Here is a 71,038-nt window from a genome sequence, read left to right as displayed (position 1 = left end):
AAGAATAAATAAGTTACTCCCCTGCCTAAAGGCCTCTGAGGATTGCATGAATTGTACATGGAATAGACTCCAGCCCCTGGCTGTGGACTGCAGGATGTGGCTCCTCTGGTCTCCTCCTTGCTCACAGCATTCCAGCACTGGTGACTTTCTCTCCGAGCCTCAACTGTCCCAAATCAACCTGGCTCAGGGCCTGTGGTGGTTTCCTGCTTGGAACCCCTCCCTCTGTACTTACTTCTCTCCAGAACATCACAAGGCCACCAACTTTCCTCATTCTAGTTCCAGTTCAACCGTTACTTCGTTAAAGAAGCACCCCCTGACCACCTGCAGATAGTAGCCCCCACCTCTCAGGCCCTCTCTTTTATACTAGTCAGTTTTATTTTCTTCATGGTTTGGCCCTGTACTGGAAATTGGCTCATTTGAGTGCCTCTGTGTTTACAGTCTGTTTCCCCTCTCTGGGCCGAAGCTCCTCAGGGCAGGGACCTGCTATGTTCACGGTCCCATCCAGAGTCTAAAACAGTGCCTGGGAAAGGGGCAGACTTACCTGCAACAGGCAGCCACCTTGGAAGAAATGCCCAAAAGTTCCTGCAGGATAAGCATCCAGGAGAGGAGCTGCCCCAGTCCTGCAAATGCCTGCCAGTGCCACCTCTGTGACCCCAGGGTCTCACTCCACGAGGAGTTGCGATGTTCTCTCTCTCCCTTCTTCCCTTTCTTTTTTCAATAAATACACAGTGAGCACCGCTCATGTGTCAGGCATGGTCCCAGGGCCTGGGTAAAGGGCCTACAAACAAGACACCATTTCTGCCCTCATGGAAAACAGAGGCTAATCTAACAACCCAACAGTATACACGCGGTGTTAGAGAAGACGGGGTGGCAGCTGCTTTAGACGGGGAGGTCAGGCATGGTCCCTCGGAGGAGGCAACACTGAGCTACTGCCAGAAAAAAGACAGGTAGACTGATGTGTGAGAACATGGAAAAGAGTGCTCATGGGAGAGGGGCCGGCATGTGTGAGGGCCTGAGTAGGGAAGGAGCTTGGTGGCTCAAGACACTTAAAGGAGACCTCTCTTGGCTTCAGTATCCCCAAGATTTTTTTAAAAAATATGTATTTAATTTATTATTATTATTTTGGCTGTATACAGTCTTAGTTGCGGCACTTGAGCTCCTTTCTAGTTGTGGTGTGGAGGGCTCCAAAGCACATGGGCTTAGTTGCCCTGAGGCAGGTGGGATGTTATTTCCCTGACTAGGGATCGAACCCAAGTTCCCTGCATTGAAAAGAGGATTGTCACTGGACCATAAGGGGTTTCTCAGTATGCCCAAAATTCTTAACAAAGTTTGTCTGCATTTCCCAGGGCTGTCAGAACAAATAACTACAACCTGCATGGCTTCAAACAATGAAGATTAATTCTCTTACAGTTCTGGAAGCCAAAAGTCTGAAATCAAGGTTTTAGCAGGGTTAGTTTCTTCTGGAGGCTCTGAGGGAGAATCCATGCCCCTCTGTGGCTTCTGGGGGTTTCGGGCAATTCTTGGCAGTCCTGAGCTTACAGCTGACCTGCGATCTTTACCCTCGTCTTCACACGGCTTCTCCTGTGTCGGTGTGTGTTCTTCCCTATCTCTTATAGGATACTTTTCACTGGAATTTACAGTTCACCCTAATCCAGCAGGATCTCATCTCAAAATCCTCACCTGAATTACCTCTCACAGGCCTTTATTCTACATGAGGTCACATTCTGAGCTTCTCAGTGGAGATACCTTTGGCAGGGGCACAATTCAACCCCCTACAGGGAGTCCTGGTGGCTTAGACGGTAAGGAATCTGCCTACGATGCAGGAGATCCCAGTTCAGTCCCTGGGTCAGGGAAGATCCCCTGGAGGAGGGCATGGCTACCCATTCCAGTGTTCCTGGAGAATTCTAAGGACAGAGGAGTCTGATGAGCAACTTTCACTTTTTTCAACAGCAAATTTGTTTATTAATTTTAACATTTTTTGGTGGAATTTGGGGGGTTTTCTACATAGAACATCAAATCAGCAAATTTGGAAAATTCAGCAACGGCCACTGGAAAATGTCAGATTTCATTCCAATCCCACAGAAAAAGAGTCGGACATGACTGAGCAACTAACACTTTGACAGAAGTCATAGCCCAGACATTCTCACCTGGAAAGCACCTCAGAGACCCTCGGAAACAGCATACCTCAAAGTACAATTCCTAAAAAAAAACTAGTTCTAGAAGATATCTTTAAAAGGAGAGAGTGGCATTCTGCGTTGAAATAAATTTGGGAAATGCTGCGTATACATCTCACTTTATACAATTCACGATTCATCTTAGCATTTTAAGGGGCTGAGAACTGACAGCAAAGAAGCCACCTTCCATTCAAGCAGACTGTCCCTAGTTTGTATCACCATAAACACTTGTTTTCATAAACACTGTGGAAGTTTGAGAGAACTGCTGATTAATCTAACCTTGTCTTAAGTGATGATCAAAGAAAAGTGACCTATCCAAGGTCACACAACTGGCAGGGTCAGAAGCTGAATTTACAACTCAGTCTCTTCAAGAGATGAAGAACACATTATTGAGGACCAGGAATCAGAGGTGATGTGAGGGAGGGAATGGGTATGATTACAAAGGAGGAGCAGGAGGGGACCTTTGTGGCGATAGAAAAGTTCTGTATCTTGACTGCAGTGTTGGTTGCACAAATCTACCCAAGTGATGAAATGACACAGAATTATACACACACATTGTACCAATGTCAGCTTCCTGATTTTGATACTGTATGTAAGATAGTAAACACTGGGCATTACATAAGAAGCAATCATTGGAGGAAACTGGGCAAAAGGAACTTGGGACCTCTTTGTACTATCTTGGCTGTTTCCTATGAATCTATGATTTCAAAACAGAAAGACTTTACGAAACAAGTTTCCTGCCTCCAGGTTCAAGAGTTTTTTACATTGTTAAAGTTTACCTGATCAAACTCAGCTTCAGTTTATGCATCCAGGGCCCAATACAAAGCACAGTTCATTGCTTTTTACAGTTTGCAGTTTATTTAAACAGCAATAATTTGGGTGTTATTGTTGTCGTTCAGTCTCTATGTCATGTCTGATTCTAAGACCCCATGGACTATAGCACACCAGGCTCCTCTGTCCATAGGGTTTCCCAGACAAGAGTACTGGAGTGGGTTTTCATTTCCTCTTCCAGGGGATCTTCTGAACCAGGGGATCGAACCCACATCTCCTGTGTCTTCTGCATTGACAGGCAGATTCTTTATCACTAGCACCACTGGGAAGCCCCAGTTTAGGTGTAGAAAGGGGTTAATATGTAGATGCCCTATTGCAGTGATAAATGCAAAGTTGGATAAATCTCCCTCCTTCATACCGGACCACGACTTTAAGCCAAGTGTGTGGCTCTTGCTCACATAGAGACACAAAGTCTAGAGGAAGACATTAGTTGGATGTCTTACTCATCTAGATATACCTCCTTGGGACGGAAGTATATTATACACACACACACACACACACACACACACACACACACACACACGCGCGCTTCCCAGGTGGCACTAGTGGTAAAGAACTCAATTGCCAATGCAGGAGACATAAGAGATATGGGTTTGATCCCTGGGTCAGGAAGATCAGCTGGAGGAGGTCATAGCAACCCATTCCAGTATTCTTGCCTAGAGAATCCCATGGACAGGGGATCCTGACAGGCTACAGGCCATGGGGTCACAAAGAGCTGGACATGACTGAAGAGACTTAGCACACACACACACATATGTAATATACATGCTGACATAAACTTTATTTACAAGACATGAACTTTATTTGGGCTTCCCTGATAGCTCAGTTGGTAAAGAATCCGCCTACAATGCATAAGATCCTGGTTTGATTTCTGGGTCAGGAAGATCTGCTGGAGAAGGGATAGGCTACCCACTCCAGTTTTCTTGGCCTTCTCTTATAGCTCAGCTGCTATAAGTCTCAGTCTGCAATGCGGGAGACCTGGTGGGTTTGATCCCTGGGTCGGGAAGATGCCCTGGATAAGGAAAAGACTACCCACTCCAGTATTCTGGCCTAGAGCATTCCATGACCTATATAGTCCATGGGATCGCAAAGAGCTGGACATGACTGAGTGACTCTCACTTTCAAAATTTATTTACAAAAACTCAACTGGCTGGATTTGGCTCATAAAACTTAGTTTACTGACTTCTGAATTAAAACATGGGCCAGGGCAGTGAAAGCATCAAGTCCTAGAGTCCTAACCACTGGACCACCAGGGAATTTTCTAAGTAAATCTTAGTTTTCCACCTCTGATATTCTACCCAGCTTGCTTATGTAGTTGGTTGTTTTTGTTGCTGTCTTGGTTTGTTTTTCCAATTTATTTTCAAATTTTTTGTTGTGGTAAAATAAAACATAACATAAAATTTACCATCCTAACCATTTTTAAGTGAACAGTTCAGTGGTATCAAATTCATGATTTTGTGGAACAATCGCCACCACCCATCTCCAGAACTCCTTTCATCTTATAAAACTGTCATTAAATAATAACTCTTCATTCTCTCTCCCTTCCCCCCAGCCCCTGGCAACCAGTATTCTACTTTCTGTTGCTATGATTTTGACTCTTTTAAGTACCTCATATAAGTGGAATCTATAATATTTGTCTTTTGGATCTGGCTTATATCACTTAACATAACATCGTCAAGTTTCATCCATGTTGTAGCATGTCAGATTTTCTTTCCGTTTTAAGGTGGGTAATATTCTATCATCTGTACATACCACATTTTGTTTATCCATTCATCTATTTATAGACACATGAATTGCTTCCACATTTTAGCTATCATGAATAATGCTGCTATGAATATGGGTGTACACATGGTCTCTTCAAGACATTACTTTCAATTCTTTTGGGTATATACTCACAAGTGGAATTGCTGAATCATATGGCAATGCTATTTTTAGTTTTTTAAGGAACTTCTTTACTGTTTTCCATAGCAGCTGCACCATTTAACATTTCTACCAACAGTGTACTAGAGTTTCAGTGTCTCCGTATCCTCACCTGGAGAAGGCAATGACAAGCCACTCCAGTATTCTTGCCTGAAAATCCCATGGACAGAGAAGCCTGGAGGGCTACAGTCCAAAGGGTCGCAAAGAGATGACCACGACTGAGTGACCAAGCATGTATCCTCACCAACACTTACTTTCTGATTTTTTGATAGTACCTGTTGTAATGGGATTAAGTTAATACTTCTCTGGAGTTTTGATTTCCATTTTCTTAATGATGAGTGATGCTGAGCATCTTTTCACACGTTTACTGTTTATTTGTACGTCTTCTTTGGAGAAAGATGTATTTAAGTCCTTTGCTCATTTTAAAAGAAAGCTTTTTGGTTTTTTGTTGTTCACCTTTAGGAGTTCCATAATATATATTCTGAATATTAATCTCTTATCAGATACATGATTTTAAAATATTTTCTCCCATTCAGTAGGTTGCATTATTACTCTATTGCTGTTGTCTTTTGATGCACAAAATTTTTGTTTCATGAAGTCCAGTGTGCCTATTTTTTCTTTAGTTATCTGTATCTTTAGTGTTATATCCAAGAAATCATTACCATATCTAACATTGTAAAGGTTTCTTCCTATTTTTTTTTTTATATTTTTAGGTCTTACATTTAGGTCTTTGATCCATTTTGAGTTTATTTTTGTACATGATGTTAGGTAAGGGTCAAACTTCACTCTTTGGTATGTATATATCCAGTTTTCTCAGCACCATTTATTAAAAGATTGCCCTTTCCTTCATTGAAGGGCCTGAATTCCCTTGTCAAAAATCATTTGATCATATATGGGAGGGTATATTTCTGGACTCTCTAGTCTATTCCGTATATCTGTTTTTATGCCAGTGTCACACTGCTTTGATTTCTGTAGCTTTGTAGTAAGTTCTGAAACCAGGAAGTGCGAGTCCTCCACTTCTGTTTTCCAAGATCGTTTCAGTTATTTGAAGTCTCTTGAGACTCCATGTAAATCTTAGGATGGGTTTTTCTTTTCTGAAAAAACATCTTTGGGATTTTGAAAGGGTTCAATTGAATCTATAGCTTGCTCTGGCTAGAACTGACATCTTAATTTTATTAAATTTTCATGAGATGTGTTTCCATTTATTTTCTTTAATTTCTGTCAGCAATGTTTTGTAGTTTTCATTATACATCTCTTTCACCTCTTTGGTTAATTCCTAAGTATTTTAATCTTTTTGATATTATTGTAAATGGGATTATTTTTATGATTTCCTTTTCAGTTTTTTCATTGTTGGTATATAGAAATGCAGCTTATTTTTGTGTGCTGACTTTTATCCTGCTATTTTGCCACTTTGAATTTGAAACCAAGCAGGACCCTATGGTGCCCTCCAGGGTACAAAATCCTTTCTGTCTGCCCCTGGAGACCCCAACACACACCATTTCTTCAATCTTCTAGACCTTCCCTGAGTTCCTTTGGACTTCCATGTGGCATGTCCAAACTTACTAATTAGAGGAATGAGGAAATGCAGAAAGAATCAATGGTGCAACAATGTGGCAGGGTCCCAGTTTCCTGTCAAGAAATATACATAGCAATCTGATACATATCTCTGAGCTCTTCTATAGGACCTGAGGCCCCAACCCAGTGGGGATGATAAGTTTAGAGCATAAAAGCACATGGACCCCAGACAGACTGGAAACAGAAGGAAGATTTCTGGAACACCACTCTATTACCTCACCACCAGCCAATCGGAGGAAGGTCACACACCCTGCAGACGGCTCCCTGAATCTTGCCTATAAAAACTCTTCCCCCAAAACCACCAGGGAATTTGGGTCTTTTGAGCACGAGCTACCCCATTCTCCTTGCTTGGCTCTTACAGTACCTTTCTCTGCTCCAAACTCTGATGGGCCTTTCCCTGGTGGCTCAGACAGTAAGGAATTCACCTGCAGTGCAGGAGACCTGGGTTTGATCCCTGGGTCAAGACGATCCCCTGGAGAAGGGAATGGTTCGGTTCAGTTCAGTTCAGTCGCTCAGTCGTGTCCGACTCTTTGCGACCCCGTGAATCGCAGCACGCCAGGCCTCCCTGTCCATCACCAACTCCCGGAGTTTACTCAAACTCAGGTCCATTGAGCCGGTGATGCCATCCAGCCATCTCATCCTCTGTCGTCCCCTTCTCCTCCTGCCCCCACTCCCTCCCAGCATCAGGGTCTTTTTCAACGAGTCAACTCTTCGCATGAGGTGGCCAAAGTATCGCTTGCATGGAGAATTCCATGGAGAGAGGAGCCTGGTGACTGGACGATTTTCACTGTTTTCAACAACAGATTCATTTATTAATTTTAACATTTTTTGGTGGAATATTTGGGGTTCTCCACATATAAATCAAATCAGCAAATTTGGAAAACTCAGCAATTGCCACAAGACTGAAAAATGTCCGTTTTCATTCCAATCCCAAAGGAAGGCAATGCCAAAGAATGTTCCAATTGCTGTAGAGTTGCACTCATTAAACATGCTAGCAAGGTAATGCTCAGGATCCTTCAAGCTAGGCTTCAACAGTACGTGAACCAAGAACTTCCAGATGAACAAGCCAGATTTAGCAAAGAGAGAACCAGAGATCAAATTGCCAACATCTGTTGGATCATAGAAAAAGCAAGGGAATTCCAGAAAAACATCTACTTCTGCTTCATTGACTATGCTAAAGCCTTTGACTGTGTGAATCACAACAAACTGTGGAAAATTCTTAAAGAGATGGAAATACCAGACCACCTTACCTGCCTCCTGAGAAACCCGTATGCAGGTTAAGAAGCAGCAATTAGAACCAGACATCAAAACACGAACTAGTTCAAAATTGGGAAAGGAGTACGTCAAGGCCATATATTGTCATTCTGCTTAGTTAACTTCTATGCAAAGTACATCATGTGAAATGCCGGGGCGGATGAAGCTCAAGCTGGAATGGGGATTGCTGGGAGAAATATCAATAACCTCAGATATGCGGATGACGCCACCCTAATGGCAGAAAGCCAACAGGAACTAAAGAGCCTCTCGATGAAGGTGAAAGGACAGTGAAAAAGCTGGCTTAAAACTCAACATTCAAAAAACTAAAATCATGGCATCCAGTCCCATCACTTCACGGCAAATAGATGGGGAAAAAGTGGAAACAATAGCAGATTTTAATTTCTTGGGCTACAAAATCACTGCGGACAGTGACTGTAGCCATGAAATTAAAAAATGCTTGCTCCTTGGAAGAAAAACTATGACAAATCTAGACAGCATATTAAAAAGAAAGCAGAGACATCACCTTGCCAAATATGGTACATATAGTCAAAGCTATGGTTTTTCTAGTATTCATGTATGGCTGTGAGAATTGGACCATAAAGTCTGAGAGCCAAAGAGTTGGTGCTTTTGAACTGTGGTGCTGGAGAAGACTCTTTAGAGTCCCTGGACAGCAAGGAGATCAAACCAGTTAATCCTAAGGGAAATCAACCCTGAATATTCATTGAAAGGACTGGTGGTGAAGCTGAAGCTCCAATACTTTGGCCACCAACTCATTTAAGTGAAGAGCCAACTCATTAGAAATGACTCTGATACTGGAAAGATTGAAGGCAAGAGAAGAAGGGAGAGACAGAGGATGATATGGTTGGATGGCATCATCAACTCCATGGACATGAGTTTGAGCAAACTCTGGGAGATAGTGAAGGACAAGGAAGCCTGGTGTGCTGCATTCCATGGGGTTGCAAAGAGTTGGACATGATTTAGAAACAAACAAACAAAAATCGTATAACATCATGTCATTGTGGACAGAGATTATTTTAATTCTTCCTTTCCAGTTCAGGTGATTTTTATTTCTTTTTCTTGCCTAATTGCTCTGGTTAGAACTTCCAATACTATGCTGCATAGAAGGGACAAAAGTAGACAATCCTTGCCTTGTTCCTGATCTTAGAGGAGAAGCTTTTAGTCTTATACTATTGAATATGATGCTCCCTGTGGGTTTTTAATATATAACTTTTCATTATGTTGAGGTGGTTGCCTTCTCTTGTTTGATGAGTGTTTTTATGGTGAAACGGTGTTGATTTTTGTCAAATTCTTTTTCTGTATCAATAAAGATGATTGTTTTTTCCTTTCATTCAACAAGTGTAGTATATTACTTTGATCAGTTTGCATATGTGAAGTATCCTTGCTTTCAGGAATAAATCCCACTTGATCAAAATGTATAATTTATTTAATATACCACTCAGTTAGGTTTGCTAGTATTTTGTTGAGAATTTTTGCATCAGTGTCCATAAAAAGATATTGGTCTGTAGTTTTCTTGTAGGCTTTTTGGTCTGGCTTCGGTAACAAGTAATTCTGGCTTAATAGAATAGTCATTTAAGCACAGAAAGTTTTCCCTTTTCTTCAGTTTTTTGGAAAATTTTGAGAAGGATTGGTAATGGTTTTCTTAAAGTATTTGGTAGAATTCACCAGTGAAGCCACCGGGACTGTGGCTTTCTTTGTTGGAAGATTTTTGATTACTGATTCAACCCCCTTACAAGTTATACATCTATTCAGATGTTCTGTTTCTTCAAGATTTAGTTTTGATAGATTTTGGGTTACCAGGAGGGGAGGAAGGAGAGCAACAACAATGGCTGGCCCTGTCTTATACCTCTAAGGTCAGAAGCAGAAATCAGCAGTTAAAGTGCAAATTCCTGGTTTATGGTAGACAGGGCCCTTTTGGCCCACTCTGGTTCCTGCAAGCTATTTGCACACTGCTCCGGGAACGTGGACACAGCTGCCTGCCACCTGGCTGAGGATGGGAGATAGGCACCTGCTACTGTGCTAATAGGTGAAACTGACTGAAATTAACTGCAGTTTACTGTCTGAGCCTTCCCTTGGAAGTAGCAAGCCATTAATAGATCCCAGAGTTCCAAAACAGTTACATCAGACGGATTCTGCCAGTGCAATTATTGTCTAAGTGAGGAGATACCTTCCTGTTGTTTCTTACTCCGTCGTCTTCCTAGAATCCTATCAGCAGGATTATATATTAATACTATCCACTTGAGAATGTTCAATTGTGTTAGCTGAGATTTGACGAATAATTTATTCAAAACTTGCTTTAGTTTCCTGCCAACATTTTTTCAGAACAAAGGATGTTAAGAACTTTGATTAGAAGTTCAAGAAGACTGTTTTGTATTTTGACAAGGCAACAGCAGAACTTTGATCGACAATTAAACTTCAAGCTTGTTATACTACACATTTCCCCCATATACTCAGTCCCCTAGATTTTCTTGGACCTGTCTCTAAGAAAACTGCTCCTCCCATAATGACTGTGGGACTGGGGAGCAGCCATTTTTCACACAGTGGTCTGCCTCCTTGGCCACAGTTGACTGGTTTGGGGTGGGCACTGATCCAATTTAGGCCCATGAGAGCCCTTCCATGAGAATTTTGGATTTGGACCCAGGGAGTCTGTCTATAATCTCTAGATTGCTGAGTTAAGAAAGCTGTTAGATGGAGAACCTAGAGCCACTGGGACCCATGTTAGTCACTATGTGAAGAAACTGTTTACCAAACTCAAGCTCATACCAGTTATCACAGGACAGGTCAATAAATTGAGAGATGAGCTGTTGCGGCAAGGCATCCCGACTTTATTAGGAAAGCCAGCAGACCAAGAAGGTGGTAGACTAGTATCCCAAAGAACCTTCTAACCCAAGTTAGAATTCAGCCTTCTTTTATACTTACAGGGGAGCAGGTTGCAGACTTCTACGTGCCCGAATCCTTGTTCTTACAGCTGTTTACATAGGTCTGATCACAATTGTTCCTATAAACCACCACCAAGACAATTGTTATTTTCTGTCTGCGATTTTTTAATCTTTATATGAATGGGAAAGTGTTATGCCTTTAAAGGTCAAAGCCTTGAGAACAGGCTCTCATGCGTATTTCAGGCTACAGGTGGCGTTCTTTTACAAAGGTGCGCAGCCACCATGAGTAAGCACAGGCAACATAGCACAAAGGTTAGGGCCAAAGGAATAGATCCAATATGGAATCAGGCTTATTCTTCACTGTTACAAAACCTGGTTGAGTGAAAAAGAGGTCAATACTCAGAGGGAAATGGAGACAAGAGACAAAGTACTGAGGGCCATCAGATGCCTGACACCGTTTGTTCCTGAGGTCCAGCTGCCTTCCCATTGCCTGTCTACCTTCTTTGGAAACTAATACCTCTCACATTTTGTTCAAGCTAGTATGAGTTGGTTTATTGTCACGTGCAACCCAGAGAGCCCAGAGTAGCCTGCTAGACCAACTCCCTCACTTTACAGATGAAGAAACAGATTCTGAAAAAAACAAAAAAACAAAACTATGACTTCCCTAAGTCTATGAGGTTAGTGAGTGGCTAGGCTGGAATTAAACTTCAAGTCTTCTGATTGTAGCTCCCATGTGTGTCTACATAGCAGCTGCAATTGTGGTGCCATGTGGCATTTCCAATACCCAGGGGAGATTCCCAGTGGCCTCAGTTGGAGGGAAAGATATCCAAACCTCTTACTATCCACAAAACAAAGAGGAAAAGATAAACATAGACCATCAAAACATAACTGGAGACCTGGGACCTGGGGGTTGGCACAGGAAATTGAGAATAAGAAGAACAAAGTCAGATTTGTTAAGGTGAAAGCTAAAGGAACACTACACTATTTGTGCTGAACTCTCACACAAGGAAGACAGGGTAAAAGGGAGTCTTCACCTCTTGCAGAACACTCATGCAGGATTCAGATTCAGCCTAATAGAGCTAATAGATCTCCTCTTAGCCAAGGCTAAAGGGAGATCAGATACCCACCCAAATGTTGGCCACCCATGAGTTCACCAAGCCTTCCAGTCTTTTGAAGTCACACTTACCTTTAATATAAAATGGGATGGTTTGAAAGGGGAGGCTCAGATGCCCTTTCTGTTGAGTTGCACAACCCCTTGCCAGCTCCTTTAGGTCCTACAGTTGACAATTTCTTCTTGTTCTCTCACCCCACGCTAGTCACAGCCCTCATTCCTGCTTCCCACATCCCAAGCACCTCTGACAAACTTGTGTTTATGTGGATTTCCCTGGAGGTTTGGGATAACAGAGAAGGGTAATGGGCTTTGGCAAGTCTGGGAGTTTGGGGTTCTCCTGGGCCATGTGACTTATGTGGGTAACAGAATGGTCACTGCTAAACAGATGACTCAAGAGCCTGGATTGAAATGTGTAGCAAGATGGTGTCTGTAGCCAAGCAAGAACGTGGCTCTTGAATCACAGTGTTAATTAGAACACAGTGACCTGCTACACTGAAAGCAGTTTTTATAATCCATGAGTCAGTCACACAGGGAAGAAGTAGCAATTATCCAGGAGGAAGGGGCTGCAGGGAACAAGCTGTTTGTTGAGAACCCCTTAGAGTTACTTGTTGTTGTTCAGTCTCTCAGTCGTGTCTGACTCTTTGTGACCCCATGGACTGCAGAATGCCAGGCTTCACTGTCCTTCACCATCTCCTAGAATCTGCTCAAACTCATGTCCACTGAGTTGGTGATACTATCCAACAATCTCATCTTCTGTCGTCCCCTTCTCCTCTTGCCTTCAATCTTTCCCAGCATCAGGGTCTTTTCTAATGAGCTGGCTCTTCACATTGTCCTCTGGTACCCTCTGAGTCTCCCACAGTCACATGGTACATCAGTGGCTTCCCGGGACAAAAGGCAATTTCTAGGCAGGTCCCAGCCTCATCCTCTGCAGAACCTGCCCAGGGGGTCACATTTCACTCATGTACAAGATGTGTGCTAATCATCCTGACCTCAATCCTGTAGCCCTCCCACCTCAGGAACACCACACCTGCTATTTCCCTGGGCCCTGCCTGAGGCTGGGCTTCTCTTCATCTCCTTGTGTTCCCAAACTCCAACATGCAGCCCCTCTGAAAATAATTTTAACTCCATTTAAATAAGACATTCCATTCCTTGGAGGTCTTGTCTTCCATGAACAAACATGTTCATCAAGGTGCTTTTCTAACTCAAAGAGTACTAGTCATTTCTATAAAGCCAACTCTGCCTGATTCTGGACCACCAGATGCAGTTCAGAAACCCTGAACTTTTAGCAAAAGTTTCTAAATAGCAAAAAAAATGTCCCCCGCCTCCAAAATATCAACCTGATCCCTGTGTATGGTTACTTTACTTTCCAAACCCCAAACTGGGACATGTATTCTGATAATGGAACAGAATCTTTGAGATAAGAGCTAGAAAATACCCTAGAAAATCCAGAGTGTACTATCATCAAATCTATTTTCCGTGTATCTACCCCTCATATCTAAAATGGAAATGGATCCATTCCTTAACTCTCCTTTGTCTGGGAAGACTCAGGACTCCAAGGGTAGTCAGAGTCTCAGTCACAGAAGAAGGCTCTGGGGAGCCTTCGGAATCCCAAGAATAAGCTGTGAGAATCTGAAGGGTTGGATTTCAAGGGTTCCTAGCGGTCCTTCAGAACTCTTCAGTGACAGCGATCTGTCTGTTCCCATCAGGCTCCTCAGATGCCCTGGACACAACCTGCATGCTGGCTACTGATTATGATTACATTCCTCATTGGGCCTTCTCCTTTTCAGCTCTTATTTGGTGCCTGCTCCACCAGGATCCCTGGGGTAGATCCACAAGGCTCACGGAGTCACTCTAGCTCTGTCTCCTATTGGGGGCCCTTCCAATCCCAGCCGTGAAGGGTAGGACACCCCACTTGGCTCTGGCCTCCACCCACGAGCAGGTGGCAAAACGCCTGGCTGGTGATAGAGAGCTTCTCTTCCTCACTCCTTCCAGGTCAACCAAAATCAAGCTCTGATGCTCAGCTGCTGTTCTTCACTAAATTTTTTTTTACATTTTTGTCCTTTATGGAAAAGAGTCTTAAAGCTAAATTTCTGTAGCCAGGATAGGCTGTTCAGTTCTGAGGTGGCTAGAAGGCAGGTTTGAAACGTGAGGTCTGTGGACTCCCAGTAGTTTCCTGGACAGAATTCAGGAAGCCTGTGAACTGAAATGGGAAAAGGATTACATCTTTTTTTTTTTTTTTTTTTTTTAAGGTATGCAATTCTTTTATTTCCTTGGCCTGACAGCAGAAACTTCATTATACAAGAGCCTGCAGCTTGACAGAGCTGACCCTCGAACTTCCCCCACGGGAAGGACCCTTTTCATTCGCGGAGATGAACTGAAGTGTCTGAGATGAATTGAAATGTCCCATCTGGGTGCAAATTCCTGCTTCCCACCCAGATCATAACCCTAACGTGGAAATAATCAGAGTCAAATGGAATCCCCAAGAACTACGAAAAGTCACCCTTCTCAAATTTTTCTAACTAGCAGCTGCGGGAAATTAAGACCCAAGCAGGGGGGGCCACTGGCCCGCACCATGCATCTCTATGCATTGTCAGAGTGGAGGACAGCGGCCCCAGAGCAAGAGTTCTGGATGAGCGGGAGGTGCAGATAAGCCATCTTACCCCATACCTGCCCCTTCTGTACGTAACTCCGTTAACTCATGGAGTGAAGTCTGGGAAATGTCAAGATGAGTGGTTCTAGCCTATCGCTGAAATGGGTGAGGCTCATTCAAGTCCAAGGTAAGTGTGGGGAAAACGGGCACCAAAGAGCAAAGCAGGTTAGACAGAGATGCTCAGGACTCATTCAGTTCCAGTTCTATGCTTTGGAGACCGTCTTCGCAATCCTGACATCCCTCACGCCTGGCCTCTACTCTCCAGCAGAAGGGGAGCTCCATCTAAGTGTCTGGGTCTGAGGTCTACTGCCACCACAGGGGTGGTGGGCTGGGTACTGTGATGCTTGTGAGATAACCACTGGGGTGTGGGAGACAGGAGAGGTCAGGGGTCACAATACTTCAATTACAGTGGGTCTCTTTTGGTCCCCAGGAATGGTCCGCTACCAGCCAGTAATCCTGCAACATTCTCAACCCCGTTCCCCACCTGTCTTGTGCAAATGTCAAAAACAGAATCTCTGCCCAAAGCAAAGGAGCAGCAAGTTACTGTCGGTCCATGGTCTCTGGCCCCAACTTGCCCACCCCGATTCTTCCATGGAAATCAGATTTCGCAGCGGTATTTGTGGTGAGACTAGAGTATCCCCATTTTTGTGTTTTTGTTTTTTCTATCAAAGCCAACCCAACAGCTCTGTCCTGACGTGCTTTCTCCCAGGGCCGAGAAAGCAGCAAAAAATGTCAATTGAGCGTGTGAAAATATGGTGATGGTGTGTGTGGTGTCATGTTTCCAGGTGTTCCACCTCTGTCTCCTTCACGGGGGGAGCCCTCCCTCTGTCTCTCTCTCCCCAAGCCCCACACTTGCCCCTCCCCCTGCCCCGAGTCCGGTCGCTCCCATCGGCCGGTTTCCGCCACTCACTTCCCGTAGACACTCTCGTCACTGTAGGCCACATACAGAAAGTAGTCTTCCTCATGGTTGTCCTCATACAGCTGGCCCATGGTCGCACTAGTGGGAGGTATGGTGTTGTTGACAAAGAAGAATAAGGCGTCCTCAGGTCTCAGGTGGATTCTCTTCCGGATTAAGAAGTAGAACTGGCCAACAGTGAGGTCAGAGGGCACGAGATACTTCCTCTTGTCCAGGTCAGGCACCCTGGCCTTGGGAGCCTTCTCCACGATCACAGGGACCCGGTCCGGATATTTCTTCCGGATCTTTTCTCCTTCCTTTTTCCGATACTCAAAGGGATGGTCTTCCTTATACTGGAACTTCATGATGAACCGCAGGGTTTCTAAAATCCCCGGACGGGGCCTGCCTCTCTCGCGGACGAAGGCGTCTCTCCCGTCTTTTAATGACCCCTTTGGGCACTTCGCAATGAGTCTCAGATTCGCTTCCGAGAGGCCAGCCCACGTCGCAGCGCCGCTCGGCAGAGCTTTCAGAAAGGGGGGTCTCGCGGCCTGGGTTCCAAGACAGGGTAGGGCCAGGTAAAGAATCCCCCAAGGATTACATCTTGATTTTCACAAACCTCTAACTTAAATTTGGCATTTCCTTTATTATGAACGTAGGTAGCAAGCCATGGTAACCAGCAGTACCTGTGGATTTGTCCCATAGAATCAGATATTGTATATCACCTTACAGTCATTGCAAGTATCTTGAAATATCATTTATACTCAGAAGACTTTAAGATTGGAATCATTATTAGACTATCATTATTTAGTATTTTTATTGAAAAGTACATATATTATTTTATCACAGTTTAAGTTATTGCATTTAATACAATTTGTGTCCTTTGTTCCAATGTCTTTTATGTGTCATACATGAAAGGTGCATTTGTACATTATTCTGAGAAGGGGGCTCATAGAATTCACCAGATTGCCAAAGCGGCTCAGGACAAAAAAAAAAAAAAACAAAAAATATCTCTTAACTCTGGGGAGAGTCCAGGCACGAGGATATTTCTGGAAGAAATTCTGCTTTTTGTAGGGAAAGCAAAACTTGTTTGCATTCAAGGAGCATCCGCTTATGCAAAGAGACCTCTGCATTGTAACGAAGAAGGCCTGAGAGTTCCAGGCAGTGGTATTTCTATGGGGCTGTGACAAGCCTCTCCTTCCATGTACCTGGACCACCCACTCTGTTACCAGTCCTTCAGTTCGCTCAGCCTGTGCCGTCACAGTCCCATTGTATGTCTTTGACATCTCGTCACTTGGCTGACATGTGTCTGTTCATGACACATTCCCTTCAAGGTTCTGTCACGTTTTGGTCTCATGCCTGACATGGTGGGTCACACGCCTCTCATATGTCACCTGTATGTCCACGTATGAATTTCACACATTAGTTACCTGTCCATTGGGTAACAGTTCCCTCATAGGTCAGCATGTGTTTGACATGTAGCTATCAGGGTAACTCATTCAACATTCAACTGAAAATTATTACTCAACATATCGGGCTTCCCTTGTGGCTCAGCTGGTAAAGAATCTGCCTGCAATGTGGGAGACCTGGGTTCAATCCCTGGGTTGGAAAGATCCCCTGGAGAAGGGAAAGGCTACCCACTCCAGTATTCTGGCCTAGAGAATTCCAAAGACATATAGCAAAAATAGCAGAGTAGTAGGCATATAAATAAATAGCATAATGCATAATTAATTATATAGCGTGCTAGAGAGTGATGCGTACTGTAGAAAAAAGACAAGGTGAGGGGGAAGGGTGTGGGGGTGCAGAGGGGATACAGCTGTAACTTGGGAGGCCAGGGTGGCTGCTTGAAGAGTTATTTGAGCCAAGACTTGAAGGAGGCAATTAAGTGAACTTTATTGATATCAAGGAAATACCTAAAGAGAGGGAAGAAGAGGTGCCAAAGCCCCGAGGTAGGAGCAGGTCTGGAGTGTTGGAGGAACATTGACGAGGCCAGGGTGGCTGCGTGGAGGGAATCATCAGAAAACAAAAGGACTCTGGAATTCCCTGGCAGTCCAGTGGTTTGAACTCTGCATTCCTAATGCAAGAAGCACAAGTTTGATCCCTGGCTGGGAAGCTAAGATCTCGTATGCTGCACAACAAGGCCAGAGAGAGAGAGAGAGAGAGAGAGAGAGAGAAAGCAAGACTGAACTAGTTTCTCAATCTCAGTGAATTCAAAGTTTTGCTACTACCTTCACCTTTGATGTGGTTTAGCACACGCATCATCTGTGACATAGGGTCTGGGCCAGCTGTCCCAGCAACATGGCCTGTTGTCATCCCAGTTCACTTTACTACATTCTGATGGGTTTAACCTCAAGGAAACAAACAAACCCTTCTCTCTGTAAATGGGGAAAGAAAGTGAAAATGGGCCAGAAAATGAAAATTGCGTCACCCAAGAGACGCATGGGCTTCCCAGGTGGCACTAGTAGTAAAGAATCCCCCTGCCAGTGCGGGAGACACAAGAGATGTGCGTTCGATCCCTGGATCGGGAAGATCCCCTGGAGGAGGGCATGGCAACCCACTCCAGTATTCTTGCCTGGAGAATGCCATGGACAGAGGAGCCTGGTGGGCTATGGTCCATGGGGTCGCAAAGAGTTGGACACAACTGAAGCGACTTAGCATGCACGCACAATGGACACATAGGGTTTTATGAGAAGGGTCCCAGTTCTGCCACTTAATAAGCTGAGGGGCAGTGGTCCCCATCCTGATGTCACTGAATCTGCTTCCACATGTAAAATGAGGTGATAACACCCCAATTATGAGGCCAGAATGCAAAAATAAACCCCTGCCCCCAGCCCTAGCCTGGCATTCAGGCCAGCTCAGCACGTGTCCACACCCTCCTCTGCAGGTCCTCAATGACATACAGATCAGGTGCCAGGTAAGATCTCTGCAGGGCTTCTATTTTTAATCCTGAATTCTTCCACTTAGAATAATGCTTGATATCTTCCTGGGAAAAAAAAAAAAGCTGGCGCCTAACCCTAAACAAATAAAACACGTGGATTAGAACTGGCACAGTCCTCCTTGTAACCGAGAGGACGAGGGCAAATGCCCACTTGACTCCCTCGGTGGCCGGCCGCTGCCCTCTGGGACTCCTTGCCCTCTGCTGCCATCACCTGGAAGAGAGAGGGACTGCAGGGACACGAAGGGACAGACACTCGGAGACGGCAACAGTAGGGACCCATCCTGATGGTGTACCTCAGACACCAGCAGGGCATCTCACATGAAGAGGGGTATGACGTTGCTTGAAAAGCTCGTCTCTAGGCCAGTTTCATCACCCCGAGAGGGCTCAGGGTGAAGAGAGGTAGTTCTAACAATGACAGATCAAGTCCACCTGCTTCCTGAAAAGAGAAAATGAAGACCAGGCCAGATGAGTGTTTTTCCCAAGGCTGAACTATAAATTGGGGCCGAGTCAGGATTTGAACCCTGAGCCCTGAACTCTACATCCAGGGTTACTTTAGAGTCTGGCTTCTCAGAGTATATAGTCCTTGGGGCCAGCTGCCTCTGTTATCACCTGGAGCTTGTTAGAAAAATGTAGGATTTCAGGCACCAACAGAAACCTACTGAATCAAGCTTAGCATTTTAACAGATCCTACAGCCAATTGGCATGTATGTCAGAGCATGACTTTGAACACACTGCCTTACAACTCTCTTACGAGGGAATATTAAGATGCTTTTACATCCCCAAATAGAAATCACATTGTTTTTCCCTAGGAGTATGTTTTTACATATTCATGTAAATGAAATTCAGATAATATAGGAAAATTTAAAGTGAAAAGAAATAAACATTGTGGTATATAAATATCATTCTAAACATCTACTGTGTACACACATACACATTTTTACAAAAATCAGATTGTATTCTAAATACTATCTTTGCTTTTTGAATCAGATTCTTTAGTATGATTTCTCTTTTGAAAGAGTGCCTGCTCAAGGATTATTTGCAAAATGAAAAAAATGGAGTAAAACAACAGTTATTGGTGTATTAGTTATCCATTGTTGCATTAAAAATTACCCCCAAACTTAACAGTTGCAAACAACAAATATTAACTATGTCAGGGTGTCTCTGAGGGCCAGAGTCTTGTAGTGACTTGGAGGGGTGATGCTGGCTCTCGGGCTTCCAGGGCATCGATGTCTAGCTGCAGACAGACACAGTCACCTATGGCCTGAATCTGCTCCCGCTCTAAGCCCTCACTGTCTCTCCCTGACCTCATATGACAGCCACGTGTCCTGTCAGTTCTCCCCACATCTATCTTTACCCGTTTCTGAACCGTTCCTTCATCTACCAGCTGGAGTGAGCTTGGAAAAGGCAAATCCAACCTTGCGACCCCTACTTAAAATCCATCCAGGGTGGGATGTTTCGAGAGAACAGCATCAAACCATGTGTATTATCTAGGGTGAAACAGATCACCAGCCCAGGTTGGATGCATGAGACAAGTGCTCGGGCCTGGTGCACTGGGAAGACCCAGGGAGGTTGGGTGGAGAGGGAGGTGGGAGGGGGGATCGGGATGGGGAATACATGTGGATCCATGGCTGATTCATGTCAATGTATGACAAAAACCACTACAATATTGTAAAGTAATTAGCCTCCAACTAATAAAAATAAATGGAAAAAAAAATCCATCCATAGTTTCCTGTGGCTCTTAGAATAAAGGATAAAAAATTAAATACAGAAAGGTCTACAAGGCCCAGGTGGTCTGGCCCTACGGACATCCCGCCCTCGCCTCCTGGCCTTGTCCCCTTGCTGTCTGTGGTCTAGCCACACAGTCGCTCTCCCAGCTCCTCCTGTGTGCCAAGCTTTGTTCCACCCGGTATTCTCCCCAGATGTGGTTCCCCCTGACCCGCCTTCCATCCAGGCCCACTTACCACCACACTCACGAGGCACAGTGCACACGCAGGCCATGGCCAAGCGCTCCTCCACCCCCAGTGCCCAGAAAATGGTCAGCCCTCGGTAAATATTGGCTGAAATTTCACGTCTCTGTTACCTTTTATGCCTTATACTAGTGGCAGATATTCCTCCCAGGTTGTGATTGCCTTTCACTTTGCCTGTTGTTTCTTTAACCTTCAGAAGTTTTACAGTTTAATGTGGTCAAATCAGTCAGTCTCTCTTCAGGGATTTTTCTGTCATTTAATGCACCAAAATTCCAGAGTTTTGTTAAGAGCAGGTGACTGAGCAAGGGCCCAAATCTGAGGGATTCAGACTAGGAGGAACAGGAGCTGATGACACTGATGGAAACTGGCTACGGAAGCTAAACACATGGGTGGGGTCAGGTATATGGTGGCTGAGGGGGTGTCAGGCATGTCCTGGGCCTGGCATTCATGCCCTACCATTTTCCTCACAATTCTCACCACTCCTCTAGTGGGTCAAAACAGTATTAACACCCAACCCACATCAAGGGAAAGCAGGTCAGACCTACCACTAGCCAGATGCTATGTTAAGCCCTGGGGAAATGACATTTTAAGTAAAACTTAAGGGAGGGAGTAGTCGTTTATTAGGTGCAGGCTCTGTGTATGTACATCTGGGTGTACGGTACATGTGAAAATGTGCCTGGAAGAGGGTGCAGATAGAGGGAACAGTATCTGTGAAGAGCCCAAGGTGGGGTATGTTTAGGTGGCATTCATTAAATCCTCAGAGGCTGCAATCACTGCTCCCCCGTCCAAAATCCACTGATGTAGCAGGAAGAAGGCATTACCGACCCAGATGTATGGCCAGGTTCTTGGGGGTCTCAGCCCAACCTCAGCTTCCATAGAGGACAAGACCACACAGCTCTGGTCCTGCTGTGTTTCTCTGCTTCTGCCACAAGAATGAAGGGCAAACCATGCACATGACATAGCAGCATCGCAGGTGAAGCCCTTGTCCTCGGGTCCTTGGGTCCCCAGCTGGCTGTCCTGTCCTTGGCTGTGAGAAGGGGCAGCCTATAGAAGAATGCCTGTAAACTGGAGCAGTTCAGGGCCAGGTACAGCTCAGCCTTGCCCAGCCCTCAGCCCAGCAAGGTGGCATTGGGAGGAGTCTTCACTCTCTCCAGGGACAAGTCAGACTAGAAAGACTATACTCTGACTCCCAGGTGTCAGCAGAAGCCAGGCCTTGTGATTGCATGTTCCTTACAATCTTGGGCGGTAGGTGCAATCTTATCCTCACTTTAAGGATAAGAACTGGAGTCTTAGAGAGGGTCTGGAGTTTGTCCAAGGTCATTCAGCTCCACCTGGGGAGTCCCAGGATCAGGACCCAGATTGTCTGACTCTAGAGCCCATGAGGGGAACCAGGATGCCTTGTAGTCTCCCAGACCACGATGGAGGAAAGGTGTCCGTGGTCCAGGGGTGGGCGCATGTGAGGCAACACTGCGACCTCAATGCCTGGTACCTTGGGGAGGAGCCTGAGATCAAGGATTTTGATTCCAGAAAGGAAGAGCTTCGTAGGGATACAGGAAACTAGCTGTGCAGATCTTTCTCATAAAAGTACTTTCTCTGCCCCATTGCATTGCTGGAAGAGAGCTATTTTAGTAGCAGCAGAACTGTGTGGGCCCAAATGCAGGGAGGCTGGCAAGCCATGTATGGACAAGGCTGGGGAAACACTGAAATGGGCTCTTAGAACAAAATGTTAGGTGTGAGGAAGGTTGATGTGGTTTGGGCTGGTGACAGCTGGCAGGAGACCATCCCCCAGAAGGACAAGGTGCCCGTGCAGGCTGTGAGTGGTATAGGCATGCTGACAAAGAAGGGAGCGAGGCTGCCCCCCTCTGCAGCAGGAGACCTGCTGCCTGCCTGGCGGAAGGGGCCTTGGAATGTAGACTGAAGACAAATGGGGTAAGAGTGAGGTGAAGCCACTCAGAGAGATCTAGGAACTGTGACAAGCATCATGGACTCATAACCTGCTGCACTGAACGATTCCCGCAAGTATTTGTGTATATTTACAAACGTCCCTCGCTTCCAAGTTGAAATCAAGACTTATTTGGCAAAGAATGTTGTCTTGGGAAGGAGACTGATTGCCCAGAGACAGGAACATGTAGGTAGATTCGTTTCTCAGAGCTCTCAAACGGCTTATTTGTCCGTGGCTCTGGTATATTTCTAAGATAAGTAATTGAATTGTTGAAACTGTGAAAATGAGCACTTGTGTAAACTTTGGAAGAATCTTAGTGCATAAGTCCGGGGGTTTGTGTCAGTTAAAGCTTATGTATATATAACTAATTTTAAACATGATAAAATTGGGGCTTACATAATTTTTGTGTGTGTGCCAAAGATTTTCTTTGCAGAAAATACAAATGTAGTCATGCAATATAATTTTTAATTGGAAGAGACAAGAAATATGACCTGTATTAATAGATTTGCTTTATTTTAATTAATTAATAAATTATTTTTAGAGCCGTTTGAGATTTATAGTAACATTCAAGGGAAAGTACAGGAAGTCCTCACATGCCCTGCTCACTCCCCACACCTGCATTCTCCCTGTTGTTAGTATCTCACATTATCATGTATATTTGTCACAACTGATCCAAAACTTGATGCATCATTATTCACTGAAGGGTTCACATTATTTACATTAGGGTTCACTCTTCTTGTCATATATTCTATGGGTTTTGATGAATGTATAAAGACATGGATCCCACACTATGTTCTATACAGAATAATTTCGCTGCCCTAAAAATCTGTGCTCCACCTATTGTACATAGATTTTTAAACGGAAGATTTTAGATTTAAGATATTTTCTCCTCTGCTTTCTCCTAGAAAGTAGAAATTATATTGTGTTCCCTACCACACCATGTCCACCCCTTCCCCATTCTATTAATAGGAAGCAGGACAAATTGATTCCTCACAACCTCAGAAGAGGTGGCCAGGATATGCTCAACCCCTCAACTCCATATGACCACTTGGTGGACCCTGAGCATGAATACCCTTTGATATTGTAATGGAAGACAGTCACCCACAGTTTCAGGTCAGGGGCTCCTGGACGGATTCCACTCAGTTCATCCACATGCTGGTGTCGCTTTCGGTTGAAAGCCACAGAAATCTAACCCAAACTACCTTTAGCAGAGAAGAAAGTTAAGTACCACACTGCAAACTGGATTTAGAGCTGTCCTCTACCAGGTAAGTTCTCTGTGGTGTCTGGCACTTAGGGAAGCTGCTCCCAGCAGCGCCTTGATCTTGCTGAGGTGATGATGCCTTTCAACTTTCATGATCTGAGTGGTTTGTCTTAAGCTAGGAGAGTTGCATGCCCACCAGCTGGGTTTGCCTCCAGGTAGCAAAGTCAGGTTCTCACGTCCCTCCTTCCTTCCGTACCTTTTCTAGTTGAAAGCGCAGTTCCCTCACCTAATCTCTGTTAAATGGCAGCTGGGTTGTCTTGCAGGGAGGGGCTGGCTCAGTGTGCTGTCTCCAAGAGCCCTGGTGGATTTTGACCTAACAGCCTCACGCTTGCCACAAAGAAACAATTAACTGTCCCCGTTAAGCTGAACAACCTGGGCTCCTAAGGAAGAGTCATTGTAAAGCAGCTTAACTGTGGTTTCCCACTGCCTTTCAATCCTCCCACACTAGCTCTTCCCACCTCGGCTGAAAACCAACTCTGACAACTCTGGTCATCCTTTCTCCAGTCCCTTCAAGTCACAAAAAAGGTCACTTTAGTTATTAAAAGGTCAAACTCCACAAAATAGTGGAAACACCAATCTTTCTTTCTTTTTTTTTTTTAACCAATCTTTCTTTTAAGGAGACTTCTCTGCGGGAGTGAAATCTGTGTCTGGAGAGAGGCAGGGCCACTGGTTCTGCTGCTTTCAGAAAAGACTTGCCGCCCCACCTGCTGGGCACCCCGTCATCTCCTCAGGCTTTGTCTCGCTGCCCAGCGTGGCCTCACCAGGAGCAGCCCCCACAGCAGATGTCTGTTGATGTGGGCGTTGAAGGACTGGCCATGGGCACGCCAAGAGGTACCGCACCTACCTGGCCCCTCTGCCCACCCTTGCTCCCTCCCCTGCCCTTATTCACGTGAAAGCCAAAGTCCACCGCAGCCCCTTCCTCCCTGAGAAGCCCTTTCCCTCTCCCTCTCTGCTGAGGTTTCCTTTCCAACCCCTCCAAGGGGTGGAGCTCAAGGTGACCTCCTTAACCTTCTCACTGGGACTTACAAGGATTTTTTTGTGGTTGAGGCTTAACACCCTTCCCACTTAAGGGAATCTCCCACCTTAGTGGAGGGTCCGGCTCCCCAGCCTCACCCACACAACCTACTGATAAGACAAAGTTGAACTTACTGCTTCACCATCACCTGGTCAGTCATCACCCTGTACAAAACTATTGGAATCAAGAAATTCAGCAAGGTAGCAGGATATAAGATTAATATACAGATATCTGTTGCACTTATTTATACTAACAGTGAGATATTAGAAAGAAAAAGTAAAAAAAAAAATCACATTTAAAATCCCATCAAAAACAAAGACTTCTCTGGTGGTCAAGAAGCTTGCCAAAAGTATCATGCATCTTTGGCTTCAGAGGCTCTGATCAAGATCCCATGAATCCTGGGTCCAGACTTGAATAAGGCTGGCAAGTTCCTCCCTTGCTGATGCACAGTGAGAATATGGTGGCCAAAGTTGATGATGTCCACAGACAAGTTCCAGATGAAGAGGGTGCTGTGTCTAGCAGTGGTTATTGGCCATGTGAAGATGACAGATGATGAGCTTGTGCACAACATCCACTTAGCTGTCAACTCACTGGTGTCATTGCTCAAGAGAAATTGCTAGAACCTCCGGGCTTTATACATTAAGAGCACGATGGAACTTTCCTGGTGGTTCACTGGTTAAAAATCCACCTGCCAAGATAGGGGACATGGATTCAATCCCTGGTCCGGAAAGATTCCACATGTCACAGGGCAACTCAGCCTGTGCACACAGCTACTGAGCCCACACTCTAGAGACTGCATATCGCAACAAGAAAAGCCACTTCAACGAGAAGCCTGAGCACTGCAACTAGAAAGTAGCACCCACTCACTGCAACTAGAGAAAGTCTGTATGTAGCAATGAAGACCCAGCACAGCCAAAAATAGAAAAATACATTAATGAATCAATTAAAAAAACAAGACCACAAGAAAGCCCCAGCACCTATACTAAGACACAGTTCAATAAACCATACTCCCTCTACTACAAAAAAAAAAAAAAAAAAAAAAACCTATGGAATGAAAGAAAATATTTGCAAATAATGCAACTGACAAGGGATTAATTTCCAAAATATATAAACAGCTCATACAGCTCAATATAAAAAAAAACAAACAACCCAATCAAAAAATGGTCAGAAGTGTAAATAGACACTTCTCCAAAGAAGACATACACGTAGTCAACAGACAGATGAAAAGATGCTCAACTTTGTTAATTATTAGGAAACTAAAACCACAATTAGAAATTTAATTAGGAAATTAAACTCACACCACTCTGACCATTATCAAAATCTACAAGTAATAAATGCTGGAGAGGGTGTGGAGAAACAGGAACCCTCCTGCACTATTGGTGGGAATGTAAGTTGGCATAGCCACTGTGAAGAACGGTATGGAGGTTCCTTAAAAAACTAAAATTAGAGTTACCATATGATCCAGCAATCCCACTCCTAGGTCTATACAGGGAGAATACAAAAACTCTAATTCAAAAATACATACACCCCAGTGTTCATAGTGGCACTATTTACAACAGCCAAGACATGGAAATAGCCCAAGTGCCCATCAACAGTTGAGTTGTTTAAGAAGATGTGGTATATATAATATTAATAGATATATGATGGCATATTACTCAGCCATAGAAAAGAATGAAATGTTACCATTTGCAGCAACATAGATGGACCCTAGAGAATATCATACTAAGTGATGACAGAGAAAGACAAATATAATATGATATCATTTATATGTGGAATTTAATACAAATTAATTGGTATACAAAATTTAAACAGACTCACAGACATAAAACAAACATGTTTACCGAAGGGGAAGTGAGGGGGGAGGGATAAATTAGGAGCATGAGATAAACAGAAACAAATTACTACACACAAAATAGATAAGCAACAAGGATTTACTGTATAGCTCAAAGAACTGTGCTTTCAAACTGTGGTGCTGGTGAAGACTCTTGAGACTCCTTTGAACAGTAAGGAGATAAAACCAGTCAATCCTAAAGGAAATCAACCCTGAATACTCATTGGAAGGACTGATCCTGAAACTGAAGCGCCAATATTTCGGCCACCTGATGCAACAGCCAACTTCATTGGAAAAGCCCTTGATGGTGGGAAAGATTGAAGGCAGAAGGAGAAAAGGGCAACAGAGGACGAGATGGTTGGATGGCATCACCGATTCAATAGACATGAACTTGGGCAGACTCCGGGAGATGGTGGGGGACAGGGAGGCCTGCCATGCTGCAGTCCATGGAGTTGTAAAGAGTTGGATGTGACTTGGGACTGAACAACAACAACAAAGAACTGTATTCAACACCTTATAGTAACCAAACGCGTATATACATATACACCTACATTTGAATCATTTTGCTGTATACTTGAAATTAGCACAATATTGTAAATCAACTCTACTTCAAAAAAATTCATTTGCAAGATTCTTTGCTATGGCAGGAATGGGGGTGGGGCAGGGCAGGCAGTGGTAAATTACAAAGGGAAAAGTAGATAAAAGAGAATAAACAGATGATTAAAAACAGAAAAGGGGACTGGCATGGTATAATGATCATAGTATATGCCATGAACGGCAGTATACGATTAACTCAAATTTCTGCACCTAAAGTTTAAAAATGGGGGAAAATAAAAGCAGAAGAGGAAGGAAGGAGACAAGGAAGGAAGAAAGTTGGTCTAGGAAGGGAAGTGTATGAATAGGGGCTGCCCAAGGGTGCCCACCTTCTAGTCCAGAGAGACCAAGCTCAAATGGGGAAGTCATTGTCTCAGGGATTTTCTCAGAACTTTCTTCACATTTTTATGAAAAGGAGAGACATGCCAAGAGATTGTACAAGGTCCTCATTTCCCAAAAGGATTCCAGAATTTTAAGGCCACTAAACTTGACACCTTTGATTTTGGGATGAATTCAAGTCCAAAGACCCAAATGGAGCCCTGACTTTGCATCCAGCCAGGCGTGAATCATCCAACAGATGGTGGGTGCACATTTAGAAATGAGCCCGGTGCAACCTTGGAGCTACCGAGGCTCCTAAGATGAGCCCTGCCAAGCTAAGCTGCCATCTTCTGGGAGTGGCTGGGGGACCAGGCAATGTTTGAGTTCAAGTTTACTGGCTGCAGGGAGATGTGATTCTGCAAATTCAAGTAATATTGGAGGAAGGGGCATTATGTGGCCACTGCCAGGAAATGAAAGCAGATACTGGGGTCTAGCTCGGCTTCTCTTCCCGTTCCTGGGTCCCTCGTAGTCTTCCCAAGCACCTTCTTGTTGTCTCTGCTTCTCACCTTTGACCTTTCCAAACACAGAGGCTTTCATTGGATTGTTCAGTTACCATCCACAATATGGTGATTTCTGACTGAATTAGCTTTTGGCTCAGTCATTGTTGGCTCATCGAGGCAAACAGTCCTGTTGAAGTACAAGGCTATTTTCTTTCTTTTAATATTATTTATTATTTCTGGCTGCACTAGGCCTTTGTTTCCATGAGAGGGTTTCTTTAGTTGCAGAGAGGGGCGGCTACTCTCTAGTTGCAGTGGCTTCTTCTGTTGCAGAGCACGGGCTCTAGGTGAGCGGTCTCCGTAGTTGTGACACATGGGCTGAGTTGCTCCATGCATGTGGAATCTTCCCAGACCAGGGATCAAACTTGCGTCCCCTGCATTGCAACGTGGATTCTCAACCACTGGACCACCAGGCCTTGTGGTGGTCATTTTCTTATGCATGGATGCCTGGCACTAGGGCTTTGTGGTCTGCCCAGGAGATATATGATAGAAATAGTGGTTCTTGACTTACTAAGTATATCTCTGTATTGGTCCTGTGCCAGATGCTTGGACATGACATAGCTAGTGTTGCTCAGGCCACACACCTCTGGAGCTCCAGTTAGTATGAGATGAATGCAAACCCTCACCCCATGGCTCTGCCCCAAGTCAGCCAGGTGTCATCACTTTCTGCCTCAAGGCCAAGTCTCTGAGGGGAAGGCTCACAAGCACATATACCTCCTGGTCCCCACTTGGGGACAGACCTTCAGTGGGTCAGGCCCTTCCACTTTAAAACCCTCTGGGGACTTCCCTTGGTGGTGCAGTGGATAAGAATCTGCCTGCCGGTGCAGAGGACACAGATTCAATCCCTGGTTTGCGAAGATTCCACAAACCGTGGAGCAACTAATCCTGGGAGCCACAACAACTGAGCTTGTGTGCCACAACTACTGAAGCTCAAGTGCTTCAACTGCTGGAGCCCCCACACCTAGAGCCTGTGCTCCACAAAAGAGAAGCCACTGTGGGGAGAAGTCCCCCCACTCCATGAAAAGGAGGCCCTGCTCACCACAGCTAGAGAAAACCTGCATGCAGCAACGAAGACCCAGGACAGCTGATAAATGAATAAGAGTAAACTAACCCTCTCTGGACTGAACCAGACTGTTCCATCTAATGTCTCATATTAGTAAATGTTTGGGCTTTATTGACTTCAGATTCTCTCCTCTGATCCCTTGAGAAAAGTAGAATAAGACACAGATGATGGAATCAGTGCTGGTGATAATTTTGCCCAACAAAGTCCAGAATAACTTGACAAAAACTGAGCTTCTGACTGCTCTCCTTGGTGGGTACAAGCATGCGGGGAAGGCAAACCCTCCCCAGAGGGGCATGGGGCTTGATGAGGCTCTGTAATCCTACCAACTGTGCCACCTTATAAGAATAGAGGATAGGGCTTCCAGGACTATGTTAAATCACAACAGTGAAAATTTACCCTTTGAATAGGGTGTTCAAAGGGATGAGATTTAATTTAAAATGTTAAAGGGGAGGGGTGGATTTCTGTTTTTATTTTGCCAGTGATAGAGGTTACTGCATCCATATCATCTGTCCTATGCAATCCCTGTTGCTGTCCCATACCAATCTTGCATTTTCTTGAATTAGGGGGCAGAATGGAGATTTTTACATCACTTGCTCCACAACAAACTCTTCAGATTCTTCCTCTGCCATGTCTTCTTCCCAGGATCTTGGCAGGATTCTCTTTTGAGCCTTCTGAGGCAGCCTGCCACAGTGCTCAGCCCCCTTCCCTTTGGCCTTGGTTCTGACTCTCGCTACATCTCCCGATTGATCTTCTTCCTTCTGTGAGGTGGTTTGGCTTCTGACCACAGTCCTCTGCTTTCCATAGCAATGTTCAGGAAACCCCACCTACCAAGACTTTTCCACCTTTTGGAACAATCACTGGGTCGGGGAGGATACACTGCTAAGTTGGGTCTGGAGTCACATGGCCATCCCATTGTAGCAGTGGATGGGCACTGTGACCCACAGCATTCTCACCAGGACTACAGGGAATTGGGTACATTTGCTCCAAAAGAAAGGGGTACTGCTGGGCACACAAAATCAGTAGCTACCCCAGCCCTCGAGGGTCCCCTTGCAAGTGGGAATAGGATATGGGGGGATAGGATAAGGAGGGAAAGAATTCCCTTTCTTATTTTGTACAAAAACAAACATTTTTGGTTATTTTAATCCTACATTGCCCTCTGTGCTGGACTTCTATCCCATGCAATCAAAAGAATCCCAACTGTTACAGAGCATTGCAGAAAAAAGCACTTTTACATTTATTTTTAATAAAGAAGGGTGATGCCAAAGAATGTTCAAACTACTGCACAACTGCCCTCATTTCACATGTTAGCAAAGTAATGCTCAAGATAGGCTTGAACAGTACATGATCCAAGAACTTCCAGATGTACAGCCTGGATTTAGAAAAGGCAGAGGAACCAGAGATCAAACTGCCAACATCCCCTGGATCATAGAAAAGCAAGGGTATTCTAGAAAAATATCTACTTCTGCTTCATTGACTATGCTAAAGCCTTTGACTGTGTGGATCACAACAAACTGTAGAAAATTCTTAAAGATATGGGAATACCAGATCACCTTATCTGCCTCCTGAGAAACCTGTGTGCAGGTCAGGAAGCAACAGTTAGAACCAGACATGGAACAATGAACTGGTTCAAAATTGAGTACGTCAAGGCTGTATATTTTCACCTTGCTTATTTAACCTCTATGCAAAGTACATCATGTGAAATGCCAGGCTGGATGAAGCTCAAAGTGGAATCAAGACTGCTAAGAGAAATATCAATAACCTAGATATGCAGATGACATCACTCTAAAGGCAAAAAGTGAAGAAGAACAAAAGAGACTCTTGATGAAGGTGAAAGAGGAGAGTGAAAAAGCTGGCTTAAAACTCAACATTCAAAAAACTAAGATCATGGCATCCAGTCCCATCACTTCATGGCAAATAGATGGTGAAAAATTGGAAACAGTAACAGACTTTATTTTCTTGGGCTAAAAAATCACTGTGGACAGTGACTGCAGCCATGAAATTAAAAGACGCTTGCTCCTTGGAAGAAAAGTTATGACAGACCTAGACAGAGTATTAAAAAAGCAAAGTCATCATTTTGGGGACAAATGTCTGTCTAGTCAAAGCTACATGGATTTTCCAGTAGTCATGTACAGATGTGAGAGTTGGACAATAAAGAAGGCTGAGCACTGAAGAATTGATGCTTTCATACTACGGTGCTAGACAAGACTGTTAAGAGTTCCTTGGACTGCAAGGAGATCAAACCAGTCAATCCCAAAGAAAACCAACACTGAATATTCATTGGAAGAACTGATGCTGAAGCTGAAGCTCCAATACTTTGGCCACCTGATATGATGAGCCAATTCATCGGAAAAAACCCTGATGCTGGGAAAGATTGAGGGCAGGAGGAGAAGTGGGCAACAGAAGATGAGATGGTTGAATAGTATCACTAACTCAATGGTTTGAGTGTGAGCAAACTCTGGGAGATAGTGAAGGACAGAGAAGCCTGGTGTGCTGTGGTCCATGGGATTGCAAAGAGTTGGAAACAATTGAGCAACTGTACAACAACAACAAATGTGCTTTTCTGAAACTGGTTTTAAATTTTAAACTATTTTAAGGTTGTTCAAATTGACCCTTAAACAACACAGGTTTGAACTGTGTGGATCCACTTATGCACAGATTTGTTTTCCAATAAATATGCCCACAGTACCACATGATGTGGAACCATGGTGACAGGCCCACTGTGGGACATGAGCATCCCTGGATTCTGATATTGGGGGCAGGCCCTGGAACCAGCCCCTCAACCATTACTGAGGGACACTGGCATTTATTTTGAAATTTTGCAGGTTAACTCTTAATTTGATGTGCATTTGAAGAGATGCTTTCAGTGGTTTATATTTTATCTCTTCCACATAAAACTTCTGAATTGCTTATGGTAAATGTGACTTGTTTAATGAGCTAAGTTAGTGGTTTTTCAGGATGTAGATGGAGATGACAACCTGCCAACAGCCAGCCAGAGAATTTAGGTCCTTGTCACTCTGCCGAACATGTCCTAGCCTGGTTCCCACAAGGAAACTTCTTGCTTCATCTGATAACCTTGCTTCTGTAGTTTGTTTTTAGCTTCAAGTACTTGTCTGAGCATGCCTGTTTTTCCATAGGTGACTAAAGACACATTTTGAAGAGGTATCCTTCACAAAAGTTAATAATGGAAAGTATTGTGTCAAAATTCAAGACATGAATATAATTAAAATCACACTGTATTTCCTGTTGGTCTCTGAAGCAGACATTTAGCAAGTCTTATCTTCAATAGGACACTGAATGCCTGTCATAGAAGATTATCTTTAAATGATTGCTAAGAAAGGAAATACAAAAAGCTCTCGTGTCATTTATTATTAATGTGACTTATGTTATGCTTCTCAGTAGAATGCTGAAAACATGCCAATAAATTAGTTCAAGAAATGATGCAAAATTACATATGAATGAAGTGCTCAAACAAGCACCAATTACACTGCAGTGTAAGCTTGTAAATATTTCCTTAAGTAATTCTCACTCCATATTCAGGTGGCACTGCAGTCCAAAAAAGAAGAATCATCGTTCATTTATACAGAAACTTTTCTTATTAATAAATTTTCCAACTCACCAATTTAATCCTAGCTTCTGGTTTTTAAAAAGGCAATAAGCCTTTACTAGTTGCACTTAGATTCATAGATCATGGATAGATTCTTCATTTCCTCTCTGCTTTTTGCTAGGTCAACCTCTCCCTCAGGGTGATTGATGCTGTAGGCACGACCTCTCTCTCGCCCCATCAGGACCAGAGCACTTCATCCCCCCAGCTGCCAGGACTGACTGTGAAGGCTTGCAGCTGAATTCTTCAGGCTTCGTCTCATTTTAGTAAATGCTCAGCCTCTATTTATTTCCCTCCAAATACTATCCTCTGTCTCTCTCAAGGTTACATGGCCTCCCAGTGACTGGGAGGCCAAGCCCTCTCCCCTAAATCTAAGATGACTCTGCAGCACCACCTCAGCCCCAGGGCTTCTGTGGGACCAGCTGCAGCCTCTGGGACAACTGCATTGCAGGTCACTTCCTCCTGCTCAGTCTTGCTTCAATTACCCTCTTACAATTATCTTCCTAAATCACACCCTGATAAATTTCTGGCAGGCAAATCTCTACCATAGAATCTATTTCTAGGGACCCAGACCTATGACGATTGGGACTCGCAGTGATTTTAGGGAGCAGACTCTAAACACAGGAGTTTGAAGCTAGAAGTGAAATGATGTAACTTGGCAGACTTCACCGGGGATGTACTGGGATGGCAGAGAAGGCACTGGGGAGGCAAACTCCCAGCATTTGAGAGGTTCAGGAGAAGTCGTAACATAAGGACTGTGGGAGCACATGGCTGAGGTTATCAATGCTCGAAGAAAGACAATGAAAGCTTGAGGATGCTTAACCCAATTTAAGGCCAAGCATGGAAGTCCCCTTGGCAGCATACACAGAGAGACTTTCATCTTCTGCAGCTGGAGGGTCAGGTCCGGAACGTAACTCAAAGCGGAATGGAGCTCAGGAGAGGGTTGTCTCAGTGATGACAAGTCTGCTCTGCCAAGGTCACGCCCTGATAGGGAAGCAGCAGGACTCAAGAGGCTTGGAATAGGAACATCTGGGTCAATGCACTTGAACACCTTTAAATCTCCAGATTCCACTGAACCCTCTAGACCTGCAGAAATGCCCCTTCCTCCCTGCTGAGGGCTAAACCACCCTCTTGCTTGAAAGTGATGCAGGAGCCTCTGCTTTGTAAGACAGGAGACATCCCCTTCCAGGGCACCAGACAAAGAACTAGAGTCAAGTCACAATAACATCCAATACAGGAAGAGTTATAAGAACTTGCCAACATGCGCTGATAGGAGTCAGAGAGTAACTATAGAAATGGATCCTGAGGATAAAGGCCAAGGAGGCAGAATGTAAAGTTTGATTAGAGAGAATTTATTAACATGGGGCACTCTCCTATGATACAGGACTTCACTCCTGTGCTAGGCTAGCTCTTTGAAGCCCGCGAATAACAATGGCCTGTGAAGTTAAAAAGCCCAATCTACCAGAGTGGTGGTAGAAGAAGGGCTCAAACTGGCTCAAAATGGCTCAAACTGGAGGGCCTGCTAGACTGGGTTAGCCTATGGAGGGCTTGCAGACTCCCTAGCTGACTGTGTTCTCTGGGAGAGCACACAGGATACTCTTAGCCAAGCTGGTAGAAGGAACCAGCATAACTGAGAAGTTCATTCTGGTTGTAGGCTCCATAGGCCAGGGCTGGGGGTTGGGAGAAGCTCTTATAGATCAGCGTCCCTTGATAATAATGGGGATAAGAGGAATCTAGAAGAATAGAGGCCAGGGGGTAGCACTTACCTGTCAGAAGTGGCTATGATTCTCATAAAGAGCAGTAAGATCAGAAAATCAGTAGGAGACCATGGAGACAATTAATTGGACATGGTGTTCCTAGAGGCAAGATATACAGCCAGAAATAGTGCTGCTTACCTTATTTTTAAAAAAACCAGCCACAGCAATAAAAAGCCATAATCCCTTGTCTAGCTCCCAACTTAAGGTAATACCTGGAACCTGTTGAACAAAGGACATTTATCTGCTGGCAAATGTGCAGGGTAAGGTTCCCTCATGTCCTCCCCAGGAAGATCTTGGGTGATTACTTGAGTGATCACGTACTAGGGAAAGAGAATGACCCAGACCTCTTTTGAGAACTGCTGGACACCAAGTCCAAGTTGACATTGATACCCAGAGATCTGAAGCATCACCATGGCCCCTGTTAGAGTGGGGATATACAGGGTCAGGTAATAAGTGTAGTCCTAGCCCATGGCCAGCTTTACAGTGGGTCCTCTATGTCCATAGACCCACCTATAGTTATTTTCTTGGTCTCTTAATCTGTAACTGGAACAGGCACAGCTGAGGGTTGGCAGAATCCTTGCAGCAGTTCCTTGGCCCATAGGGTAAGGGCCATGATAATGAGGCAAAGGAAAGGCAAACGTCTGAAACTGCCTCCCACCCAGTTAACTAAAAACTATATCTGATCCTGGAAGGAATGGCAGAGATCAGTGCCACCAGGGAAGACCTAAAGGTGGTCTTCATCCTTTCTCCCATTTAGTGCCCCAATCTGACCCCTCTTTCATCAGCCACTGCTGAGTTGTGCCTCCTTAGATCACATCTATAGATGCCACTTTCCCTGGAGAGGACATGGCAATCCACTCCAGTATTCTTGCCTGGAGAATCTCACGGACAGAGGAGCCTGGCATGCTACTGTCCATAGGGTCATAATGAGTCAGACATGACTGAAGTGACTTACTTAGCACGTAGATGCCACCGTGGGGCAGAGGCTGGGGGGGCTTAAAACCAGCTGATGGAGGGAGAAAAAAACCAAGTTTTGTTCAACGGGTGAGTTGACTTGTTATGTGGGTGAATGGACTACTGCTGCCCTATAGGCAGCACAGGGATGGTCTTAGAAGAGCAGGGAGGAGAACTCAGCTTCAGGGGTGAATCCAGTAGTTAGTCCACTTTGTGTACAAAGAGAATGACCTGAAGTAAGAATGTACATGGATTCAAGGGTAGTGGCAAGTGGTCAGGGACCTCGAAGGAGAAACATTGGAAGATTAGGATAAAGGAAGTCTGGGGGAAAGGCATGTGGATGGATGCATGGGAGGGGCATAAAGTGTGAAAATTTTGTATCCTGTTAATGTGATCAGTGAGAACTTGCCCTCCTCCCACCCTCCACCACTAGGGGCTGGGATGCAGCTAATCCTTTCCCAAGCCAGAGGGAGCTCCACTGCAGAAATAGCAGATGTCCACTAAAGTGACAAAGTTACTTTTGGAAACAAATAGCCCAGAAAAACTTCCCTAGGTTTATACTTCTAAGACAGAGTTGAGGGGTTGTTTTGTCCAGCTTCTCACCAAGGGGTAATTAACCAGTCTCCACTGAACACTTTCAAACAGGCTGCTCATTACCTTTCCAGGTGACCTGCCTCCCTTTAGGACATGCGGTAGCTCAGCAGTTTCTCCTTCGGTAGCACGTTGGGATTTTCTCCTCCTACCCTCTAAGGAAGGGTACTGCCCCTTCCCATCTTTAGGCTCCAAGCCAAGCTAGGATCTAAAAGAAAGTATTTTGGTAGGAGAAGTGACAGATGCTTTGTTAGGAGAATAACCAGTGAGGTTATGCTTGGAGAAATGATCCATTTTAATAAGAGAAAGAACTGTTTGACTGGTCAGGGTTTCCCTTGGAGGGAACTAAAACCCTTTCCCTTACACACAAAACACCTCCACTACCATTGAGAGAAAAATTCAGAAGCAGATAGATAAAATGACCATGAGACTGGGTGGGGGCAGAGGGTGGGGAGAGAGGAAGAAAACAAGGAGAAACCAGACAGAGTGAGCTTTCAGATGCTCATAGGGTTGTGTTCGATGGGAAAAGGAATAAATTTTTCTGGAGGTTCTGACTATAGCGTAGATAGTCTAATGATACAGTTTTACTTTCCTAGTCTTTCAAATCTGAGGGGTTATACTTACCTTTAGCTTAAACCAGCACTAATTATTTTTGAGTATAACCCAAACATCTTTTGGTGGAGCCAAACTGAAAGGAAGGCCATCATGGCAGTTCCCTGGAGGTAAACTGTTGATATTAATCAGAAAGGTGGTGCCGGTTACCCCAGTTTTCTACAAGTGACTTCTCACATAAGAGGCAAGGTGTAAATTATCCCCTCTCTGGGCAATGCCCTTGGGTATCAAATTTTAAAATACTGTTCATCAGGCCCAAACAGTTTCTATTGAGTATTTCTACAAACATTACAAGGTGCAGTCACAGGCATGGCACCAACTCCAAACCAGCCAGCAACTCTGATGTGCCTCCCTGAAGCTGGCTGCTGCAGACAGCTGAAATTGTGAAACCAACTCACATCAGAGGAAGACTGCTTACCCAGAAGGAGAGATTTATTTTATTGTTTAATATTTAAACAGTTTAACATGCCTCCCAATAAATTATCTGAATGGTTCAGAAAAGAGCGTGTAAAAAATACATGCAGTAAATCCCTCATTTTTAACATAAAGCACAGGTTTTATTAGCAGAGCATCTGTTTCTCTCTATCTACAATTAGCAAGTGTTTAGAGATTCAGGCATCTACATCTCCCAGTCCCCTGGCCCCTGGCCTCAGAAGCCTACGGGTACAAATGAGGCCGCACCATCACTAACGCCTAAACCACAGGAGTCCTTTGCTCTGACCGGCAGCACCTCAGAGGCTTGGCCACCCTCCCCTAGAGATTCTGAAGGAGGGGCCTCACCCTCTCTGTGCCCAAGGACAAGCCTCCTCTGAGGCCTCCTCTGCAGGGTGCCCAGAACTGCACTGCTTCTGGAGTTCTGCGGTGACTGAGGCCTCTCCTGATGCCCTCAGTCAGCTAGTCTTTGCTGGGGGACCCAGAGCCCTCAGGTGATGAAAGCTGAGACCAGGGGATGCAGGAGCAGTGGAACAATGACATCCATAGCTCCACACCAAGTCCTGTCACCTGGACTTTAGAGAGGCAGACAGGTGTCCAGGAGTCTCCTCACATTCTTGAGCTATGGCTCTGCATCTGTCTCCACCAAGGTCCCAGACCAATTCCTTCTTCTGGGCCAGGACACGCAGCCACTCCATTCCCTCCCCTCTCCTTGCCCCTCACTTTCTCCCTCTTTTCGATTTTTCTGTGTGTGTGTATTCCATAAGGGCATGGATTTTTTGGCCTGTTTCATTCGCCATTGTATCTTTATTGCTCAGAAGAATATTCAGCAAATAATAGATGCTCAAGAAACTCTGTAGCTTGAATGGGGGAAAAAAGTGAATCCAAGAAACCCTCATGCATTCTCCTTCAGCACAAAAGCCCACACCCCCTGTGTATCCTTCCAGAGCCCACAGAGTTCCCAAGCCACCAGTTTAATAGCTCAGCCAGGACACCCAGCTGCATGAGGATGCTGTGGTCAAAACTGTGTTGTCAGCATGCACTGGCCTCAACAGCCTGGGTCCACAAATGGGCACAAGTCTCAGGGACTCCAGTTCCCATTCCACTCAACTACAGAAGGTGCAGCCTCCCCAGACTCTCCAGGGATCCACGGGGGCTGTTGATGTGCTTCCTTATGCCATCCTGTGCTCCTTGCTGCCCCACCTGGCCTTCTGCCCCTACTGCTGCTCTGCCCTCTACCCACCCACTGCCTGTTTTGCCACAGCCTGCTCCCAGCCTCCCTCAAGCTAACTCTCCTCATGCCTGGCACTGACGGGGCAGCTGCCTTCAGGTACACGGCTTGGCCTTGCCCGCCACTCCTACCTCATTCCTCTCCTTGCTCATCAACCTGCAGCCCCTTGAGCCTTCATTCTGTTCCAAGAATATAGCTGGCTCCCTTCTGCTGCAGGATTTTTGCTCATCCTGGGACACTTAGCTTCAGGATCTTTGTTGGCTGGCTGGTGTCTTCTAATCTAGTGATCCTAGCGTTGCTCCAGGAGGTCTTCTCTGAACTCACCATCTACTAGAAGCCCCAGCCCATCTACTAGGGGCCCCAGTTCCCACAAAACCTCAGCCTCTTTTATGGTCCTCATAATACGTATCACGATCTGACTAGTTCTCATTCATTTATTCTTGCTTGTGTATCATGTATCTCTCTTTGGTAGACTGTGGTTTGGTTTTTGGTTTAGTCACTAATTCATGTCCGACTCTTACAACCCCACGAACTGTAGCCTGCCAGGCTCCTCTGTCCATGGGATTTTCCAGGCAAGAATACTGGAGTGGGTTGCCATTTCCTTTTCCAGGGGATCTTCCCAACCTAGGAATTGAACCTGGGTCTTCTACATTACAGGTAGCCTCTTTACCAACTGAGCTATGAGGAAAGACCTCGGTAGACTGTAAACTCCATGAATACAAGGGCTTTGTTTGCCACTGTATTCCAACTTTTAGAATGTTGGTATTCAATTAAAATTTAATGGAAGTTGAATGCTGAATATCCTCCCTACTTGGAGTCCAAGTCCAACAACTGCCCACCCCAGAAAATAGAGGTTTCCCTCCTCCCAGCTTTAGGCCTATCTCTGAGGCTCTGATATTCTATGACAGGATCTGGCTCTTCCCAGCCTGCCTGATGGTGGAATTATTTACATCCTCAGGGAAGACCCTACAGCGGTATTGTCTAGCCCTTAGCCCCAGCCAACCCAGACAGAAGTCTCCAACATCAGGACATTTTCTAGTGATAGTCATTAGGCATGAAGATTGCTCTGTGAGAGCATTAGCAGTCTGGTCAAAATCAAGTCATGCCAAATCCAAGCCAGTTTCCTTTCAGTCGGACAGAGTGAAGACAGGACCAAGCCTGTGAGCTTCCTCAGAGCCTAGGTGTCCTGATCTGCAGGCATATGAACCACACAAACACATACATACACAAGACATAAACCATCAAAATCCATTCTGAAAAACTGAGGTTCAGTTCTACACAAATGGTACCTCATTAACATTTGGAAGCAGACCCCTACTTTGCCTCTGGGCATGGATTGGTCACTGACTTGAGGGGCCTCCCCAGGAAAAACAAATGGGAACTTGCTGGTCATTCGTGTAACTCATATCCCCTCTTGTGTTTTGCCAAGAACAGCAATCAGCCTTGACACAAAGGTGACTTCAAGTGTCCAACTCAACTGTTCTACTTTTCAAAAGGCAGTGTTTTTAGGTCCTGCCACCAAGGTTTCTAAAGGCCTCCAAGCCACCTCATTACAGCCCTGGTCTGGACTTTCTGTTGTGAAGTACTCCTTGCCTGCATCATTTCCTCTGGTACACAAACTCCAGGGACACTTGATGACCTGGGAATGGCTTTAGCTGTTTTAGCCTCACTATTAATCAAATGCTAAAAGCACAGAAAATGACTCTTTGTTTTCATAGTCAGAAATCAAAGAGGAAGAGGAAACCTTTTAAAACCAGAGCAGACAGAACAAGAGATGCTGGCTGCCCAGAAAGTCCCCTCCACTCAGCAGGCAAGGGCTGGAGACCAAGTGACCCTAGGGATGATGGGGTAAGAGTGCATCCCTTTCATACCACCCCCGTGCACTCTGGGTGCCTGGTTGGTCACACCTGGGCTCAGCCTCCCAGAAGCCCTGAGAAGCAAGCTGGTGGCTCCATGAAGTAGGGGAGCATGCCAGCACCCTGCAGGAAATTCCCTAAAGCCTTTCATTAACTTATTTGCAGCAATTATGTCTTCTTGAGAATTCAAAAGTGATAAAACTCCATTTTTCCCCTTTTCTAAAAATCTATCAATGGAGGAGGCACTGAGTCTCCAGCAGTGGGAGCTCAACTCCTGCTTTCTCCTATTCCTCCAGCTTATGACATCTGAAATGATCATTCCCACTGTGCTCCCTGTCAATTTTCCTCCATTCCTTTAATCTGAGCCTGAACGATCCTCTGGGAAAGACTCAGAACTCTTCCACATAACATGAGTCCCTTGTTTATAGGCAAAAAAAAAAAAAAAAAAAAAAAGATGGTATCTCCTTCTCCTGAGTACAAGGTCATCTGTGGAAAAGGTTACAGGAACTAGGCAAGTGGATGTGAAACGGTCAAGTTTCTCACTGAAAGGGACTGGAGAATGCGCTGTTAGTTCCTTAGGCAAATGGCTCCCTAGTCATTCACACCTGAACTAGACTTTGCCAGCAGGCCCTGACACATTGCCTGCTTCAGGGCCAAGCCAATTACTGCCAGACAAACAGCAGCCCAGAAAACATTCTGAGAAGGAGCTGAGCCACATTCACTCATTTGATTTCTCTGAGAGTGAGTGGAAGACATTGTCCCCCTCTGCCACTCCCACTTTTCATATCTTCCCACATGGAAAAATGAAATCAGAGAAATCAAGATTCCACCTTCACAGTCACCCTGGGCACACAGAATTTCCTCTGTATGGATAAGGCAAAGAAACCTCATAAGATCTGGGAAGATTCTGCAGCTCAAAAGTTAAATATCCCCCCCAAGGTTCTGAGGAAGCTGCCTCTCTTGGGGGGAACCAAAAATATTTACTGCTGCACAAGGTTTTTAAAAAATATCTGAGTATCTGATTCAAATTCTCAGTAAGATTCCAGGAGACTCTGGAAAAGACTGAGAAAGTAGAAAAGATCATAATAAAGAGGCAGAAATCTGAGAGCAGGAAATACAGCAGAGAGACAGAAACCACAATAGCTGGGTTAAAACCCATGATGGACACTGTAAATAGCAGATAAGACACTGGAGAAAATAAAAGTAACATGGTCACGGGTAAAATGCTAAAGAGATGAAAAGGAAGAGACAGGTAGTTAGACACAGGGGATATACCTGGGAATAATAGGAGCTCCAGAGAGAAAAGGATACAGCAAAAGCAGTAATCAAAGACACGGGAACAGGAAAACTTTCTAGTGCAGAAAGAACTCAGCTGGAATTGAGAGCATGTTCTGAGTCCTGAGCTAAGTTAATGAAAAGAGGACCACATTCAGACACACTATGGTGGAATTTTCAAAGTAAAAAAAGTTAAGAAAATTTCTGGAACACATACACACACAAACACACCCTTAAAACAGGAAATTGAAGGAAGAGATATTACTTTTAGTTAATATCCTCAGTTCTGTTGTCTGCTTGCTTGTTTTTTAAAGCAATACGTCCTTAAAAAAATTTTTAAAAGAAACTTAAACTGAGAAGAGGGGAGATAAATAAGGATCTTATAGACAAATGGGCAATAAAAACAAATAGCCTAAATTAAAATGATTTCAGATTTCTCACAACATCCAGAGAAGTCAATATCAATTTTTAACCTCAATCTGTTAGAAATACATTTTATTTTGTTAACATACATATATATTATCTATAATATTTTAACAGGATAAAAGATAAAAAAATTTAATTTTCTCACTTAGATCTCTGGACATTCATGATACATGATAATTATCTTTACTACATTCAATGCAGTTTAATGTCTTCTATCCTTGTCTGTGTCATTTTATAGATTTTTAAAATGCACTGACAGTCTACTAAATTGAGTGGATTGTGACCATAGTTTGAAATAGACTGATCTAGAAAAACTTAAAGGAAAAGCCATGTTTTCACTCATGATGAAGGTAACAAAAAGACCTTCTCAGGTGCAGATGTTGTTTAAAAAAATAATCCCTTCCAAGTACTCTTCTTTCCTTTCCCCAAGTACTCTTCTTGAATAAATGTATTCTTCTTGAAAATGTATGCTAGGACACAGGAAAAAAACATCAGATGCAAAAATTCATAAACAAGAAAAAAAATCCAGCTTGAAGTACCTTCTTAGAAGTTTAGGGGGAAAACTTTCATATATTCTCCCAGAAAAAGTGACAATGTGAATCTAGCATCTTTTTTGGCAATATCTTAAAAAAATTAAAGTGTACACACTCATCTCAATCTTGGAAATCTAAAAACAAAGTATGTAAGGATATATGAACTATGATGCTTCTTGTAGCAAAAAGTATAGTGGCAAAATAACTAGCAATGACCTATATGTCCAATAACAAGTTAATGGTTTAATAAATTATGGTTCATCTATGCTAAAGTAAGGTGGCACAGTGGTAAAAGAATCTGCCGGGCCAACACAGGAGATGCAAGTGACACAGGTTTGATCCCTGGGTCAGGAGAAGGAAATGGCAGCCCACTCCAGTATCCTTGCCTGGAAAATCCCATGGACAGAGGAATCTGGTAGGCCACAGTCCATGAGGTTGCAAAGAATTGGACACAACTGAGTGCAGTCAAACACACGCATGCACACATGCTAAAGTAATAACTATCATAGCGATTTCTGACAAATTATCTATCATTTCATTTCTGTAAAATAAAGAGGGGGAACCTACTAAAGGGTTTGCATCTGACTATTTATGTGAGCAGAGAGAAAGATGTAGAAGGAAAAAAAGAAAATTGTCAAGGCTGATTAATTCTGAGGGTTGGGAGCAGTAAGGAAAGAAAGGGAGCTCACTGGCTCTTTTGAAATATTTTTCAGCTGGCTTGTTGCAATAAATATGCCTTACTTTAAAATTCCTAACCCACTTTAAAAATGATCAGGCTTCCCAGATGGTCCAGTGGTTAACAATCAGCTTTACAGTGCAGAGGACACCGTTTCGATCCCCCGTCTGGGAAAATCCCACATGTTGCAGGATATTTAAGCCCAAGTGCCACAACTACTGAGCTCACATGCTGCAACTGAGGTGTACTAGATTCCACATGCTGCAACTAAGACCTGGCACAGCCAAATAAATAAATAAATTTTTAAAAAAATTATCCTTTTGGAAAAGGACATTAGACCTAACTTATAACTTAAAGTTATAACTGAGCTATATAACTTAAAGCATATACATTACTCTAAATAAATTTTTTAATAGTTTCAAATTGAAAATTCAGAAAAAGTAATTTTCTTTCAAAGATATTAGCTATTATAAACAAAAATGATGAACTTTATAATCCCAGATAAAATTAAGAAATAGTGGGAACCAGTAGGGGAAAACTTATTTTCCACAACAAGGAGTAAAATACATAGTTCTATATGGACTATGATGATTGAAAGAAGTGAAAGTGTTAGTCACTCAGTCACGTCCCATGGACTGTAGCCTGCCAGGCTCCTCTGTCCATGGAATTCTCCAGTCAAGAATACTGGAGTGGGTTGCCATTCCCTTCTCCAGGGGATCTTCTTGACCCTGGGATCAAACCCTGGTCTCCTGCTTCCACAGGCAGATTCTTTACTGTCTGAGTCACCAGAGAAGCCCATGGTCATTGAATATCATATCAAAAACCTTTAGGGTAAATAAAAGCAGAATTAATAAAGAATTCTAATTCTTGCTTTCTAAATTATTAAAGGTTACAGTAAACAATCTATACAGCACTAAAATGAAAATTAAGAGCAAAATGTGTTAGGGCTAAAACTAAGACCCAATATTAAGTGCTGCCTTGATTCCTGGTGAAATTGAGAGGGCCTTGAATGGCCTAACTCTAAGTTCCCACCCCCCTTCTGCTCCCTCCAGTAAGGTCCCTAGTCAAACAGCCCTCCTGATCAAGGGGAGCAGGATAAGGTCCTACTTAATACCCAGAAGTAGGCTTCAGTTCCCTCTCACCTGCACGATTACTCAAATAAGCCAGTAACACCTTCTCATGAAAACCAGGGTTCATCTCACACTTTTGATACTATAATGTCCGCCTCCCCAGGTTGTCCACCCTGTTTCTGAGTATAACCCCCATACGGCCCTGCAGAGTGTGCTGTGCCCTCCTCTCCTGGACAGTAAGTATATGTGACTAACAAACTGCCCAGAACTGGGTATCAGGTGTTCAGCCATCCCCATAACTCTAGAGTAGTAATCTATCCCTCACCAGTGGAGTGAACAGGAGGTGATTAAAACACAAGAAGATATTAAAAGCAAAAGGCATCAAATAAGTTGACAAAAGCTGTGTCAACCCTGGAACTGCGGAGAGAAACAGAAAATAGAAGATTTATCAATTCAACAGTAGGTAGAAAAGGAGGAAGAAAGTGGAGAAAAAGGATGGTAAGCAGAAAATATAGCATAATAGTAAAAGAAAGTCCAAATACATAATTAATAGCAATAAATGTGAACTGCTTAAACACACTTAGGAAGATACACATTACCAGATTGGGTACTTTTTTCTATATCTGGAATAATCTCAGCTATTATATCTTCAATATTACTTCCCCATCATTTTCTTTGTTCTTTATTCGATAAGTCCTATTGGACATATTTTGGAGTCTCATCCTCCTGCTCATTGAACTGCTCTTTTATTTTAATCTCTTTATTTCCCCTTGCTGCATTCTGTGTAGATTCTTTAGAACTATCTTCCAGTTCACTAATTTTATCTTCAACTATATCCAGTCTAAAACTCATCCCATCTTTGAGGTTTTTTTAATTTCATGACTATGTTTTTATTTCTGAGATTTATAATTGCTTACATTTTGTATCTATATGTTCATTTCATTTTCATCTGCATTTGAGCATCCTTATTTTCAAATCTTTGCAAGTTTAGTCCAAAAAATAACTTTCATCTATAAGTTTCTACTTAGGTTGTCCAGTTGGCTGTCTTTTTTGGCATTTGATTTCCTCATGAGTTTATGCGCTTTGGAATTTTGGTTTACAGGCTCACTATGGCTGGGAGGTTTTGATTCTGCTTTGTGCTCTGTTTCTCTTCTTTCTTGTCTGGTGGATTTAGTTTTATGGTTATGTCCACAAGATTAGTCCAGAACATGACCTTTGAACACAAGGTCACTGTGAACTTGTGTGCTTCATTAATTTGAGGGTCTTGTAGATTCAGGCACAGGGCTGACTCAGTTCTTGGTTATGAGGGTATCTTTCCTCTGCTGCCTCCTTGGGCTTACAGTTTTGGCCACAGTTCCTGAGAGCTGGTCAGTTATCCTTTTTTTTTTTTTTTTTCCAGCATCCTTTCACAAGTAAGGGGGCCTCACTCCAATCCCTGGTTTCAGCCAGAAACCAATCTGGTTTCAGTCTGGCTCTATCCTCTAGTCCATGTGCAATATTTTAGCTCCCACTACCCCCACAGGTCTTTGGCTTTGGTCTTACTCACCACCAGTTGGTTCTCCTTCTTGTCTCCTGAGATGTTTATCCTATTTTTAGCTTGTTTGTGTCTTTTGCAACTTTTTCTCTCATTTTTATATGTTTGGAGCATAAAGGCTACCTCAAAGCATGAACTTTCCACTTTCTTCTTGTTAATGTTTAAGTCACTTGGAGATAGAGTTTCCACTTTTCACAATGGAAACATACTAGCAGATGGAGTTTGGGGGTAAAAGAGCTGAGCACTGATAATTAAATCCAGGGAGACCAAGTAGTGGGCATTTTGTCGCGGCTTCGGGGCCTGGGTAAGGCTTCCCAGGTGTTGCTAGTGGTAAAGAACCCACCTCTCAATGCAGGAGACGTTAAGAGACTGGGGTTAATTCCCTGGGTGGGGAAGATCCCCTCCAGGAAGGCCTGGCAAACCACCCCAGTATTCTTGCCTGGAGAATCCCATAGACAGAGGAGCCTGGTGGACTACAGTCTATAGGGTTGAAAAGAGTAGGTCATGACTGAAGTGACAGCCGCAAGGACCTGGGTAGGGATGTGGAAAACCCCATCAGGACTTCTAATTACAGACCAGCTTCCTACAGTGGCAATAAGATGATTTGCAGGAGTAGAAGGTCCTATCCAAAGTACTTTCCTACTCCCCAGCTTGGAGCCCGGAGCCTAATTGACACCTCCTTTGTGAACTGCATGTGGTCACCACAGGCTTTTTAGACAACTCAGAGGACTAAAGAGAAAGGTAATACTGGATATGGGCTCTCAGCTAGCTAATTAGAAAACTGAAAGAGCTATGACCCTTTCGTTTTGGAATAATCCATACTGTTGACATGCAATACATACAAAATAATGGAGGAAGGAAAATAAGAGAGATGTAGTGGAGCATTTAAATTCTTCTTCAGAAAAAGACTCATAAATTCCAATATTGATCCAAAAAAAAAAAAGAAGTACAAAATTCTGAATAGATCAATAACCAAGAAGGAAAAATAAAATAGAAGTTACTGAAGAATTAGCTCCCTAAAAGACTCCTGAGTTTTATGCTTTTGTTGGCAAGACTTTTCTAATGTTAAGAGACAGCAGTGTCTATTGTTACTATTATACAACAGTCCCTATTGTTGCATAAATTATTTCAAAACACAGAATAAAGAAATAATGCTCCTCAATTTATGTTGTAAGCTCTAATTCTTAAGTCTGGAAAAGAAAATCATAGACCAGAGGTTACAAATTCAAGTGTTTATAAGCACCAGAAACTAATATAAACGGGTGAAGTTGACTGATCTGTGAAATGACAGGGAAAAGTGGGAACTACAGGAGCTGGAGGGTGTGCACCCCTTATTTAAGAATTCAAAATCAAATGCTTCAAAACTGTTCTGGTCGCATAAACAAGTCCCATGGGTCACCAGTTTGCAGCCTCTGGTATAGGTCAATCTCTATTACAAAATAGATATAAAAATTCTAAAAACAATACTAGCAAGTTAAATTCAACCTATACTACAATTTAAAAAAAATCTACTAGGACTGAGTTACATTTACTCTAAGGGATGCAAAAATATTTTAATATGTGGAAGTTATTTTTAAAACAACCATCATCTCACATTAGAAAAACACACACAATTATTTCAATAGATGCTCGAACTTAATACCTGACAAGCAGAGGCCCAAGAATCCAGAGCCAGGTTGGGTGTGAGCTGGCAAAAGATGTCCCAAAGGTAGCATCTAGGGGTAAAACCAGGATCATGTCCAGCAGACAGACAGCCCAGCCAAGTGTCAATCCAAGGAACTGGACAAAGACGTAGAAATTAGATAAAAGCAAGAAGACAGGGCCCATGGAGATGCTTGGGAAGCATAGCCCTGACACGTTACTGCAGGGACCTCCCTGTGGTTTGGTCCTGAGTCAAGTTTGAGCTCTAGCTGCTGAAGTTAAAAACATCCAGCATCCACATATCATAATATTTCTCCTAAAGCTAAGGTCTAAGGATAGTGCCATCATATGAGAAAAGACATATCATAGAAGCAGCCCACTTAAAACTAAAACTGCTTTCCCGCTCTGATTTTCTGAGGAGCCATTTTGTATTTTCAAGGCTTTCTACATTAAAAGAAATAAAATGCACAATGGAAGTTATAGGGGAACCTGATAGAAGAGGGGACGGTGGGAAGCAATGAACCTCGTATTTTGTATGGTCAAGTCTAAATCAATCAAGGCATGTTATACCACAATAACCAATTTATCCTATATTTTTATTTTTAATAATTTTGACTACATTGCGCATCTTGTGGAATCTTACTTCCCTGGGCCCCTGCAGTGCAAGTGTGGGACACTACTACTGGACTGCCAGGGAATTACCAATAATCAATTAAAAAACAGTAAAATCTATACGGGTACTGATAAGAGTGACAAGGAATAAGTGCTAAGTCAGGACTCCACAACTCTACTTCATACCATACACACAAAAAAATTCAGATGGATTAAAGACTTAAATGTAAAATGTAAAATAAATATTGTAGGCGAAAACATATGAGATTGTATATCTTATCAAGAATCAGAGAGATCCACCCAACCTGAAGAGAAAATGAGAAGCTATAAAAGAAGAGGAACATAACTGATTCCAAGAAAAGTTTTCTATTTTTAGATCTTAAAAAAATCAAAATACAGTGATAAATTGAAGAATACTTTCAATTTCAAAAGGATGAAAAACTCTTAAAATTGATAAGAAAAAGACAAACAGTGCAATAGCAATAGATAGACTCATGAAGATTATGAAGAAGCAATTCTGGGAAAAGAAAATCCAGTCAAGAAACCAACTGAGACACTCCTCAGCAGAAAATCACAAATAAACAACCAAGGCACTCACTTCTTACCTATCAGATTAGCAAAAATTCAAGTGATAATCATTTCTGTTGGAAGGGATGCCAGAAAACCATACTTTCATACAATGCTGTTGGAAAAGTGAATTGTCACAACTCTTTGGAAAAGCAATCTGGCAATAGCTATCGGCACTTAAAATTCCCTTTTCCCCAGTAATCCCATTCCTAGGAAACACTAGGACTTCCCTGGTGACTCAGATAGTAAGGCGTCTGCCTAGAATGCAGGAGACCTGGGTTTGATCCCTGGGTCGGGAAGATCCTCTAGAAACACAGCAGCAGTGAATAGGGATTACTGTAGAATCAGGTAAGGGAATGGCTACCCACTCCGCAGAAAGGCTGTATCAACAGGTAATCTTCTTGGGGCTTCCCTGGTGGCTCAGATGGTAAAGAATCTTCCCGCAATTCGGGAGACCGGGGTTTAACCCTGGGTCAGGAAAATCCCCTGGAGAAGGAAATGGCAACCCACTCCAATATTCTTGCCTAGAGAATTCCAGACAGAGGAGCCTGTCAGGCTACAGGCCATGGGGTCACAAAGAGTCTGACATGACTGAGGGACTTTCACTTTCACTTTTCATATTATAGACTTGCGGTAGCCACAAAAACTGGAAACCAAGTGAATGTTCATTCAAAAAAGGAGTGGCAGATTATGCAGTCATTTAAAAAATGGGTCCCATCCGTCCTGGGGAAATTTCTACTATGTGTTTATGATCAAGGGAGAAAAGCAAGATACAAAGTGTATGTAATATGATTCAACTTTTAAAATATAATGACACACACAAATAAAATATGACATATCTCATCCCCAAATAAAAAACCCATGTGTGTGTGTACGTGTGTGTGAATTTCCACAAAAGTGGAAGGAAGAAAGGAAAGAAGGAAGGTAGGAAGGAAATCAGACTGTTAACATAGTGGGGGAGGGGAGAGAAATACTTAAAAGTAAGTTTCTATATTTAAAAACCATGTGTGCAATGTGCTGCCATTCATGGAAAATTCCACACACGTAAAGAGATGGGGAAAGGATCGTCACCAAAATACTAATGACGATTGTCTCAGGGAGTGGGATTGCAGGTGACTTTTATTTTTTTCCTTATTTTTTCTATGTTTTAAATGTTATATAATGAGTACATATCATTTGCACAGTCAGTGGAAATAGGACTTCCCTGATGGTCTAATGCGTAAGAATGCACTTGCCATTCTTATGGCAATGCAGAGGATGTGGGTTCAGTTCCTGGTCTGGGAAGATCCCCCATGCCGTGGGGCAACTATGCCTGTGAGCCACAGCTACTGAGCCCAAGCCTAGAGCTCATGCTCAGCAACGAAGAACATCCCCTGCTCACCACAACTAGAGGAAGCCCAAGCGCAGCAACGAAGACCCAGCACAGCCAAAAATAAAGAAATAAATTAAAAAATCAGCGGAAAATAAAGTTATTTTAATTGTTGGGTGCAGGGGGACTATGGACAGGTAGACAGTCCCTAGGAGACCCAATTGAATGAGCACACAAATCTATATTTAATTAACCTATCAATTGCTGGTATGCCAACTGATGTTTTCCAAAATCTTGAAGGATAGTTTCTCTTAAGTAGCCTGTCATCTGAAACATTGTTTACAATTCTCCCACTTAACTAATACTGAGGAGTGCAATGATTACAAATACCAAAGGGGCAGAAGATAATTAAAGGAGGTTTTACCTAAGAGCCATCAAATAACTACATCTGTATTCAGAATTTCCTCACCAAGCTTATCCCCTGGCAACTTCCAAACCCTTTTATCATTGCCTTCAAGCTTTTTTTTTTTTTTAAATCATCTCTTTTTCCAGATCTCTGTGTAGTGATTTTTTAAATCTTCATTATAAATCGTCAACCTTCACTTTGCCCTTCTGATGGTTTCTTTCTCAGGGAGCTTGGCTTCACCACCTGGCCCGGACCTGGTTATGCTGGGCATGCCCTGCTTCTTATCCCCTTCCCTCTCAGTGGACCTGACACGTTTAGGGGAGCGCCGCAGGGGTTCAGGCCTTTTCTGTGCCCCGCTTGAACACGCCAGGCTTTCCAAAAATGTTAGGATTAGCTGATGAAACAGGAGGTTGGGCTTCATTCGCTCTTTCTTTCACAATATTTATTGAGCATTGCTGGGTGTCCATCGCCGAGCTAAGGATTCAAAGCTAAAGAGGCCATGATTCCAGAGAAGTTACAACCAGGTATGTGGACAGTGTTGGGCTGCGCAGTGCCGGGGAAGCACTTGGGAGGACGCCTCGGATGGGAAGGGGAAGTGAAGTAACGGAGCAGCCGCTAGGGCGGAGCCCGGGGAACAGCACTTGCAAAGGTCTAGTGGTTCTTCAGGTGTGCTCCCAGACTAGCAGCTCAGCATCACCTGGGAACTTGTTGAAAATTCTGAAACTCTGGGAGTGGGACCAGCAATCTATTTTATCAAGTCCTGCGGATGGTTCTGACACACCCTATAATTCAATAACCACGAATCAAGTAGAAGTCTGAGGATGCTTAGGATAAGAGGGAGAGGAGAGAGGAAACAAGGCTTTGTGAAGGGCCTCAGATGCCAGTCAAAGGAGTTAGACTTTGCCCCGTAGGTGCGGCTTCCAAGGTTTTAAAGCAAGGGCTGTGGCACTTACACAGTCGCTCCCAACTCGGCGTTTCTGGGCGCTCTAGCATTCTCTGCGTGCACGAGGGCCGAGAGGGAGTTGGTCTCGGCGAAGCTGAGTTCCTCCACCCCACCTTCACCCCACACCAGGCGGCGAGTCAGAGAGAGGTGAGGCCACAGACCTCTTTGCACTCTGGTTCCATGGGCTTGCCGTCCGGAAGAGGGTGAGAACACGCAAGAGCTGGGGCACTGACCTAGACAGGCAATGAACCACCGCGCGAGAGGCCGGCAGCCGGTGGGACAGCTAGCTCAGCCGGGCCAGGCTCCGCCCCTGGCCCGCGGGGCGCGGCGTTTCGGGCCTGCGGGCCCCGCCCCCGGCCCCGCCCCGGCGCGCGCCAGGCCCGCCTCCCTCGGGAGAAGCCGGTTCTGCCCGTGACCGTGCACGCGTCCGCGGCCGGGTTGCAGGGCTGGGCGCGCGCCCTGCGTCCGGGGCAGGAAGATGGTGGCGAGCGCGCGGGTGCAGAAGCTGGTGCGGCGCTACAAGCTGGCGATCGCCACGGCGCTGGCCATCCTGCTGCTGCAGGGCCTAGTGGTGTGGAGCTTCAGCGTCCTGGAGGACGACGAGCCGGGCGAGGTGCTCCGACGGCCGGGCGGGCAGGCGGGCAGGCCGGGCGCGGGGACGCGCGGCGTCCTGGCGGGGAAACGGATGGCCCCCGCCGGGGAAGTGGGACACGGGCCGCTTGCGTGTTGCGCACGGGCGGCCGCCTGGCTCGGGGCCTCGGGACCCCTGGCGCCCGTTTCCCAGGCGGGCCGGGGGCCTGCGCGCGGGGACGGTGCGTGACCCGGAGGACGGGCCGCGGGGCTGGTAGGGGCCCCGGGCGGGAGGAGCGAGTCTTGGTGGGGTGGTCTCCAGCTCCGCGAGCAGTGAAGGTCAGGCGCAGGTGGCGGGGAGCCGGGCCAGGAGGCGCGGCTGGGCCCGAGCCGGCTTGGAGGTGGGGAGCCCCAGGCCAAACTTTCTGAAGTTGGGAGGGGGTGGGGGTGTGCGCGCCGTGGGCGGAGGAATGGGGCCTAGGGACCCCGGGCAATCGCGCCGACCCGCCCCTCAGAGGGGCACTGGCCAGTTAAGAAGTGGAGCCTGGGGGTGGGACTCAGTCTGGCAACTGAGGAGAGGGAGGGAGACCCCGAGGGAGAGAACTGGAGTGCCCCTGAGGCGTGGCTTCTTCAGCCAGGGGTCTGAAGCACCTGCATGGGTCTCCTTAAGAGAATGGTAGGGGAATTGAGCTGGTGAATTGACCTCAGGACACTAGGGAATTGGGGACTCGCCCTCTCTGACCGTAAGAGAATGGGGACAGCAGCAGCTAGTTTAGCAGAGCCCCAGGCTGTGGAGCAGGGGCAAATCCCATTCTTCTTAGCCCTCAGGTCCTCGTTCTGAGAGTCTCTTGGCTGATGTGGTTTTCCCTGGAGGATTAGACATGTCTTCCCCAGTGTGATCAGGAGGGTCCAGTGGGGTCTGAGACCATCCTGGAAGGTTGAAGAGGATAAGTCAAACCCTGACCCTAAGCTGTGGACCAGAGAACAGGGCTTCCCCGCCCCCATCCCTGGGTTCTGGTGGACTGAGTCAGTCTCTCTGACCTGTCCTCTTGGGCCTCTCCTCCTGGTAGGGTGAAGCCCAAGGGAGCCCTAATATCCATTTTCTCTTCCTGCATCTGGGCAGTCTGGAAGGCCTAGTGTGGAAATTGGGAGAATCACTGCTTTTGCCTTTTTTGGGGAGAACCAACAAACTAGGATGGTGAGGGGAGCTGGGACAGAGTCACATGAGATCATAACTCCAAAAGGAGCTGAGGTTAGGGGTTAGGGGAGGCTGACTCTGTGACATCTGAAGGGAGTGAGCTTGTTTTCTGTGGTCCAGTAAGTAGCAGGAAGGCGAAGAGATGATTTTGGGGGCAGATGAGACATTCTAACATGGAATGGGCTGACAAGGAGTTAAGGAGCCTTCTGACCCTGGAATATATGTGAGTAGGGGCTGGTGACCACTTTGGGGAGGGGCATGGTAAAGCATCCAGGGCTTCTCAGACCCTCTGCTACATGGCTGTGTGAATCTCTGGAAGGGCTGAGAGACTGTTCAGGCCTCAAGGTCTCTGCTGCCCTGCCTCCAGCCTGGGGTGGAGAACTGGTGCAGTGCTTGGGATCCTGCCTCCTCACCTCCTCCAGCTTCCTAGCAGAACCTGATAGGGGAATCCCTGGACCAGAATGGAAAAAAAGATCCTTGATAACCTAGAGGTTGTGCAGTCCAAGCAGCCATTAGTGCTTGGAGCCGTTCAGCAGCCACCTCAGGGCAGCCAGGCAGCATACTAAGTACTTAGGAAGGTGAGCGCTGAGTTGAACCACCCCACCTTACCGTCCTATGTCCTGTTCCAGCACTGCTCCTGGTGAGTAGTGTGACCACTGTCTAATCACCTAACCTCTTCCGTGTGCATCCTCAATGGTATCTGCTCCCCACCCCAAGATGGGGGCTATAATATCACCTCTCTCATTGGTAATGCCTGTGAAGTATTTGCAGGAGTTGCTGGCACGTGCTAAACCATCAGTAAATATCTCTTACTATTATTTCACTACTGCACAGTGGTAATAGGGATTCATTCATTCAACAAATATAAAGTCCTACTTCATACTAGGCACTGTGCTAACACCGGGGATACAGAAATAAATAAAATAGATGATGAGGTCATGGCCCTTGTGGGCAGACAGTCTGAAGGGAGAGACTGACAGTGGAAAGGAAACTCAGTAACAAGAGGGCTAATTTAGATAGGTGGTTGAGGAAGACTTCTGCAGGAAGTGGCCTGTGAGCTGAAAGTTAGCCTGGGGAAGCAAGGCAGAGTTCAGGCAGAAGGCCCTGAGGAGAATGGGCTTAGCTGGCTGCCTTCAAGAAATGGGAAGGAGGGTGTGGTGGGATCCCTGGAAGAAGTTAGTCTAGGGCACATCCTGCAGCCCGTAGTGAGGGGCTGGGGTTTTATTCTAAGTGCAGTGGGAGAGTGCTGAAACCAAAGGGGGTCTAAGCAAGGATGAAATGAGATATGCACTTAAGATGCACACTCTGGCCATGTGTGAGGGCTAGGTTGGAGACCAGAGATGACCATTAACATCCAAAGAGCCATTTTATGGTTTTCAAAGCTTTTACAAACATTGTCTCACCACTTACTTTAAGCACAGTCTGAGAAGTCCAAAGGTGGTGGATCAGCATTGCTTTGTTCTCTGTCTCTGGAACTCAGAGAAGGATTCCAAGAAGAAGCTACAGAGCCAGGAAAGGACTTTGAATTCCTCCTCAGTGAGGAGAGGGGGCCTCGGAGGCCAGAATGCATCCCCGCAGATGTCAGAGGGCCAGTCCCCGTCCTCAGTAATTAGAGGGAACTCTGACTTAGGGGCAACTTTGGGCAACTCCTGAAAGGGTACGAGTATGAGGTCCTGCTGCTGCGCATATAAACATTCTTGGGATGAGGCAATGGGAAGAGGCTGGCTGCCCACTGGGGACCCACCGCAGTTCCTCACTGCTGCCTCCTGTCCCCCAGGCCCCTCTGGGACTGTCCTTCTCAGGGTCAGCCAGCTCCTGCTGCAGTGCGGGATGCCAACGTGCCTGCTCCTCCCACATCCTTCCCCCACCACAGCGAGCCTGGCCCTGTGCCCCAAGCCCTGCCCTCCTGACCAGCTTCCTCACTCACTGATACTGGCCTCCATCTTGAGAACCCACAGCTCCTTTGCCATCTCCACCCACCTCAGCTTGAGAATGTCTGTCCCTACCCAGTGTGTGCCCAGGTCCGACATCACCAGTTTACATGCACTCAGTTCAGTGGGACCGCAGCCACCTTTCCTAGGAGCTTCCCAGTCCAGGGTGCCCTCCCCAGCATGGGTACAGAATACAGCCTGTTGCCTCCTCCCCACTCTGCCCTCCCTCTTGCAGGTATCTCTTCTCAGATGGAGACAGACATCCCCAGTTCTCACTGGGCACCTCCCAAGAGATCAGAGGGCTGGCTGGATGCCGGGCACAGAAGGCTGGGGTGCCAGGGTATAGGGCTGGGCCTCTGGCCCTAAGGCTGGGCCTTAGTGCTGGGCCTCTGGCCCTAAGGCATCTGCCATGCTCTGACGAGGAGGAGAGGGTGGTCCTAGGGAGGGGAGGGACAGGGAAAACTTGACCCGGTGGTCCAAAGTATCTGAAGGCCTTGGCTTCTCTCCTGACTTCACATGTGACTGTTTCCTAGTCCCCTTTCATTAATACTAGTAAGGATGACAGCATTTACTGAATGCCGAGCCTGCACCAAGGGCTTTTCATTCATTCATTGATTCAACAAATATTTACTGAGGGAATTCCTTGGTGGTCCAGTGGTTAGGACTCTGCCTAACTTTCACTGCCAAGGGCATGGGTTCAATCCCTGGTTTGGGAACTAGGTTCCTGCAAGCTGTGTGGCATGGTCAAAAATTTATTTATGTTAAGAGAGAGAGTCTCCCATTGTCAGACATTCTTCTGGGCTCTAGGAATACATCAGTGAACAAAACAACAAAAAGCTCTATCCTCATGGACTTTACATACTTGTAAGGGTAGAGACATAGAATAGCACAATATAAATACATTTATACAGGGACTTCTCTGGTGGTCCAGTGGCTAAGACTCCCAATGCAGGGGGCCCGGAGTTTGATCTCTGGTCAGGGAACTAGATCCCACTTGCTGCAGCTAAGAATTTCGTGCCACAACTAAAGATCCCGCATACCACAACTAAGACCCGGTATAGCCGGGTCTTATATAAAATAAATAAACATTTTTTAAAAATACATTTATACATATTACATTATACATTACATACACATTATATATATAATGCATATATACATTATATACTTATACATACATTATACATATACAGAAGTGCTGTGGGAGAGACAAAGTGGAAGATGGGGGAGAGCTGGAGTTTGGCCTTGGCCACCACTGTGGACACGGTGGCCTGCCTGAGAGGATGCCACCTGAGCAAGGGACTGGAGGCAGGGGATGTTGGGACATCAACGGGAGAATGTTCTAGGTACAGGGGACAGTGAATGCCAGGTAGGAGGGAGGGGCACTGAGAAAACCATTACATTAAGACTGGAGGAGTGTAAGCTTGAGAGGTTAGTAGGAGATAAGGTCAGGAAGGAAGGGGGTCAGCCAGACACCGCTCCCATTGCCCTTGGAGGTTCATGTAAGGGCTTTGGGCTTTGTCCTCAGAGCAGGAGCCATGGGTGGCTTCAAGCAGAGGAGTAGGGAAATGGGCATATTGGCTGCTGAGAATGGACTGTAGGAAACCAGAGTAAGAGCAGAGCTTCCAGGCAGGGATGGTAATGATGGAAGCAGTGAGAAGTGATCAAATTCTGGATGTCCTTTGAAGGGAGCCCCAACATGTGTACTGATGATGGAGTCTGAGGGAAACAAGGGTCCAAGTGATGCCCCAATGTTTTTGGCCTGAGCAACCTGAAGGGTGGACTGGTCATTAACTGAAGAAGGAGCCGACTGAGGAAGATCAGGAGTTCACTTTTGGATTTGTGGCTTGAGAGGTCTATCAGACTCCCAGGAGAGGCATCAAGGAGGCTGGCAGTTAGACAACTGAAAGTTCAAGGGAGCCCCTCTAGGCCATAGAGAGAAATTTGGGACTGAGTGAGGTCCCCTAGAAAGCGTGGACAAGGAAAGGCCCCAAAGTGGCCTTGGGGGATGAGGCAGGGTCAGCCACAAAGACTGATAAGGAGTGGCCACAGAGGCCGCACCAGGGAAACACCCGGAGGGCATCCTGAGGCGCCTACTTCAGAGGCTGTGGTCCAGTGAGTCCTGCTGCTGGAAGGCCAGGCCGGAAGAGACTCACACAGAGAGTGGTGAGAGGGAGAGGGAACAGCTCTTTCTAGTTGCAGTATCTCAGGCTCTATCTCGTGGACACTCTTCCCTCCTATATTTGATAGTTGAGGGAACCTGCTCAGAGAAGGTGGGTAACTGTGGGGGAGTGACGGAGCTGAGTGGGAAGCCCTGGTGACTCCAGAGTAGTCACACGGGGCCTCTCGCGCCTCCGTCCAGTCCATGCCTCATCCAGCAGACACCAACCAGACACCCAATATGCCAGCCACTCCACTGGGCACTGGGGAGATGGAACTGACACGACAGCCTCTTCCCAAGGAGTTGGTCGGCTAGAAGAACGTCCCACCCTGAGGCACATGGGACGGCCTCACACATGAAGACTCCGCTGGATCTTGAAGGATGGATGGAATTTGGTCGGGCAGGGAAGGAGGGGGATCACAAAAGAAGGGCAGGGAAAGCTGGAACGAGTGTGGCTATACACACTTTCAAGGGTGGCCAGATCACTGGGGAGGTTCCTAGGTTTGAGAGGAGGCTGCAGGAGCCAGGAAGCAGGGGTGGAGGCTTCCCCTTATCTCAGTTTTCCCTTCACGAGCCACCCTGCCACCGGGAGCAATGAGTTGCCAGCCTGCAGCTGCAGGTGCCTTCACGCCCCAGCCTTCCAGCCATGGCCAGACACCTCCTCAGACATCCCTCAGCCACTCCCAGCAGTAGTACCAGGGCTCCCATCTCTAGGCTGTCTTCGCCCTGGAGCTTCCCACTAGCTGGTCAAGGCCCTCTCCAAGCCAAGCTGTTGTCTGAAGCTCTTCCTTGCCCCTCTGCCCAGAGGTCAGGCCAGCTTGGCCATCTGAAGGCTTTCCCTGCAGCTGCCTGCTCCTGCTGCCTCATCATCCAGAGTGTGACCCCCCAGGGAGTCTCCTGCACTCTGACTCTTAGTCTCTGCTTCCCAGGGAACCCAACCAGCAATGGGGTCTCAGATTTCGCCTCTGTCCTCTCCACCAGGCAAGACCCCTTTGCTCTGTCGCAGCTTCAGCATGCCCATGTGGAAATACTATAGATGGCAGAATGCTTTCTCCTTCTGAAGAGCATTATCTTGTCCCAGTCAAGCCCGGGTGGGAGTGCTGGATGAACGCTCTTGTCTGTAGGGTCTCTGCATGTTTCTCTTATTCGTCTTCCTGTTTGTGGAAAAAGAAAGTGGTGTCTGAATCCAAAGGAGGCTCAGTGCCCTGTGATCTGTGTGATGGAGGGGGTGTGGATGCGATGGTGCCTTGGGGGTGGGCGATATTTCCTCCACCGGCTGGTCAAGGAGGCCTCCCAGCAGAAGTGCAGAGTGCTCAGTACTTTTCTAGATAAAGGGTGGCAGGGGCTTCAAAGCCTGAGCCAGCAAGAAGCTGAAGGAGCAGGAGGAGAGCAACTGTCTTAGTGACTTGTGTTTGCCTATCTTTTACAGAAAGGAAGGCAGAAGAAGCCACAGCCACTTGACCCCAGCGAAGGCTCCAAGGACACAGACAGTTCAGCTGGGCGGCGGGGCAGCGCAGGCAGAAGGCATGGGCGCTGGCGGGGCCGTGCCGAGAGCCCTGGGGTGCCCGTGGCCAAGGTGGTACGGGCAGTAACTAGCCGGCACAGAACCGGCCGGCGGATCCCCCCCACCCCGCCCCCAGAGGCCCCAGGCCGCCAGAACCTAAGCGGGGCAGCAGCTGAGGAGGCGCTGGTTGGGGCGGCTGGCTTCCCGCATGGAGACACGGGGAGTGTGGAGGGCGCCCCCCAGCCCACAGACAACAGCTTCACGCCCAAGTGCGAGATCGTTGGCAAGGATGCTCTGTCTGCACTGGCCCGAGCCAGCTCCAAGCAGTGCCAGCAGGAGATCGCCAACGTGGTGTGCCTGCACCAGGCCGGCAGCCTCATGCCCAAGGCTGTGCCCCGGCACTGCCAGCGGGCTGGTAAGAGACAAGCCTAGGCAGAAAGGTGGTGGCCCAGTAGGGTGTACGGCAGGGATCCCCGCCCCCAGTTCTCAGGGATGAAAGCCCGGAAGGGCACACCTCGCTGCCCAGGTTGGCGATGAGTGCGCTAAGTGGCAGAGGTGGACCTGGGGCCCGGGAGCACTGGGCTCTACGTCTAGGGTTCTTCCTTTGGACGACAGGCAGCTCCCTCTTCCCATCTTGCCTGCACCCTGTGACCTGCAGCGGGACCTCACTGATGCCTCTCTTCTACATTCTCAGGAAAGGTGAGCCCTGGCATCCCGTGGGACGAGGTCCGGGCCCAGCAGCCTGTGGATGGTCCCCCAGTGCGAATTGCCTACATGCTGGTGGTTCATGGCCGCGCCATCCGGCAGCTGAAGCGTCTCCTCAAGGCTGTGTACCACAGGCAGCATTTCTTCTACGTCCATGTAGACAAGGTACCTGCTGTGGCCAGGGAGACAGGGCATCTGAGTAAGTAGGACAAAGGCCCAGATTGTCATGGACAGACAGTATCTCTGACTTGCTCAGTGGCCCAGAGATAGGAGAATGGGGAATGGGGGAGCAGCCCACTCCAGCTGACATGCTGCTTCAGAGCTGGAGCCCTAGCCCGTGCTCTGTCCATTTCATGTCACTTGTACTCCGCCCTGGGGTGGGGCCGGGTGGGGAGGTTGTGATGCTGGGGTTCATCTTCCACTGCTGAGTTTCCACCACCACCACCCCACCTCCCACAGCGCTCCAACTATCTGCACCGTGAGGTAGTGGAGCTGGCCCGGCAGTATGATAACGTGCGGGTAACGCCCTGGCGCATGGTCACCATCTGGGGCGGGGCCAGCCTGCTGAGGATGTATCTGCGGAGCATGCAGGACCTGCTGGAGGTGCCCGGCTGGGCCTGGGACTTCTTCATCAACCTCAGTGCTACTGACTACCCGACCAGGTGTGGGGCGGTGCTCTGAGCCCAGCAGATGGGAGGTGGGCCTCCTTTAGGACTTGGGGTTCCAGGGTCCCAATGGACTTCTTCCCTCCCCAAAGCCTCATTCTGGGATCTGCACACCTCAAACATGATTCCTGGGCCCCAGCAATGTTTTAGAGGAGTTATTGTTGAAAGATGATATGAGGGTTGTAAGGGACAACAGGTGGAGAGGAGAGGAAGCCAGAAGTCTGAACCAGGATCTTGGGTCAGACAGGAAGGGGTGGAAGAAGGATGGGGTGGTCTTTCTCAGGGAACTCAGATCCTCACCACCCCAGAGCATCAGCCTAGAGTAGGTCAGTTGGTCAGAATGGCTCTCAGTAAGAAAAGATGGGGCCAAGGAGTGAAGGTAAAGAGTGCTGGAGGGGTCTGTCTGCTCTGGGCTGGTGACTGAGCCACTCTCACACACGCTACCCACATGCGATTTTCTCTCCAGGACCAATGAGGAGCTGGTAGCTTTCCTGTCCAAGAACCGGGACAAGAATTTCCTCAAGTCTCATGGCCGGGACAATTCCAGGTAAGGGGATGGCGGAGGATGCCCTAGTCTTGGGGTCTCGCCACAAGCGCTACACACAGGGGGCTTGGTGGCCTTAGCCCTGGGTTGCAAAACCTCCAAACCAATCATAGATTGAGGAGTGCTGGTTCCTGGAAAGATGAGAGCCTGGATTCCACCCTGCAAGACCCTCAGCCCCAGGCCCATGTGCCTCCCACAGGTTCATCAAGAAACAGGGCTTGGACCGGCTCTTCCATGAGTGCGATTCGCATATGTGGCGTCTGGGCGAGCGGCAGATCCCAGCAGGCATTGTGGTGGACGGCGGCTCGGACTGGTTCGTGCTAACTCGCAGCTTTGTGGAGTACGTGGTGTATACAGACGACCCACTTGTGGCCCAGCTGCGTCAGTTCTACACGTACACGCTGCTCCCAGCCGAGGTAGGTGACTGGGCCCGTGCCCAGGCGGGGGAGGGCAAGTGGTGGGCTCGACAGCTCACCCTCTGCCCCGCCCTGCCACCCACAGTCCTTCTTTCACACTGTGCTGGAGAACAGTCCAGCCTGCGAGAGCCTTGTGGACAACAACCTGCGGGTCACCAACTGGAACCGCAAGCTGGGCTGCAAGTGCCAGTACAAGCACATCGTGGACTGGTGCGGCTGCTCCCCCAACGACTTCAAGCCGCAGGACTTCCTACGGCTGCAGGTGCTTCCCCATGACCCCCAATCTCTGGCCCTTGATAGAGCCTCACCCCAGCTTTTTGCTGGGTGCTTTCTAGGGTCAGAAACAATCCTGGGTGGTCCAACCAGAGGATCTGGGGGACTCTCACCAGGAGCAGCCCCCAGGGGCAAGGGGCTAAACTGGAGGCAGGAAAAACCCTCGGTGGCTGATCTCTAGGCAGTGCTGGGAAAAGGCGCCTCCCCTGCTGTGCTCTCTGGGACCTCCAGACCCCTTCACCCTCCTTGCCTCTCCCACTCCAGCAAGTCTCCAGACCCACCTTCTTCGCCCGGAAGTTTGAGTCCACTGTGAACCAGGAGGTACTGGAAATCCTGGACTTCCACCTATATGGCAGCTACCCCCCCGGCACCCCAGCCCTCAAGGCCTACTGGGAGAACACCTATGACGTGGCTGATGGCCCCAGTGGGCTCAGCGATGTCATGCTCACTGCTTACACTGCTTTTGCCCGCCTCAGCCTGCGCCACATCACCACTGCTGCGTCCCCCCTGGCCAACCCACTCTGCAGGTGAGACCTCCTTTTGACATTTTGCAGACTCTTAGGATGTAATGCCCTGTAAGGAGGACAATCAGAAAGAGACAGCCCCTGCCCCAGGGAGCCCCCAGCCTGAGGCAGGGAAAAATGCAAATAAAATGAAGATGGCAAAAGCCAGGCATGTAGGATCTGTGGGTGTGAGATCTGGGCAAAGAAAGCACCTGGGGATGGGACTCCCCCAGAGCCCCCTTCCTGGGACTCCAGGCCAAGTCGGGTGTGCTGATGGCATCTCCCTTTCTCCCTGCTGGAACCTTCTTAGGTTTGAGCCCAGGGGCTTGCCGTCCAGTGTGCACCTGTATTTCTATGACGACCATTTCCAGGGCTACTTGGTGACGCAGGCGGTGCAGTCCTCAGCCCAGGGGCCGGCAGAGACGCTTGAGATGTGGCTGATGCCCCAGGGGTCGCTGAAGCTGTTGGGGCACAGTGACCAGGCCAGCCGGCTCCAGAGTTTGGAGGTGGGACAGGTCCTCCCCTTGCTTCCTCCTGTTCCCCATAAGACTCAGGGTCATGGGGAGAGAGGGACAGACACTAAGGGAGGGCTGAGGATTGGGTTGCCTTTCAGGACTGGATTCCTGGGTTTTCTTTCCCAGTGATGGCAGCCTTGGGATGCACAGAGGACATGCAGTCAGCGGGGAGGGGACCTTGGTTCCACTACAACACAAGCCTGTATTCTGCACCCAGGGATTTTCTTCTATAAGGAGTTGGACATTCCAGTTGGGCCAGAAGATTAGGCTTTTGAGTGTCTCCTTGGTCTCTTTCTTGGAGGCCTTTGCTCCATGTGGGGATGGTCTCTGGGCAGGACTTCGAATCTCATTTCTACCTTACTGCCCCCAACACTTCAGAGCAGGTCAGAACAGGAGCCTAGAATGAACCTCAGAGCTTATAGAGATGTTAAGAATCCCAGTCTGAGCCCATCATTTTGCAGAGGGGGAGACTGAGGACAGAAAGAGACAGTGACTGGCCTGATGTCCCACAGGAGTTAGAGGGGGCAACAGGTAGAGAGGAGGACTTTCCCTTGGCTTCTGCCCAGCTGCCTCCTTCCCTACAGGTTGGCACCGAGTGGGACCCCAAAGAGCGTCTTTTCCGGAACTTTGGGGGGTTGCTGGGGCCGCTGGACGAGCCTGTGGCCATGCAGCGCTGGGCCCGGGGCCCCAACCTCACAGTCACCGTGGTATGGATCGACCCCACCTATGTGGTGGCCACATCTTATGACATCGTGGTAGACGCGGAAACGGAGGTCACGCAGTACAAACCCCCACTGAGTCGGCCCCTGCGGCCAGGGGCCTGGACTGTTCGACTGCTTCAGTTCTGGGAACCCCTGGGTGAGACTCACTTCCTCGTGCTGCCCTTGACCTTCAACCGCAAACTACCTCTCAGGAAAGGTAAGTATCTAGTTCCCAAATGATACCCAGGAGTCAGGCAGGATAGGATTTGTAGACAGGTGATCCCAAGAAGCTAACCATCAGAGAAGGGGAAGGGGGCAGATTGTGGCTTTGCCCATCCATCCATAAGCATCCTAGAACCCTGCACTCTGGTATTATGCTTCCCAGGCAGGCAGACCTGGCTTTAGAACGCAGCTCTGACACTTTAATTGGGCTTTTACTCTTGGCAAATTACTGGGCCTTCCTGAGCCTCAGTCTTATTACATGTAAAGTAAGAGAAATACAATTGTTAGAGACCTCCTGGGTGTGTGGAACATAGATCCACTCAAATTGCTCCAGGGGAAAGGGGGAAATTATTGGAAAAATGTGGGGCTTTCCCCCACGGAACTCAGGAAATGAGTCAGGTCCCACTGGAACTCAGACGTGTCTCTCCGGGGCCACCTTGTCCCTCATCCTGTGCTGTTTGGATCAGCCTCAGGCTTCTCAATACATGGCCTCTCAGTGCAACGGAGACTGACCAGGGCCCCTCAGTCCACAAGTTCCACATTCTTAGGACAGCAGATCTGATGTTGGTCCTCTTCCCAGTCCATGGGTAGCCAGGTTGAGAAGGTCACATAGCTAAGGCTAGGAGACAGGCTCTAAACTAGGCGTGGGCTGTAGGTTCCTGCAGGGGGCCCAATACAAGTGACTACCTTCTGGGGACTATTAGGGGTGAATATCTGGGTAAAAGTGGTTGGTATACAGTAGATGTTCAGTAAGTAGGTAGATGTTTTCTTCCTCCAGCCATGTCCCATCACTGAGAAGGTGGGTCAGAGCAGAGGTAACCCAGAAGAGGACGGGGTCCAGGGTGGGGCAGTGGCTGTGGCAGATCAGAACAGGCACCCCTGCTCTCCTAGGACTCACAGTCTGATGGAGGAGATGAAGGGTGGGGTGGTGGAGGCAAGCTTGACAGCAAGTGCTATTGGAGCTGAGTCTTGAAGGAGCTGATTTTTATAGACAATGAAGGATATTCTAAACTGAGGGATACAAAGTTAGCAGGGGTCTAGTGCATGAGGAGAACAGAGGGTGGAAGGGAGTAGGATGCCAAAGGAGGTGGGAAGGAAGGCCGGCAGAGTAAGCAGGGCCTGTAGCCTAAAGGCCTGAGTACTAGGCTTCCGAGGGCTCTGGAGACCACTGGAGGTGATTGAGAAGGGGCATGGGTGACACAAACCAGACCATTATCAGAAAAGAACCTTACTTTCTAAAGTACCTTGAACCCACTGTTTTATTTAATCCTCAAGTTAGGAATTCGGGGATTATTGTCTTGATTTTATAAAACTAAGTTTTACAAGCACAGAAAGTTCTGTGGATTAGTCTAAAGTTACTCAGCAAGATGCGACTCAGTGGTAGAGTTGGGACAGGACTGACTGGGGTGCTCAGACATGAGATCTTTCGGGTGGGGCATGCTTACTCCTGCTCTGCACCCCCAGATGATGCCAGCTGGCTGCACGCTGGGCCACCCCACAACGAGTATATGGAACAGAGTTTCCAGGGCCTGAGTGGCATCCTGAACCTGCCTCAGCCAGAGCCTGCGGAGGAGGCTGCCCGACTACATGCAGAGCTCACTGGCCCAGCGCTGGAGGCCTGGACAGATGGGGAACTGAGCAGCTTCTGGTCTGTGGCCGGACTGTGTGCCATGGGCCCCTCCACCTGTCCCTCCCTGGAGCTCTGCAGACTGACCAGCTGGAGCTCTCTGTCCCCGGACCCCAAATCAGAGCTGGGGCCTGTCAAAGCAGATGGGCGACTCAGGTAGCAGGGTCCCAGCCAGCGCCTCCGGAAGACCCGGGAAATTGCACCTTACAGATGACAGAGGGCTGTCTCCCTCACAGGCAAGAACCAGAGGCCCAGGCTGTACACCCTTATCAGCCACCAAGAACCCACAGACGGCAGGGAAGGTGGGCATAGTATTTACCACTGAAATGGCTCTGCTGGGGACCAGATGTTAGCAGGAACATGGGGAGAAGGGCTCTAGCTTCCTCACCTTCTCCTCTAATTTTTTTTTCTTTTTTTTAAAAGAAAAATGGGTGGTGGGGAATGAACTGGAAACAAAAGATGTGCAATAGGGCCCAGAGCAGGGCCAGGAAGTGGGCCAAGGCTCTGGGGAGCAGGGGCCAGACAAGCCCATCTGCTGCTGCTCTGGAGGAGGCTGGGTCTGCCTCACTCTCTAGGGCCTCATCCCCCAGCTTTGGCCTGAGGTGCTCACGGCTGAGGCTTTCTGGGGCTACAAGTGCTGTGGCAGGCTCTGAGAGCTAGAGAACGGGTGATTAGGGAAGCATTGCAGAGCTGGACTCTAATGGGTCAGCCTCTCCTCTTGTAGCCAGGGGACCACAGAAGAGGGGGCGGGGCTGGCTCTAGGGCTTTCCAGCATACCCTGCCCCTTGATGGGAAAGACAGGGCACCAGGGCCTGCTGAGACCATTGCAGTCTCCCAGGTACCCAGAACTGCAAGCAGGGCCTGGGTTTCTGCCCTTGAGTGGTAAGCCCTCATGAGCAACATGGGAAGAAGACTATGCCAGGGCTCTCAGAAGAACCTGGAGCAGCATTGTGCCTGAAGCTCAGTGTGAAGTCTGAAATATGCAACAGAAGAAATATATCTCTATCTCTCTCAGTGGAGCCTCTGTGTTTTTCCTCCTGGGTGTCAGAGAGCCAGCACTGTTGGGCCGTCTTCTAAAAGTTTTGGCTGGTACTTTGGCAGAAGGTGGAGGGTCTAATTGCCCCAGAGTGAGAACAGTTTAAAATCCATCCAAGAGCCAGAAGGGACACAAGAACCCATAATCCAGATCCCTCCTTTATGAGGGGTAAACAGGCCCAGAGAGGCTCAGAGACGTCCTCATTGCCACCCAGTGGGCCACCAGGTGAGCCAGTTCAGTTCTTCAGAGTCCTGACCCAGCACTTCCTCCCTCGCTGCCAGGCTGAGGCAGAGGCTGACTTCTCTGTCTTTGGAGTCACCAGGGCCCACCCATCCCAGAAGCCTTTGCTCTGTTTCTTGCCCAGCTCAGAGTTTTGTATGGGGCACCTCAAGAACAGAGGCAGCCAGTTCCAGCCAGGACCTGGTGGTCACCACTGCCCCCTTTAGAAGCAGGAGCAGCGGTGCTATGGGTTCCGATCCACTGCCTTAGGACCTAGGAGAGCCATATTGGAAAGGTTTGTCCAGCCTCCCTCCTTCTCTCAAGCCCTTTCTCCCGTCCTACTTTCCTGCCATTGCCAGCCATGGCTCAGTATCAGTCCTTCACAGCTTACTTAATGTGGGAACAAGGGTGAAGGTTTCTCAGAACCCTTAAAATCACCCTATCTATCCAGTCATGCTGGCCCAGTCACCTCAGCTTGGGAAACAAAGCTCAGTTTGAACCCAGGCTGCCATATGTCAGGTTTTTCAAGCTGCCAGGAGAGGGCACCACTGTCCACCAATGGCAGTGTTGGGATGTTCATCTGTTCAGCCACTGCACTGACCTTGCATGGAGTATGTCACTTAATCCTCACAACTCTTTGAGGCAGGCCATGTTCGTATTTTCCTTTAGCAGGCCAGGAAAGTGAAATGAACCCAAAGTCAAAGCTATTAGGTGGTGGCTGCATGCTTCAGAAGGAGGCAGGAGGATTCCACGGCACTCTGTCACTACATTCTCCTATGCTGCTAAGGCAGGTGAAGAGGAAGAAGGTAACACCAAGAACTTCGAGGAAATAGTGTTTGGGTTCAAGGGCTGAGATGATTGCTTTTTTCTGGCTCCTATTTTAGTGAACATTTGAAGCTCTGATTTGGTTCTCTAAAAGGTTTTGTTCTGTCTTACATCAACCTTTAGCTCTATTAAAACAATGTAATAACTAGGTGTAGAGTATCAGGCATAAACAGCATTTAGAATCTGCTAAAGATGCACAGGCCAGGCTGTGGCTATGCTGTCGCTGGACTAGCACAACTGTTTAAAGAGTCTTATTTTTTTGAACTTAGGTGGGACGTGTCCTGATTCAGCTCCTGCCACTCCTGTCCAATTACACCAAGTCCTGGTTACACAGTCACCTGCTGTGAACATTTTGAGCTTAGCTCAGTGGATGGGAATCCAAACTGAGGGTTCTGAGTTAACCGGTCTGAGGTGGCAGCTCAACACTGATGTGGGTTCAGAATTCCCCCTGGCAATTCTAATTTGCAGGCTGGCAGAACCAGAAGTCCCCCCATCCCCGCTGCTCTGGCTAGTTTGTCTTGGCCCCTTGAGTTAGAAGCAATGCAGGACCAGGAGTAGGCTTCACGACTCCTGACAGGTTCAGAGGGCCTCTCCAATCCTCTCCCTGTCCAGGTCACTGAGGCAAGTTGGAGTGCAGCTTCTCTGACTGTTCTCCACCCTCATCCTTCGGTAGGGATAGCTCAGGCCAAGGCTTGAGCTTTTTGAGGCTTTGAAATAGTCCCCTGGTTGGACCCCTGGGGTCAAAACTAGGGTAACAGCCAGGTGGAAGTAGGGTGGGGGAAGGTGGCCGGGCCCCCAGAGCTGCACAAGAGTCCCTTTGGATGGAGGGAGAGACACTGGGAAGTCTTTCCTGTTTTGTGCCTGGTTTCCAGAACAACCATGGACACTTCTGTTCCATTAGAGAGGAGAGCAAAGACCAGAGGACAGTCAGTTGGCATCTGGAGCCCTGTTAGCTGGGCCATTGGGAAGCAGGGGGCAGGGCAGAGTAGGGCTGGGAGGGGATCCTGACTGAGAGGTGCATGGATCTGGGTGAGTGGAGCCCCCTTGGCTGTCTTCTGGGGTTAGCAGAAGCCTAGCCTGTTCCTGCCAGCCCCTTCTTCTGCAGGTTGTTGAGGGATACTCGTGGCTGCCAGGCCTGCAGAGTGGTGTCATCTATGGGACCCTAGGTCCTGCCATGGAACAGATCAGGGGCAGAAGCTGAGAACCTGGAAGGCTGCTCACAGACACCCTGGGTTTGAATGAAGCTGCTCCTCTGGATCAGGGATCCTGGGTTGGGGGTTGGCCCTGTGGGGATGGTGGGTTGTGGGGGTGCAGAGGAAGCCTGTCTTGTGGCTGTCCTTGAGATCGTTTAAGAAAGTGCCCTTTCTTGGCACCCCTCTGCCACCGCTGCTGCCTGTGCAGAGGGCACCATGGAGGACAGTCTCCTAGCCATAGCTGTGGCCACTGGTGAATACCTCTTGCTGTCCCGTCAGAGTTGGGGCAGATGCACCCTTGGCCCCTCAGCAGAGGCCAGAAGTCCAGCCTCTTCATCTATAGGGTCACCTAGTGCAAACCACTTGGGAAGAATGCTGTGTACAGTTGGTATATGAACCCTGAGGTCCCTTTCCTGCTGAGTTCTAGAGGCTGGGTGCCAGGAGTCTGACTTGACGCTTGAGTCCTCCCTCTGATTGAGTTTCTAAGGGTGTCCGCCTCTGCCACAAGCTCTTTCTCCTCCGAGTCTGTCCTCTGTAAACTCCATTACACACATTACTCCTTCCCTGGGCTGAAGGAAGACAGGATATAGCTGCTCTGTCCTCACAAACCTCTGCCATAGGAAATGGATGCAGAGGCAAAAAGGGAGCTTCCTGCCCCCTCAGTTTGCCATGCATGTGAAGCTGATCCTAGTCCCAGCAGGTCATTCCTACCCAACTTCTGGAGTAGAATTACAGTCTGGGGAGGTGAGATGGGTTTGTGCATGCCAGCCCCAGGCTGAACTCGGTGTCTGGTGGCTCTGTGGGAGGAGTTCCATGCTGGTGTTTATCATGACCATCCTGCTGAGCGGCTGTACCCACGAAGCCCCAGCACTGCCACATCCCCTGCTCTCATCAATTCTTCTGGAGCCCCAACCAATATGTAGACATGGCTACCCACTAACCCCTTACCTTCATGGCCTCCTACCCCAATCACCACAAAAGGGCATCCACTTTCTCTGCTCAGTATGGACGGGGCCTCTAGGTCTACTCTATGGACACTGCATCTTCCAGTCTGGGTTCCCTCGGGGCCAAGGAAAGTGTCAAAAACGTTAGCAACATCCTGGCCAGCTTATTCCCCGGTACTTCAGCAACAGGACCCTGTACTGGGAGCTGCTGGTGAAGACAATGGTCTTCCCAGCTCTTCCAAGCAGCTGGAAGCCCACACTCTCCCCAGCTCCTAAGGGGAAGCCCAGCGCTGACTTCTGTGGTGGTGACTACAGTATTGTCAGTCTTTCTCGGTACAGGGCACTGCAGGGGATGCTGGGTACAAAAAGCAAAAGAAATCTTTGGGCCTGCAGCCTCCCCAGTTCCAACCCCAACCCCGAGCATCAGACAGAGAAGATGGAGAGGTGAGGACAGGTATTCTCTGACTTTCCCACAAGTGTCATCAGAGCTGGCTGCCAAATTGTGAAAGAATGAGCTTGTGGCCAGAGAACAGTGGAATTTATACCTGAGTGCATTTCTGAAATGCTAAGGGTCTGGGCTTTGTGCTTTGGACTAGTGGAGGAAGAGAATGAACAAGATGGGGGCAGGGACATGGAGACAAAAAAGGTTTGGGTTCTGCTCTCTGGCTCACTGACCCTAAACCCTGAGCCTCACTCTGAGTCATCCTTCATGGTCCCTAGGAGTACACCTCTCCCTTTAGCACCATGGGACTGCCCCACCAAGGTCCAGGCAGTGGAAAGATGCTGAGAGGCCCAGGCGATGCAGGTGAGATAGGACGCCTGGGGCTGCCACTTGGGAGTCGGGTGGGGGGAGAAGTGTGTGCCAGGATGTAGTGGCCAGAGGAAGGAGGGGAGGAACTGTAGAGAGACTTGGAGAGAAAAGTGTGTGGCACTCTGATCTTAGGCTCATCCTGGTGGAAAGGGCCCAGATGGAAGCTGGAGGACAGCTGCGTAAGCCTGCTTGGCTCCCTCAGTCACAGGGCTATCCGCAGGGTGGGGGCTTGCAAAGCAGCTCCCAGCTCCCGCTATGGGAGCCAGCTTCCCTGTCCAACTACGAGTGTTCAAAAGGACCAGCAGCAGCAGATGCTCCAGCTGACTGCACAGTGCTTCTGGCTCTGGGCCTGCGGGGAAGTTAATGTTCAGTCCTCCCACCCTTGAGTGCCCTGGAGAACTCAGCACTTTTTCCTTATTACTTTTTAATTGTATGTAAACGCCTAATAGGAGCCCCTGGGACAAGGAAAGATCACAGATAGAGAGCCTAGGATTTGGCTAGAGGCTCCACTTCACCTCTTTGGTAAAGGATGGCAGATCCTAGTCCAGGGAAGTGATTTAGCCTGGGCAAGAAAAGTTTCCATGGAGACAACAGCTCTAAGATTCAACTTGTCTCCAGGAAGGACCATCACTGGGGGAGAGGAGACACAGAAAGCAAAAGCCAGAGAGGGAGCAGGAGTGTGTGTGGGCGGGGGTGGGGGTGGGATCGTAAGGAAATGGGTAATGTCTTTGCTCTACCTCTCCCAGCTGCCATCCGCTATGAGGAGGCCCTAAGGTCATATCTGCACCACCACCCAACCAGGCTCTGCTCACCCACCACAGGAAGCAGCCAATTGCTTGCTCAGGGAAACACTATAGGAGAGGGAGCAGTTCTTCCATCTTGCCCCTTCCTGCTTCTCCAAGGTACTGGCAGGGACAGCACCGAGCCTATGGAGATGCTCCCAGCAATCTCCTCCAGCTGGGCCTTAGTACAAGACCTCAACATACCCTGGGTCACTTTTGCAGGAGGTAGGAAATCTGAGGTCATGCCCAAAGAATCAAGGTGACAAATCCAAAGCAGACCTCCAGAATTAAGACTTCTCTGCCCTCAACCCCTGAAGCTCCTGCCTTCAGGGCAGAGAATAGTCCTTGGGAGGAAGCCACTAACTATGCAAGTTCTCTCTGGGACTACAGCCAACATCGCCTGCCTCTAACACCCAGGATGACTGTCCATCCCTACTGAGACTTCCTTCCTCACCCTTCCACTCAAGCCAAGATTGTAAAGGTCTTGCGTGGACAATGAAGGCCTGCTCTCAGCCTACTCTAGGACCAGTGAGTATTCCTGAAGCCAGATTCTTGGCTGTAGTTTACAATGTGCGATAAACCAAGAATCAGAAAACAATGCCAGCGTGGTGTGTCACTGGTTGAGAAGAAAGCAGCTCATTTGTCACCCAATCTGTCTCATCCCTGGAATTGTATCCAGTGATATATCTGCCTCATCCCTGGAAGGACTCTGGTATTCCAGGCCAGATGGGGCCTCTCTGCCCTGGACCCACACAGGTAGGAAGGGGTCTGCCACGAGGCCATTTCTGGGGCTGTTGCCGCATTTCCCTCTGAATGTGGCTCCAGGAAAGAACACGACCACACTGGGTTTCTCTATTGGCCCCTTGGCCCCTCCTCC

General features: G+C 47.1%; 2 protein-coding genes and 1 long non-coding RNA gene across 3 annotated transcripts; 1 reads left to right on the top strand and 2 right to left on the bottom strand.

Moving 5' to 3' along the window:
• Nucleotides 1-14,131: 14,131 nt before the first annotated feature.
• Nucleotides 14,132-15,897, bottom strand: LOC139039098 (gamma-aminobutyric acid receptor-associated protein-like 1). The gene has a single exon (XM_070479310.1). The coding sequence runs from the start codon at nucleotides 15,670-15,672 to the stop codon at nucleotides 15,319-15,321; it is 354 nt and encodes a 117-aa protein (XP_070335411.1). The 5' UTR covers nucleotides 15,673-15,897; the 3' UTR covers nucleotides 14,132-15,318.
• A 6,715-nt stretch (nucleotides 15,898-22,612) lies between these two features.
• LOC139039097 (uncharacterized) lies at nucleotides 22,613-51,173 on the bottom strand. Its single transcript, XR_011492278.1, has 2 exons — nucleotides 50,827-51,173; nucleotides 22,613-25,115 (listed from the first exon to the last, which is right to left on the bottom strand). It is a non-coding gene; the product is annotated as an uncharacterized lncRNA (long non-coding RNA).
• A 33-nt stretch (nucleotides 51,174-51,206) lies between these two features.
• On the top strand, nucleotides 51,207-65,365 carry XYLT2 (xylosyltransferase 2). The gene is made up of 11 exons (XM_020914011.2): nucleotides 51,207-51,429; nucleotides 58,106-58,595; nucleotides 58,875-59,050; nucleotides 59,345-59,547; nucleotides 60,017-60,097; nucleotides 60,294-60,510; nucleotides 60,596-60,772; nucleotides 61,048-61,310; nucleotides 61,597-61,792; nucleotides 62,386-62,719; nucleotides 64,189-65,365. The coding sequence occupies exons 1-11, from the start codon at nucleotides 51,295-51,297 to the stop codon at nucleotides 64,509-64,511; spliced, it is 2,595 nt and encodes an 864-aa protein (XP_020769670.2). The 5' UTR covers nucleotides 51,207-51,294; the 3' UTR covers nucleotides 64,512-65,365.
• Nucleotides 65,366-71,038: the final 5,673 nt, after the last annotated feature.

This window comes from Odocoileus virginianus, chromosome 17 (genome assembly GCF_023699985.2).
Source record: "Odocoileus virginianus isolate 20LAN1187 ecotype Illinois chromosome 17, Ovbor_1.2, whole genome shotgun sequence".
Lineage (NCBI taxonomy): Eukaryota > Metazoa > Chordata > Mammalia > Artiodactyla > Cervidae > Odocoileus > Odocoileus virginianus.
The sequence above is the reverse complement of the archived record's forward strand: the minus strand, read 5'-3'. Positions and strand labels throughout refer to the sequence as shown.

Bases quoted from the DNA above. Each gene is read 5' to 3' on its own strand.
- LOC139039098 (XM_070479310.1), bottom strand. From the start codon at position 15,672: ATGAAGTTCCAGTATAAGGAAGACCATCCCTTTGAGTATCGGAAAAAG.
- XYLT2 (XM_020914011.2), top strand. From the start codon at position 51,295: ATGGTGGCGAGCGCGCGGGTGCAGAAGCTGGTGCGGCGCTACAAGCTG. The intron at 51,430-58,105 runs GTGCTCCGACGG...TATCTTTTACAG, and splicing joins AGGACGACGAGCCGGGCGAG to AAAGGAAGGCAGAAGAAGCC. The intron at 61,793-62,385 runs GTGGGACAGGTC...CCTTCCCTACAG, and splicing joins GCCGGCTCCAGAGTTTGGAG to GTTGGCACCGAGTGGGACCC.